Below are 72,089 nucleotides of genomic sequence, written 5' to 3'. Positions count from 1 at the left end.
TGATCAGGTTTTAGATGCCAAAAGAGAGGTCTTGTGCATGAGAAAAATTCAAGGGAGAGGTGTGACATGATGGTCATGGAGGGCGTGAGGTAAGTTGATCCTATCTCTTCTTTCTTTCAACAACCAAGGGTTAGTTGTTAGGACATCTCCTCTCTCTCTCTTGTCCATGTTTAGACATGAATTTCTTCTTTCTTCTTTATCTAAAAGTTGGATAAAATTTTTACATCTCTAGTATAGAGATTTGGTGTATGGATTTTAGAAAAAAAAGAGAAAAAAAGATTCTTCTCATGATCTCTAGCATAGAGATCAACATCCTCTTATGTTCTTCTTCTTCTCTAAGATTGTCTTGAGAGAAAAAAAGATTTTCAACCGTCAAGATGCGATCTCTACAAGGGAGCTAGCACTCCGATGAGATCAAAAAGCTTCTTATCAGATCAGTCTCATGTGGATACCCATAGAGGCCGGACACTTGTGCGGCTATAAGAGACCTTCGAAATATATCTATGATCATGAGTTCGCGGTAAAGATTGATCCATGCCAAGATATATTTTTTATTTATTTTTTTATTTAATTTTTGTATCTGAATCTTATCTCACATATGATGATCCTGTTTATGATTTTAAGATTTGATCTTATGCATGCTTAAATTAAATTAAATTTAATCTGAATTTTTTAAATTTCACTACATATTTGTTTTGAAAAATTTTGCATGTATGAAATCATGAAACTCCAGTGCTATGGTAGGGTAGTTTTGGAGTAGAGCGTATCTACTAAGGCATTCACTTCATCGATATATCCATCTATATCAAAATTTTCCATCTCGAAATGAGCTAGATAGGTGTGTAAGGGGTTCTGAGAAAGAATTGTAAGAGTAGCTTCCTCCATTATATCCTTAAATATATCTACTTCAAAATAACTATCAGTTTGTGATTTTTGAGAAGCATTGAACACATTTAATTTCAACTTCTTATTTCCAAAAGAGTCATCCATAACTTCTATCCTACAATTAATACATGCATTAGCTGTAGCTAGGAAGGGTCAGCCTAAAATGATAGAAATTTATCTAGAATTGCTACTAAGTTTCATATCAAGGATAAAAAAATCAACTGAAAAGTAAAACTTATCTACCTTGACTAGAACATCTTCAATCATCCCATGTGATGCCTTAATAGATTGATCAGCAAGTTTTAAAGTAATCAAAGTGTTGGACTTTTATAGTTTCATTCATGCATAATTTTATAAAACAAATACATAGCAAAATTTTAAAAATTTTCAGATTAAATTTAATTTAATCTAAACATGCATAAGATCGTATCTTCAAACCATAAATAGGATCATCATATATGAGATAAGATTCAGATATAAAAATCAAATAGAAAAAAATAAATATAAAATATACCTGAATATGGATCAATCTTCAATGCGAACAGATGATCATGGATGTCTTCTGAAGGTCCCTTTAGCCGCACAAGCATCCGACCTTTACAGATATCCACACGAGACTCTCATCTGATCAGAAGTCTTTTGATCTCATTGAGGTACTAGGTCCCTTGCAGAGATTACATCTTGATGGTTGAATATTTTCTTTTCTTTTAAGATACTCTTAGAAAATAAGAAGATGTAGAAGGATTTTGATCTTTATGCTAGAGATCATAAGAAGAATCCTTTTTCTCTTTTCTTCCTAAAATTCATGCATCAAATCTCTACAATAGAGATGTAATAATTTTGTCCAACTTTTGGATAAAGAAAGAGGAGACATCCATGTCTAAATATGGACAAGAGGGAGAGAAGGAGGTGTCCTAACAACTAACTATTAGTTGTTGCAAGAAAGAAGAGATAGAACTATAACAAACCTCATGCCTATACCCTTCACGCCGTACCTTCTTTCTCCCTGATTTTTTTCTCCATGCACAAGCCTCCTTTTGGCATCCCAACCTGATGCAAAATCCTCTAATCCAATGTCCCAAAGGGTGGTGAATTTATAGGCATAAGATGAGTTAGAGTTTGGTTAGGAAATAGAGTCTAATAATTCATGGACTCTTGCAATTTTTTTGGATGCCGCCCAAACAAATCTCACACCCAGATTTCTACACAGGAACAAGGGGTTTAAAACTTCTTTCTTACATGTACAAGAGAGTGGAAAGGGGCATGCAAACCTGGTTCAATGTGGGATTATTTGGGCGCACAAGAATAGTTGGCGTGGGACTTATATGGCGCATGAAAGGAAGAATTTTATTCCCTTGGGACTCTTAATTAAATTACTATTTTAAATCTAATTAAAATACCAATTAATCTTAATCATATTAGGATCAAATTAGACTCAAATAAACAAAAATTTAAATTTGATTTGGAGTCTAATTAATTTAGATTAGATGTCTTCTAATTGGAGGAGTCCTAGTCCAATTGGACTCTTTCTTGGTGCATGAGTCAAACTCAATTTTAATCCTAATTCAATTAGAATTTAGTGCACCTATAGAAATAAAGATTTTTAGTCCAATTAGAAATGCATACATCCTAGTCTAATTAGAAATTGAGTCAAACCTAAATCTTAATTCAACTGGGACTAATCATCCGATCTTTTGGGGTTATCCTATAACCCTATAGGGTTGATCAAATCAAATCCAAAATGAGTCAAATTAAATTCAATCAAATTGAATTTAATGCAAGCCCTATTGCTCAATCAAATTGAGCCAATTAGCAATTCTATTGCTAATTAATCCTCCTATAACTCACTAAGTCTTTAGTAAGTTATATAATGCAATATTTGTATTGGATCAATTATCAATCAAATTGATAATCAAATTTAGTTATGATTTATAATCGTAATTCAACTATCTGATTAGTCAAAAGTCTCTTTTGTGTGTGACCCCATAGATTCTATTCTGTCTGATAATGAGATATATTATGATCTCTATCACAATATCATTGAAACTCTTTTTAATGGGTTGGAACAATTCTAACTCAGTCCATCAAGGATCATTGATCATCAAGATGATCCTCATGAGTCTCACAATCCATCAGTAATACCTAGCAGTATGTAGTGACAACCTAGCAGAATAAAAGATGAACCTTTAGGTACAGTCAACATATGATACAGTCCCTCTATCGTGAGTTCCAACTAGATGGCAGGTCATAAATAAATCGTCAAACCACAACATCAGTCATATGATAGATTCAATCAGCTTAAGTCCATATGTGATTATATGAAAATTCTTTTCTATCAATCACACTGCTATGGTCATAGACTTAAGGACTCAGTCTCTTAAATCTTATAGAACTACTCTCTTTTGCTATGATCGATAGATTTCATCTTGATGTACACCCCACTCCTATAGTGGACCAACTGTCGCCAACATCTACTACAAGAGCTCCTTGAGATCCATATTGATGTGTCAGTCAAACTACAACAGTCTCACTGCGAGCAGTAGTATCATCTCAGGTCAAAAGATTAGTCATACAACTGTAGCATCAAGAAAATCACTAACGAGTGGCAGACATCCATGTGACTTTTCGTGTTGGTCACGCTCAGTGCTAGTTATTTTCTAACAACCATCTGCACTTTCACTCCAATATCTCTACACTACAGACTCGAGATCTATCTACTCGAAGGAAGTGATCCGTGCACTGATTTATCTAGATCATTCACCATTCCCATGATGATCTTATGATCAGGAGCAATCTAGAAATCAACCATCAATGACACATGTCTCAAATTCTCAACTCTTTAAGAATATATGTCATTATCTTATTAATCCCTTGAATGATTCATGGATACATAAATATGAATGATAATATAATTACCCATAAGTATAAAATTATATCCTAGAGTTATGAAATATGTTAGCCAAGATTGGCTTCTAGGACATACATCCAACAAAAAGTGTGTTTCAACTCACCAAATCTAAAAAGTTCGTATACTGAGCTAGGAAAAAGATTAACACTTACCCCCAAATCTAAAAATGCTTTTCCAATGTGAAGGTCTCCTATAACATAGAAAATGATAGGGGCACCTGGGTCCTTAAGTTTAAGAGGGGTAGTATACTGAAAAATTGAATTAGCTTGTTCGATGAGACAAACTTTCTTTGAGATTTGTGATCTGGATTTACATTTTTGTGTCCACAAATCTTTTAAAAATTTGGCATAAGCTGGGACCTATTTGATTGCATCCGGAAGAGGTAGATTAATCTGAACTTGTTTGAACAATTCTAATATTTCATCTATCTTTCCTCCCTTCTTATTAAAAGGAACAGGGGATTATAGATCACTTGAAAATGGGGCCTTAAGTGTATGAAGAAGTGTTGATCGAGTTGATTCATCCCTCAATTTTGGGTCCTCATCTTTGATCAATTCTGACTTAGTCAAAGTTTCATTTTTAGTCTCATTGGTTTTGCTAAGTTGCTCTATGATCTTTCCATTTCTGAGAGTTATAACAGATTTGGCATGTTCTAAAAAACTTTCAAGAGCATTGGAACTTTCAGCCATATGTTGCTCCTTTAGATTACTCTCAGGTTGACTCGGTAACTTTCCTCTTTCTCTTCTACTGAATATAGTAGCTAGCTGGCCGATTTAGATCTCTAGCTTGGCTATGGATTATGTATGAAAGTGAAAGATCTGGATGTTGTTTTTTAGCCCCTTCAATGCTTGTAAAACCTTCTCTTCAAAAGCCGAATTATGGATAATTGGAGCAGGTTAAGGAATATTTTGAAATTATGGGTAGGGCATATGCCTATAGGTTGCATCTAAATGACTTGGTCTTTGCATTACCAAGTTACCCACTAGTTGTGGTTTTTCATGAAAAGTTTGGATGGTTTCTCTAGCCTAGATTATAAATATTGAAAAAAAGGTTATTTTCTAATCTATAAGTAATTTGAGTTTGGGCTTGCTGAACTGGCTCTTATACAAATTCAAAAAATTAGGATGTGATCGGATATTCACTCACAAAGTGGGCATGACTCGAACATAAAGCACAAACATCTTGGACAGAAAAGGATGGAGTGGGAGAGTGTTCGATGTTTAGTAAGCGATCTAGTTTTTGGGATAACTCATCTACCTTACTGTAGATATCTATGAAATTTTCAACTTCATAGATTCCACCTTTCTTTTGGGCAAATATGGGTTTATCTTTACAAGAGGCAAATATGTGATGCAAGAAATTTTCATTAAGGATTTCAAATAATTGCCATGTCTCATCCTCACTCTTTAGCATGATGTCCCTCTACATGAGGCATCGACCATTTATCGATATTTTTCTAAACTAATTGCCATTTAGGGACTGCATGATGTGGGCATTTATGAATAAGGTCCTTAAGTCTCTCCTATATTTCATGAAATAATTCTCTATCCATTTGGGAAAAACAGTAATGGCTTTCCTAATTTGATTAGTTTTTCTAATTGAAAAATATTTCTTAAAAAAATCTCTTCAAAGTTGGTCCCAGATTGAAATGATCATCGAGTCTAATGAATTTAGCTAATATTTAGCCTTATCTTTGAGTGAAAAGAAAAATAATTTCAACCTAAGAATATCATCAGAAAAATTTTAGATTTTAACAGCAGAGCATATCTCAAAAAATTCATCAAGATATTTATATGGGTTCTCATTACTAAGTTCACAGAAAGAAGCCAGCATTTGAATGATGCTGAACTTAATCTCATATTGGGAGGCCTCTACAAGGGGCACCTAAATATAAGAAGAATATATGTATGAGGATAGAGTAACATACTCCTTTAATTGGTGAGAAGGGTTGGCTTTACCATGTGCAGCCATGTTCTTAGAATGGATAGTTTTGATTGTCTTTTCAAGTTCTTCATCTAATGGTTGCAGTTTTGATTGTAAAGATCGATGACCAAGCATGCAACTAAGAGTTCTAGATTAGAAGAATCCTATTTTTTTATGATTTTAATTACAAATAAGTTTTACACAAAAGATAAACTCTAGCTAAGGTTTAACTTAAATCTAGACAGCTTCTAACTGTTTCAAATTTATCTTCAAGCCCTCTAAGTTCAAAGTCAACCAATTATATTGGCCAGATAAGTTTAAAATTAGTGGTAGGCTCTTCGAACCACTTTTCTTAGATACCAATCAATTGATCAATTCCAAATCTGAACCAACTTTTAGGTTTTCTTGTCTTAATGAGCTCGAATTCCTTAGGGGCTAACATCTAATTGATTTTAATTAGGATTAGGTCAATACAAAATGAATGAAACTTATTTTTGGATCAAGAAAAGATGATGAAATTTTCATCTTATCTTATGTTAGGATTTGTGCCCTTAAGATTGATTTGAGAATGATATGCAACAAATAAGATGTTCAAATAAATAAGTTCCTTTTTTTGCTTTTATTTCTAATGTCATATATGTATTATGATATTTTTTTTATATTAAAACAACTGTGCCAATGATTTTCGATAATGATGCTATAATTTGATGTTGTCAGAAGTACCAAAGATAATAATTTAATCTGACTCAACTATTATGCAGAATAGTGTAAGATCAGGTGTTGAATCCTTAAGACTCAATAGGCTAAGTTGTGTTCAAATTAGAAAATATGGTAAAAGAATAAGAATTTTAGGTTTTAAGAAAGACAAAAAAAATAAGTTGATCGAGATAAAGTTTAAAAAAAATCAAATAGAAGAAAGTGTCTCAGGATTTTCAAATCTATCCTTAATCATAGATCAGTATTTAATTAAAACAATCAAGATCACTAAAACTACAAGCTTTAGTGATGATCAAAAGATAAATTATGGTTTAGTTCTTAACATAGTTTATCTAGCACGAGTCACAGTTTCAAATCACAACTCGTCTCTAGTAGTTATAAACTATTCAAGAATAACTATCATAAAATAAAAAAATACTACTATTAAACATATAAATAAAATTATAGAAACTATTTATGTTTGTAAAATATTCAATAATATTTAAAAGAAAAACATCTTACAACATTCAATTAGTTGATTGCATAAAACAAAAATACATAATAAGATTCAAGAAATTAAATACAAATCTGAACTTAAGGAGTTTATTCTATTCTCCTAAGGATGAAGGGTTTAGTTGCTCATAGGTTGGATCTTGCTTGCCATCAAAAGTTTTATCTTTTTTGATTATTAGAGTGTTGAAAAACGTAGGCGATTTCATGTATGTATTTCAAAAAAATTTTAAAATAAAATATAGTAGAAGATAATTAGATTAATCATATTAACCTAATATGTATATGATCTAATCATCAAATAATCTACTCTAAGATTTATAACATGATATGTTGCATATAAAATTTGAAATAATCACATGATAAAATCTGCATACATGGATGTAAGCAGTAGATAAATCTACATCTATCTGAGTTCAGAACTCAATACCTAAGTGCAGGTCGATGATTGCCACTGTAAAGAAATATGATAAAGATGATCTTTGCTGGTTGTTCGTAACCACACATGCATCCAATCTCTACGAAAAGTCCACTCGAAACTCCGATGTGATCGGTCCCCTCAGGAGTGCTAGCTCGCGTGAAGACCTTCTTTTTGGCTGATCTATATCTTTTTTTAAAATTTTTAAAATTTTTTTAGAGATTGAAGATGGACTTCACGAGGAGATGAAGAGATAGAAGAAAGATGGAGAGGAGACTATCTTCTCTTTTCTTTTTCTCTCTTCCCAAATCGAAAGGAAGAAACCTTAGAAAACTAAGTTTTGCACTCATCTAAAGAGAGAGGACTCTCCTCTCCTTTTTCATGCTAAGAACCAACACCCAAACCCCTTTACTATGGAGAACTATTTCTCTGGTCTCTTACACACTCAAAAGAGAAAATAAAAATCCTTTTTAACGTGAAAGAAGATTGGGTTTTTAGAGTCCATGAAAAGTTGGACTCTCATAAGGGTTGTCACCACCTTCTCACAATTCCACGCCAAAAGAAACATGGGACGCCCCATCCCATATTTTTTCATAGTAAATAAATTCTCCAACTAATTTTTCATGATGAGAAAACTCTTCAAAATATCGCATATATAAGGAGAATAAAATAAGTTGGCAGAAAAGTTTTGTAGATAATGTCAAACATTATCTATATGGTATCCAATTTCAAATCAAATTTGAACATACCATAAAATCAGATTTCTATCCATTCTTGGATGTGAGATAGAGAGGGTGAAGAGATCTTTTGCATGAAGAAAATTCATGCAAAAAATCCTTCTGTGTGATGAAGAATGGCATCCAAGTTTGGTGGCGCATGGTGAGGAAGAGTCCATTCTCTTATGAACTTTTTGTTTTCTTATTTGACTCTTAACCAAATCTCATCTGGTCAAGTCCAAATAAATAGATGAAACCCAATCTAATTAAATTCATAAATTCTTAATCAGATCTTAATCAAATTAAAAATTAACTAAATCAAAATTCTGATCAAATCAGAGATAATTCTCTCTTAGCGATTAGGTCATCTCATAACCTAATCGGGTCAAACCTAGTTAAATCTAATTCAATTAGATTTTATTTAATTCTCTTTATTTAATCAATTGAGTTAATCAATAATCTAATTATTAATTAATTTTTTTATTAATTTACTAATACTTAATGAATAAATTTATTATAATTTTTGCTTAAGATAACCATCAATTGAATGATGATTAAGCCCTTAAACGATTCTCAATCGTTGATCAACTATATGATCAGTTAGAAACTTCTTTTGAGTGTGACCTCATAGGTTCGAACCTAAGTCGGTAGCACAGAAATAAATTTTTAAACCAATCGATGTAACTATCTAGTAATGGTTACCCGACATCCGGATAGGTCAAATGATGGTGAAGCAACATTTAAGAACTTAGTGATGTATGGTTATCGTATAATTCATCCCTTTGACCTAATACTCAAGGATGACCTAGGATTTAATTATCAATCCTAGATAAGTCATCTACATTGTATTTCAATCTTTTAAATCCATCACATGAATTATTCAGACCTAGATTTTGCTAAATTAAAATATATTGATACATTAACTCCTACTAATTTGGAGGGGTCAATCCCATCTTGACTCATGCACCGACTTGACAAGTACTTGACTGTATCCAAAAATTTTTTATCACTAAATTATAAATTCAGTTTGTCTGGTATCAAAGTATAGTGAGTTGCTTACAAGTCACTGTGGGGATCTCAAATCAGAGGAATACTTATACCCATACCCTTCACGAGCTATTCTTGATAGTAGAGTACTCCATAGTTGGTCATATTCAGTGATGATGTACTCCTATATCTCACTTGCATGCCATACCAGTGTCTTCACACTATTTGATTATGAAGATAACCAATGCATATGGCACACAATGATCTACACTTAATATCATTATCGTCCTAGTCATAGTGTATCGTTTGGTCACGAACCAGTTTAAAGACTATGCAATAAATCATCTTTTATCGATTAAAGTAATCTTAAGGACTTCATCACAATATAGAAGTTCATTAGAAGATGTAACCTTATGATGAAAAAAGCTAAATAACTTTTATTACTGATCAATTCATATACATTTATAATTAGCACAATCGTCAAATGATTAGCTTTAGGATATATTTTCCAACAACTTTCACTTGGACTAAAGTCAATCAGTATAGTATCATATACCCATCTTCATTTATCATCTCAAACTCCTAGATACTGAGATTTTAGTAAATAGATTGGTCAGATTCTCTTTTCCATCAATCTTTTAAAGATTGACATCATCTTAATAGATTTTTCAAATAAGGTGGTAGTGATGCAAAATGCTTGATAAGCTAATAGAACTTCGCTCCAAGGCATGAGCTATAGCTCTGATGCTGTACAATACAGCAGGACCATCATTAGAGGATGCTACTCCTAGCTTGTCAATAAATCTATACAATCACATAGCTTCCTTGCAAGCATCGGATGCTGCAACTCATTCAGCTTCGCAATTTGAATTTGCGATATTGTTCTGCTTGGAACTTTTCCAGCAGATTGCTCCATTATTTAGAATAAAGATGTATTCCGATACATTCTTGCTATTATTATGTCCAACTAAAAAATTAGAGTCAAATTTTATAAGTTTTAAGTCAGATTCTCCATAATCGAGTCATCGATCCTTAGTATTTCTCAAATACTTAAGGATGACCTTTCAGTGATTCTCATCCAGATCTTGAAGTATCCATTCACTACCTCTAGAGAGTATATCATATTCGATCTCATACATGATGTACATGATAGAATAAATTTTATCCATAAACACTCTATGTATATTAGACTAGGATAATCCAAGCAGCCTCTTAGATCTATCTCTATAGATCTTCATCCCTAAGATGAGGGATATTTTTCTCAAGTCCTTTGTGAAGAATAATGATAATAGTAAAATCTTTATTCTCTGTAATGTAAAGAATATCATTTTCGATTAAAAAAATTTTATTCACATGCAAAATAAGAAATATACTCATAGAACTATTAACCCATTTGTATTTACAAGATTTTTCTTTGTTCATAACAAAGCCATGCATTTTGATCACTTATCAGAATACATGTTCCAACTCTAAAATATTTAGCATTGCCATAGAAGAAAATATCTCATTATGGTCAATACTATAATGTTGACAATATCCTTAGGCAACCAGATAGATTTTGTAGGTTTTTACCTTCTCATCTGTACCCTCTGATCCTATTAAAGCTCTGCTTACACCCTACGAGCTTTTACCCTTCGAGTAAAATGAGTGTCTATACACCATGGACCTTCATGGACTTCATCTCAGACTTTATGGCTCCAAGTCACTAATCAGAGTCAGATCTCTGCATAGCATCATATAGGTAATCAGATCCTTGTTGTCCTCATCGAGTTCAATAGGATCACGTCTCGAACTTAGAAACTAAAATATTTTTTTGACGGATGTGGTACTTTATCGGATCTCCTTAATGATACCTCTACAATAGGTTTCATGTTTGATCTAATCAAATTTGATTCTATGGGTTCATTAGATTGTGTCAGTTCTTCTACCTATCAAACTTCATAAGTTCTGCATTAAAAGCATCAATTTCTTCACCAAGATACTCTTTTTCTCAAAAAAAATATCAAACAACTCTTGTTCTTTAGCAAGATAGAAGTTATATCCCCTAGATTCTTTGGGATATCCTATAAAATAATATTTATAGGATCGAGATCCAAGCTAATCGATCTGTAAATATTTGACATAAAACAAACACTTCCAAATCCTAAGGTAAGAAAGTATCGGCTTATGTCTAGTCTATATCTCATATGAAGTCTTTGCGATTAATTAATTCAGAATTCAATTCAAAATATAACAAGCAGTCCGAAGAATATAACCTTAAAAAGAGATGGACAAACATGTAAATCCCATCATGGATCAAACTATATCTAACAAAGTCGATTCCAATAAGAGAAAATCCTATTCTCTTTTAGATATGTCAAAAATTCATCGGAAAGGCATTCTCCTCTTTAGTCTAATCGAAGAGTTTCAATGCTCTTCCTACTTTGTTTCTCTACCTTATTATGAAAGTATTTGAATATTTCAAATAATCTAAACTTTATGATAAATATGTTCATCAATCTAATACATCAGTACATATCAGATTCAGAACATCATTGACTCATTCACCTTTTCTCACAAAAAGTGATATGGTCATCTTACTAAGGAGATAAGATCGATAGGTTGACAATGATTCACAATCATTGACTTCGAGAATTATCTCCTATTGATCCTATTCTTATTTATATGACCGAGCTTAAATTACCAAAGGTAGTCATGCGTGACATTATCTACTTTAGGAAGTTTGTTTATTGTATAAAGGATACTAACAGACTGTGTAAATATCATTTCTGAGTTGTCCACCATGATTTTGACATCATCTATAATGATATCATAAAAATTATTAGACAATAGTGACAATCACTAAAATGATATTGTTAGAACTGAAAATAGGCTCGATAATTTTTAAAATCAGGATTGAAATATGACTTCCATCTCCAACATTCAGAAATCTCTTGCTATTTTCAATCTTTCTACTAACCTGAAGTCGTTGCAACAATTTGTATGAACTTCTGATATCCAATACTTAGGTAGTAGTAGTACAGATAGAAAAATCATATGGTATTATCATATAAGTATCTTGTCCAGTAATCCTTTGCTAATTTTTCTTCTTTAGCCTGTTCGGGTCAAGGGACTTTGTCAGACTAGGTTAATCTTAGATTCTTTTATCAGTTCAAATTCTTTAGCCCAAGCACGACTCTTTTATATCTTCTTTTTTTTTCTCAAAAGATTATTTCACACTGAAGATACATCTTCAGAGGTGCAAAAGAACTTCTTCAACATTTGAAAGATTTTCTCTCACTGAGCATCATCGAATTTACAACTAAATTCATGTTCTCCACTGCTCTCCAAAAATACCACACGGTGAGACGATCATTTGGCCACTTCTGATAAGTATCTTTGATCGCATCATCTATGTTGGACATAGAAACATCAGGTGCTGGATCTGTAATCATATATAGGATCTATTCGTGCTCTAGAACTATTTGTAACTTTCGATACCATCTATCAAAGTTGGATCGTATAAATTAATTGCTGTCAAATAGTGAATGGAGCAACAGACATTTAGCCATAACCGAAAGAAAAACACAACACCTCTATGTTTATGAATTGATTAAGCCTAAAGACTTGAATTTTAGTCTAAAGATTCTTCCACTATTTTAGTCAAATTGGTAGCCTCTACCTTCAATCCGAGGAATTACCTTAATTCCTTAGTGAGTACTAGAATCCATACAAACTACATATAGGTCAAAGGATGGCTCGACCAATCCATTTGCATCAATGGATAAGTTTTCAATTAATTATTTCTCTAAATAATTTTTAGTAATTAATTTCATCCCAAGTTTCATTTCAATAGGCGATGGACCTCCACTCAAAGTCTCAGTTAGGTCAAACTATTAATATGAACCTACTCAGTGATTCTAATTAATGAATAATTAGGCCCGAAGATGGTTCGGGCAATCCAATCATTCATCAGATAGTACATCAGAGTCATCATATGATGAATGATAATTCTATCATTCAGAAAAAACCAGACGGATGGTGCCTGCAATGTCAGTCAAAAATAATGGATCTATTACCATTCACCTTAATGGAAGGCTATGATTTAGTTATCACCATAACTATCTCATTTTAGAAACTTAATAATTTAAAATTTTAATTTATGAATCAAGAGAAGAGAAGAGATCAATCAGTAAACCACAATCCTCCCACTGACTTTATCAAGTCATTAAATTGAATCATGATCATACTAGTTGAAATGATATCTAAATCAGTCACACTGATCAACCTTAATGGCATCTAGATCAGTCATAATCCATCAAATTGATCAGGTAAGTGAGATCGGTAGGAGGGTATGCCAAGCTTGCCTTAGATACCATCAAAATAGTCAGATAAGCTGTTCTAATTAAAAACTATCAGTCAAATGTCAAACTTATCTTAAACACCAATTGATTAATTAGTTTCAATTTGACCAGCCTAACAATTCAGATTCAACCACTGAACCACAATCAAAGTCTATTTGGTCTAATCAAAGACATGGACTTGATCATCTACAACTATTGTATTGATTTTAGAGAAACTCTAATTTAATTTAATTTAATATTTGATTAGATTTAATCAATTTCTCTATATGATCCATTAACTCTTTGATTCTAACTTTAGGTCTATCCCAATTAAAAGGATCTGATTTGAGCTAACCCATATCTCCATATTTTATGCAATGTCATTAGATCCTAAATTATAATTCTAGATCTAATCGATTCTATATTTAATTCTTAATTAAGTTTCAGCATCAATATGGGTTTAGGTTTAGGTTAGAAATAATTTTGATTTTTTATTTTATAAATAATTTATAATAAATTTTATGCAAAGATTTTTTATTATGAAACTGAGTCAACTCAATCAATATTGAGCCTGCAACATAAGGAGACTGGGTTAACTCAGTTCAAAACTGAGTTTGTTCTAACTGAGTTTGCTCAGTAATTGCATGAGCACATTTCAAAGAGTTTCAGATCTGAAAAATCTTATATAATTTTAAAATAAAATCAATCATAAATATCTTTTAGATCATATCTAAATTTTTTATGATTCAAAATTTTATTTTTATATGATTAAAATAATTTTAATCATATAGATTAGATATTTTATTTTTCATATAATTTTGTATCATATACAATACATTTAGAGTTTCAGAATCTAGAATTTTATAGAAAATTAAGTTCTTCCTTTCACATTCTTCTTCATGAGATTTAATCATATGGCACCCCTACATGCTATAAGAGCATCCCATTGAATGAAAAGAGAGGGTCTTTAAACCCTTCTTGCTCCTATGACCGGACAGTCTGGTGATCAATCCAATCCAAGTACTTGCTAATCGAATCATCTAATCTAATCACATATCATATATATTTGAATTTAGATCTAATTTAAATTACATCAGATCTAATTATAACTTTAGATCACATCTAAATCATGCAACATGTAAAATAAGATTTTATCAAAGATCAGCATAAACTAGGACAACCTATTTACTATAAATGATAAATCCTACAGTAGGATAATTTTATTTCAGTTTGTGTGATCAATCATTAATTAAATTCAGATCTAAAATATCATATATCAGATCTAAATAAAATTAAAATTTAGATTTAATAAGCACATATAATATGTCATAACGAATCTAGGCTCTGATACCACTATTGAAAAACGTAGGTGATTTTATGCATGTGTTTCAAAAATTTTTTGAAATAAAATATAGCGAAAGATAATTAGATTAATCATATTTACCTAACATGCATATGATCTAATCATCAAATTAACCTACTCTAGGATCTATGATATGATATGTTATACATAAAATCTGAAATAATCACATGATAAAATCTGCATGCATGGATGTAAGCAGTAAATCAAATCTACATCTATCTGAGTTCAGAACTCAATATCTGAGTGTAGATCAACGATCGCCACTACAGAGAGATATGGTAAAAATGATCCTAGCTAGTTGCTCACTGCTACACATGCATTCGATCTCTACGAAAAATCCACTCGAAGCTCCGATCTGATCGGTCTCCTCGAGAGTGCTAGCTCGCGCGAAGACTTTCTTCTTGACTGATCTAGATCATTTCTTCAAATCTCTGAAATTTTTTCAGAGATTGAAGATAGACTTCTGGAGGAGATGAAGAGATGGAAGAAAGATGGAGAGGAGACTATCTGCTCTTTTCTTTCTCTCTTCCCAAACCCAAAGGAAGAAACCTTAGAAAAGTAGATTTTGCACTCACCCAAAGAGAGAGGACTCTCCTCTCCTTTTTCATGCCAAGAACCAATGCCCAAACCTCTTTATCATGGAGAACTATTTTTCTGATCTCTTATATGCTCAAAAGAGAAAATAAAAACCCTTTTTAATGGGAAAGAAGATTGGGTTTTTAGAGCCCATGAAAAGTTGGACTCTCATAAGGGTTGTCGCTACCTTCTCACAATTCCATGTCAAAAGAAACATGGGATGCCCCATCCCATATTTTTTTATGGTAAATCAGTTCTCCAATTGATTTCCCATGATAAGAAAACTCCTCAAAATATTGCACACATAAGGAGAATAAAATAAGTTGGCAGTAAGGTTTTGTAGATAATGTCAAACATTATCTATATGGTATCCAATTTCAAATCAGATTTGAACATACCATAAAATCATATTTCTATCCATTCTTGGATGTGAGATAGAGAGGGCAAAGAGCTCTTTTGTGTGGAGAAAACTCATGCAAAAAATCCTTGTGCGTGATGAAGAATGGCATCTAAGATTGGTGGTGCATGGGGAGGAAGAGTCCATTCTCTTATGGACTCTTTGTTTCCTTATTTGACTCTTGACCAAATCTCATCTAGTCAAGTCCAAATAAATTGATGAAATTTAATTTAATTAGGTTCATAAATTTTTAATATGATCTTAATTAAATTAAGAATTGATTGAATCAAAGTTCTGATCAAAGTAGGGACAATTCTCCTTTAGCGATTAGGTCATCTCATAACCTAATCGGATCAAACCTAGTTAAATCTAATTCAATTAGATTTCATTTAATCCTCTTTACTCAACCAATTGAGTTAATCAGTAATTTAATTATTAATTAATCTTTTATTAATTTACTAATACTTAATGAATAAATTTATTATAATTTTTGTATAAGGTTAACCATTAATCAAATTGACGATTAAGCTCTTAAACGATTCTCAATCATTAATCAACCATATGATCAATCAGAATTTTTTTTTGAATATGACCCCATATATTCAAATTTAAGTCGGTAGTATAAAAAAAAAAATTAAACCAATCGATGTAACCATCTAGCAATGGTGACCCAACGTCCGGATAGGTCGAATAATGGTGAAACAACATTCAAAAATCTATTGATGTATGGTTACCGTATAATTCATCTCTTTAAATCTAATACTTGAGGATGACCTAAGATTTAACTGTCAATCCTAAATAAGTCATCTACATTATATTTCAATCTTTCAAATCCATCACATGGATTATTCAGATCCAGATTTTGCTAAATTAAAATACATTGATACATTAATTTTTGCTAGTTCGGAGGGATCAATACCATCTTGACTTACGCACCGACTTGACAAGTACTTGACTGCATTCAAAAATTTTTTATCACTGAATTATAAATTCAGTTTGTCCGGCACTAAAGTAGAGTGAGTTGCTTGCAAGTCACCATGATGATATCAGGTCGGAGGGATACTTATACCCATACCCTTCACGAGCTACATTTGATAGCAGAATGCTCTGCAGTTGGTCACATTCAGTGACGATGTACTCCTACATCTCACCTGCATGCCATATCAATGTCTCCATACCATTTGATTACGAGGACAATCAACGCATATGGTACACAATGACCTACACTTAATATCACTATCATCCTAGTAATAGCATATCGTTTGATCGTGAACCAGTTTAAAGACTATGTGATAAATCTTTCTTTATCGATTAAAGTAATCCTAAGGACTTCATTACAACACAAGAGTTCATTAGAAGATGTAACTTTATGATGAAAAAGATCAAATAATTTTTATTATCAATCAATTTATATATATTTATAATTAGTATAATCGTTAAACGATTAGTTTTAGGACATATTTTCTAATATGGAGAAGAACTTGAAGAAGAAGAAGCAGCATAACATCCTTATGCCACCAAAGACTTTCTTCCAAAACTCTAAAATCTGGCAGCCTCCATCTCTTCCTCTCTCTTTTCTTCTTTACAAATTTTTTCTCCTTTCTCCTGGGCTTCTCCACACCCCTTTTTATAGCCTTCAAGACCTCCTCAAACCCTAGGCACCCCAAGTCTCACAAACCCTCACATCTCCTTCTTTCCTATTTTGACTTTGGCACCTGAAACCCTAGCCTCCAACAAACCTTAGCCACCTCTCTATTTCTCTTTCTTTAAAAACTCTCAAGCCCTGTCTATCACATCCCAGACGTGAGTGAACCACGACTGCACCCATCTGCGCATGCTTGCACCTACGCCCACACCCATGCCCATGCCCTTATGCCTGCACCCATGCCTGCCCGTGCTTGTGCCCACACCTGCATTCTAGGTGCGTTAAAACTGCATGCTCCTATTCCTATGCACCGCACACCTAGACCGCATAATGTGTCTGTGCACCGCGTGCATGGACTGCGTGCATTTATGGGCCACGGCTTGCTTTCCTCTAGGCTGTGTACCCCTATGGCCCATGCGGTTGCTTTCTTCTGGCTTGGATCGTGCATTTACGTTGGCTGAAAACTTATCGATAGAAGCAGGCTAGCTTAGGCTTTAACTTAGGCTTGGTGATCATGGAAATATAGATGACAGACTGATAGCGTGTATTCATTAGGACCTTGTTGGTTGGTTTGTGAATAATTTCTCATGATTAACAATTCCTAAAAAAGAAAATAAGAAGCATCAAATACTAAATAATAGAGATTACATAGCAAAGATTTTAATATTTCTTATATCATATTAATACATTTATCAGCCCCTTTGATGATCTAACCCTCGACTTTCTTTTCGACCTTGACGACCTTCTTCTGGGCTGCCCTACATTTCTTCTTCTTTAGGGCTCCACCTCAACCTTTTCTTGTGATGCCTCAGCCTTCTCCAATGCCTCTTTAAGGTGCTTCACCTCGGCCTCGGTGTTCTTCACTTTTAGGCGAACCTTCACCATGGCTGCATCCACCTCTTCAAACTTTCGTTGGTATGCCTCGGCTTGATAGTGAACTTCACTGGCCTCTAACCTTGCCAACCTTATCAAGTTTGTGAATATTGCTATATAATGGCTAAGCTATGAAAATAGGAAAAAACAAGTTAGCTTTGGCAATTATATATAAAGGACAAGTTGAGGAAAGACTTACTCATAAGAAGGAGTCCATGGCATCCCTCTATTGAACGTTCAAGCCCCGACCCTCCAGTTTTTTGGCATCTTTTGGGAGGAGGATCCCTTGGATCAATTCACAAGTGACTAGTTCTCTAGGGCAGAATCTATGGGTTTGATCGAGGATGAACTCGATTGATTGGTCGGGGCAGGAGCTGGCGTTAGGCTGACTTGCTCAACTCGCGAAGATGACTGGTGAGGACCTCTAGCTTGGGGGGCAGGCGGTGGCACTGGAGGTAGTGACCTGGACCTTGGTATCCAAACTTGAATCGGAGAGGCAAGAACTACCCGAATCGGGGCGGATGAGACTCCTCAGGCTGGTTGCCCTGATGATTGGCTAGCCTCGCCCGCTCGTTGCTTCTTCCGAACCTCGGGATCGATTGAGGTCTTTTTCCTCTTCTGGGTGGCCTTCTTTAGCATTTCAATTTTTTCGGGCCTCATATCTGCACCAAGCTGAGGAAAATTAGCTTAAAAAAAAAAAGACAGCCCGAATCAACGCTCACCTCATGGGTCGGCCTTGTTGAGCCCGATGTTGAAGAACGTCTGCTCTAATAGCAGTTTCTTCAATAGTAGGATTTTGTGCCTACTTAAAGTGTCGAAGATCGTCATCTCCCAATTCTGGGGCTCAGAGGATAGACTTCCTTGATCGGCCCCAAAAAGCAAACCCCCAGTTTTCGATTGAGAACAGGAGATGAAAAGAAAGCCCTCCTTCCAACTATGAATAGAGGAGGGGGTACCTCGGATTAGAGGGCTAACCTCTTTATGAGGTGAGACATACTACTAGTCACCTGCATAAGGATGCCTTTTGATGATAAAAAAAAGCCCTAAAAGGAAAAATAATCGATCGAACTTCACCCAAGAAGCAAGGGGCTGTGAAGCTGCAGATGAAGCACCAAGAGTTTAGTATAACCAAACTTAAGGACATATCAAGAAACTTGAAAAGTTAGAAAATAAAAGGATGGAGAGGAAGCCTAAGTCTGGTCCAAAAAAATTTCTTGTACAACCTGAGCCAACTTGGGCGAGGGTCACAAATTAAATCATTCAGTCTCAAGAGCTCCAACTCGCATTCGGATGGAATCCCAAACTGAGCTTGGATTAGACTCAAGTCATTCGAGCTCAGGGCCGACTGAAAGCTTTTGGGCACAAAGGCCTCTTTGGCCCATGTTAGTGCTAGACTGATCAGGACTGTATTCTAAGGAAGCACCAGAGGACCAAATCCCTGCAAAGTTCTCTGATTTACTCATTATGAGATTAAAGAAAAGGAACTAAAACAAGAAACAAAAAAAAGCAAGAAAGAGAAGGAGAAAGCGACAATGCAAGAACAGATGGCCAAAATGTACGAACTAATGAAAGAAAAGTCTAAGATCGAAGGGAAAGGCCAAAAAACTAGGGATGTGTTCAAGAAGACCAACTTGTGACTGAGCGTTCGACGGAGAGTACCAGAAAGCAGTAGGAGAACATTGGAAAGACCTTGATCCTCACTAAAAGAATTCTGCTGTCATAGAGCACGAAAGAGGAAGAAAGCAAAAGGCAAAAAATAGAAAGATAGGCCCCTATTTACAAATACCTCAGACGGCCCTAATCATGCATCGATTTGATCAGAGTCATTGGATGGTTGCCATGTGGCATGGCCTGATTGATCGTGCCGACCCTGTCAGATGGCTCATTTATGTAAGCATACGGAACGGTGCATTATGACGCTTTGGTTTTGATGGATCCATTGATGGTCGCCACCTAGCGACCTTAGACAATCATGACGACCTTTGGATGCAACATTTTGATTGGCCTAAAGGACTAGACATGACGTTTCATCTAAAAGACTGGTGATGTGATGCGTGTCTCTTACAACATCAGAAAAATCAACCTGATGTACTCTCTTCATCCAACTTGGCCTTAGTTCGGACTTGAGAGTAGGGGGCATATAATATGGATGAAGAAATTTATCTCGACTGATGCCAAGATGCTTGCCTCTATGGGCATCGAGGTGGAGGTAACTTTGGTCTTGCCAACCCTCATCATAGTCGACCTAGAGCATACTGAAGCTGCTCCAAGCCAATGTAACAGGAAGGATTGACTCTCAACTCCGTGCGATCTCCCAAATCCCATGATCACTAATAACAGCTAACAACGAGCAAATAATGTGATAAACAATCACTGGATCTCGAAAAATTAAGTTGAGGATATCGAAGTGTTGCGCCCGACATGGCAAAGACGACACCCTGCACTCCCACCTCCTTACGATGTTTGACTTCTACTTATAAATATCGATTCATAGGGGATCTTAAGGTACGCACTCCATCTTCTTTACGCTCACTCCTTCCTACTTATTCTAGATTCCTAACTTGAGCGTTGAAGGATCCCTGTTGGAACCACCTTCGATTTGTGATTTGCTTTGCAGGTAGCGTTGCCATTGTCCTACCGGGCTACTCGACTCGAGTTGGGGAATCTGTAGCAATAGTGTCCATCTTCAAATGGTAGGTCCGACGCTCATCACCTCTTCACCAAAAGGCCTAAGAGATTGCACGAAATGAGAAATTTTTTGTGCACTACTGGTGATGTAGAAAATCCGATGTGGAGCATACTATCTTATCTAATTGGTTCACGTAGCTACTGCTTTTCAACGTGCATTTAATATCTGCAGTTTTACTTTTTCGTTTGAAATTTTAAATGACGAAAATACTCTTATCTTTTGAAAAAAATTATGACATCCTATGTCCATATTATGACATTTTGTATGCGCAGGAAGTCATAATTTGATGTAGGATGTCATAATATATCATAAGATGTTATAATTTTTTCAAAAAAGAAGAGATATTTTTATCATTTAAAATTTTAAAAAAATAAAAATAAAAATATTAAATATATATTAAAAAGTGATGATTATGTAGATCAAATAAGATAGTATATTCTATATCAGATTTCCTATATTGATGCACAAAAAATTTTTCAACATAAAATTTGGCGAAGGCCCACACCTACGCTCAGAGGCCGCCACTAACCAACGTCAAAACAGAAGCTTTGCAGGGGATCTGACCAAACAACGTTCACCACCGGTCCTCTCCCCCGCCACGTTTGGTCGCACATGACCACGAAAAGGTAATGCCCAACCTAACCATGCAAGGTTCCCGAACCGATCCATGCCTCTGTTCCTAATTCTATCATCTTCCCACCACAAGTTCCATGATACCATACGCTACTTGAAATCCAACTCCCATCTCGTTGATTTGTTCGCTGACAGAGTCCGCCTCCGAATCTGAATCATGATGAAACCGTGGTTAGGTGGGTCAGATAAGAACCATGTAGATGAATGGATACCGCAAATCACCGCTGCCCTCCTCCGCCTGTACGCGCCGACCCATTGTTTTCCCTGCGTCGAGACTTGAGCGCGCGAGAGACTTGCATATTTCCATCCACACCCTCCGTGCCTTTTACAATAATTATTCCAGCGATTATTATTATTATTTTTTATTTTTTCGTGTTGGAGCGTTTAGGACTTTCTTTTTACATCTTTTCCTCAAACGACGTCCTAGGGTTTCTAGGCTTCCCATCGCTGCCCTCAGCCGGAGAAGCGAGCGGCCGGTGGAGCTCCAGACGCTTCGAAAACCCTAGAATTGGCCCTCTCGGTTCCGAGTGTTTAGGAACGGCGAAGGCCTTAGAACCCCTCTCCCGAGGCCTCTGTAATTGAATCCGAGCACCAAGCGGCGAATCGACCCCTCCAACCACCCCCCATCTTTCAAGAACAGGAGGAGAAAATTTATTTTTTCCTCCGTTGGACTTCGTAAGAATAGATCCTTCCCTTCTAAAACATCGAATCCCATGGCCTTGATCTATGCGATGGAACCCTTGAAGAAGGAACCGGACCGAGATCTTGGTTCCTTTTGATTTACTGGAGGAGAGATTGGAACTTGGTTTTCCCCTTTCTTTTCGTCGTGGAAAAAGATTCTTTTTCGTGGCTTTCGTTGGAAAAAGAAAAAAGTCATTCTTTTATCTAAGATCAAATTGATTCAGGACGGTTAATGGAGAATCAAACCTAGATCTGTTCTTCCAAGAAGGGGTATCTGGTTTTGATCTGAAAAATTTTCATCTTAAACATGTTCAAATCGGCTGTTTACCATGGGAATTCTCTAATTGGGGAGGCGGAAATCTTCCCCCAGAACTCCAACCCTGGCGCATGGGTCAGGGAGATCCGGATCTCCCACTTCTCCCCCTCCAGCGAGCGGTGCCCGCCGCTCGCCGTCCTCCACACCATCGCCTCTGGCGGCGTCAGCTTCAAAATGGAATCAAAGTCAGCACCGTCCGATGAGTCGCCGCTGTGCTCCTTGCACGCCGCTTGCCTCAGGGAGAACAAGGTACTATTCCCAAAAAAGAAACAACCAGAAGGGTTTTAATGACAGCAGCAGGATGGTGAACAGTAAACTCTAATAGTATCCGCGGAATCACTTTGCTAAAATATCACACTTATAACCTGACTATTCTGAATTCATGCTTTTGTGGAAGGGAATATACTGGTGAAATTCATTCTTCATGATTTTCCTTAATCTTGGTTAAAATGGAATTATCAGAACTGAAACCTTTTCTAGTGGCTTCTTGACATGATTCCAGCGTTGCAAAATTAGTGCTGTAAGAAATTGAAGCTGTGGTATTCACATTTTTACTAATCTGTGCTTAATCTCAAGAGTCACGACACAGTTTCAGAGATGACTGGCTCATGCATCTGTATGTGCATAATTTAACTGTGGAGTAAATAGCAACGGTCAAATCATGGACAATCTAACTTGTGGATAGTTGAACTAAAGCAGTACTGCTTAAGATTCGTTTTTCAAGCTAATTAAAATGCTTTTTTTTGGCTGAACATGTCTTAAATTTATGGTTTTTTCTATAACAATCATTACCTTTATCAGTTCTAACAGGTATAAAATGTAATCAGCTAATGCAGACCGAATGTCTTAACTCTTATGTATATATTCAGCCCTGGGCATATTATATTTAAATGTGATTGCAAGTTCATGGAATTGCTGACATGGATATGATCGATAGAATTGGTTATCATGAAGTGATTGACTTTATGCTTATATCTGTGGGTCCATTTTATTTTCTTTGTTTGTTTTACTCATCTATATCTTTTTCTTGAATATTGACTATACTTGGTGTGTCTGCTTGGTGTGAAGGATTGCAAGTTTTGGGTTAAGACAATGTGAAGTCTTATTTGCTAACTTGGCCTTGAAGTTTGTTTTCCTTTAGGCATGTTTTCGAATGAGGGTTAGAGTTAATTTAGTGAAGATAGATAAATCAACAAAACAGAATAGCATGTAAAAATCTTCCTTTGGATTGTTGTTTTTCTCTTTAATAATTATTGGAGAAAAACCCAGTGAAAAACCATAGAGAACCTCACTGTAAGAGGGTCTTTTAGGATGTTTACCTTTACAATTTATCCTTGCATAATAATCCCTTTAAAAGTTGCTCTTACTTTCTATGAGATTTAAGCTGAACAAATACAAAGCTTGATCTTATGTGCCCTGCTAAAATAAGTAGGAGCAAGTGGCTGTTAGTTTTTTTCTTTTATTTGGCAAACTATGCTGCCATCAGTTTGTTACCGAAAGTTAGTTATACTCTGGGAAATTTTGGAGCAATTCTCGGTAATGACTGGGTGATTGTGGAAATTTGAGAAGGTACATTGGGCCAAAATAAGGCAGCAATCTGTATGTAGTTGGTGAGGGAATTATGTGCCTTTCAAAGGACATGGAGATTTATAAGATAGAAACTGTATATGACTTGTCTTCTCTTGAAAAGATGAATTTGTCATTCCACTGACATGGATATCTGGAAGTATGATGGTGTATATATATAGAATATGATGATTTATGATGCATTGTACTATCAGAACTTAAAATGCTTAGATAGGTGCAAACTACTAGTCTTTCTAGGAAAAATAATACAACTTAGCTGGAGTCTTTGAATATAGGAAACTTGCTTCCTCTGATTATGGCTAAAAGACTGATCCCTTGACTGTATCGCTTCGAGCCACTGAAATAGATGTCTAAAATCTTACACAAGGTAGATATGAAAAGAAGTATATGCTAGCAGTGATGTGTTTGGACAAAGTGGATTGGATGATTAATTATCTTTAATTTTATATCAATGAGATATGGAGAAGAGAGTAAGTGATAAGATATACTGTTTCCAGATAAAAATGAAATTACTAGAACAAAAACTGTTTTAGGAATTAAGAAAATGATAAAGAGTAATATAAGCAGAGAAAAGTGGTAGGACATGGGTTTATAACTTTAAAAAAAATGCAAGACTAATGAGAGATTTCAATTAGTTTCCAAGGATAAGTAATCAGTCTACAAAAACCGGAATTCCACATTACACTCATTTAAATACTCAAAAGTCAAAACTACATTAAAAACATTATTCTTATGACTTAGCATTCTTGTAACTCAACAAAATGTCAATAAGTAACAGCGATAAATGTCATGCAAGTCTCATGTAAAGTGAGACTCTGGAAACAGAGTTCCATTTTTCTGTATGAAATAGAATTTCTAATAAAAGATGAATCTTTAATCTAAGGATTGTACATTGACTATGCCCAAAATCAACCCTTTTAGTTTCACATTTTCATTATCTGAAACAAAGAGTTCACTAAAATAAATAAAAGGAATCACAATTTTTTATATCTTGTAGTTTGAATTATAAGGGGTTGTATTGGTGCTGCTGTGCAATCCAACTTCCAGAGATGATGTTGAAATGGAGTTGAGTGGTTTTGGAGATTGGTATCTTAAGGAAATATCTGATTTAGGCCATTCTATATGGAGAGGGAACCCATTGCATTGCACTTGGAAAAAGAATGTGGGTATGTGGAACTCTGTGACACTTCTTAAAACTCAGGTTCTCACTTGGAGTAAGCTTCGTGGGATTCAGATTACTAATTACACTGATTGATTTGGATGTTGATATTGATAGTACAAGTTCTCTGTATCTATGAAGTTCAGGAAGAGTTTGTTTCATTTAACTTACAGCTGAGATGTTAGCATGGTCTTTCTGATGTTGTCCATTTTTTAGGACAGCTTAAGACTACCACCTAGGCTTTTGGTAAGGATTTAATTTAGTTGGTATTGACCAACCAGTTGTGGTTGATTCATATTTCATTGCTATCATTCATGAAAGTGGAAATACAAATTCCAGGGTCCTTTGAAAAAAAAAAGAACACTTTTCCCCACTGGTATCCTGGTTACATCGGTCTTTGAAGCCTTTAAGGGAAGTTTGCAATTCCAGGCTAGCTAAGAGATATGCAAGTGCAACATACTCCGCAGCTGGCATGGCTGTGAAGTTGAAGAAGACATTAGCTGAATCATGTAATGATTTGTATCTGAAATCTAGGATCCAAAACTGGAATTTGTTTGGATGCAACTTTAGGCTGCTGATCTGACTATCATCAAATTTTCTAAGCATTTCTAAAAAACAAATTCTGGATCAAGTTATTTAGATCATTGGTACTTCTCTTGTGTTCTTAGTACCGATGTCAAAGAATATCCAGCTTTTGTTTTCAAGCATCCCTTAACTGAGGATGGTGAAGGCTTGAATCACTTGAGATTTGCAAAGAGAGGCATTTCTCAAGAGTTCTTAAGAAAGTAGCGTTGATTTGTAGCAGTGGTTAAAGATCTATATTGGGTTGTATATGCTGTTGGTGTTTACTTCTGATTTAGGTGACTTGGGACCATAGGATTTTTTCTTTTTTTTTTTTGAATTTACTGTTTTTCAGTCTTTTCTACATAGGAATAAAATGTTTCTTAGCTTTCTGAATTCTTGTCCACTTTTCATTTTTTTTCAGAACTGTTTACAAGGAGAGAACCAAATTAGTTCATTTGAATGGAATTAAAGCTAGTTGTTCTATTGACGGTCGTAGTTGATTAAGATTTCTTAGTTTTGTTGAATAACCAAGTTTGCATATCTGTATATTTATGTCTGTTTGCATGTTTATTAATGGTGCAATGGACCAGATCTCACTGTGAGAACAGCTAAAATTTTGTGTGATGCTTAATGTTATGTGAGTTCCTTTGACATACTAATTTTTTTCCAATATCTTATTTGTTAAACTATTAACATAATTCATTTAAGGGAGACATTGTCACCTATATCATCTTTTTTTTAGTTGAATGTATGGTATTCTTGATGCATATCCATTTGTCATACACTAGTACTGTAAGTTATCCTTATTTGAATGGCCATTTTCATTGATATGTTATTTATTGTGGTTTTTTATTTTTTAAATAACTAGAATTCGTCTTAATGTGTCATGTTTCTTTTTTATGCTTGCAGACTGCTGTTATTCCATTAGGAGAGGAAGAACTGCACTTGGTGGCCATGAATTCTAGGAAAAACCTTATGCAGTATGCATGTTTTTGGGGTTTTAATGTTGCATCAGGACTCTACAATTCCTGCCTTGGCATGTTGAACCTGAGGTGCCTTGGGATTGTATTTGATCTTGATGAAACCCTTATAGTTGCTAATACTTTGCGCTCATTTGAGGACAGGATTGATGCTCTTCAGCGAAAAATAAGTACTGAGACAGATCCACAACGTGTTACTGGTATGTTGGCTGAGCTCAAGCGCTATCAAGATGACAAATCTATCTTGAAGCAGTATGCAGAAATTGACCAAGTTGTTGAAAATGGGAAGGTCTATCAAGTTCAGTCTGAGGTTGTACCGCCTTTATCTGATAGTCACCATTTGATAACCCGCCCAGTTCTAAGGTTACAAGAGAAGAATATTATTCTTACACGTGTTAATCCATCCGTATGTTTTCCCTTTCCTATCTTTAATGCTTGTAAAATGTGGGGATTTTTTTTTCTCCTTGATCTTCATTGCATTGACATGCCTCTTTATATTTGGACATTTTTGCTCAAAAAAATTGTTGTCATTCAATTAACTGTTTAAAAGAGTCAGAGGGAACTACATATTGCAGTGTGCAATATTTAATGAATATGAGTTGCTATCTATTTGATTCATGAAAAGAAGTCCATTGAGGTATTCTTTGGACAAGAAAAGACTTGTTTAAGTATGCTGATTGGAATAGTATGCTACTTGTTAACTCAGAGAAATTATGAGAATCCGTTTTTGCCTCAATGAACCAGAACTTGTATTAAGAGAAGTTCCTTGCTTGGATTTTATCTAGACCAATATTATCACTAAGATAAACAGAGAGTTTTCTTAAATCTTTGCAGATACGGGATACTAGCGTCCTTGTACGGCTCAGACCAGCATGGGAGGAGCTAAGAAGCTACTTAACTGCCAGAGGTCGCAAGCGTTTTGAGGTCTATGTTTGTACAATGGCAGAAAGAGATTATGCTTTGGAAATGTGGAGACTTCTTGACCCAGATTCAAGCTTGATCAGTTCTACACGACTTATTGACCGGATAGTGTGTGTCAAATCAGGTATGTCATGCAGAGATCTCACTGTTGTATGCAGCCATCCACATCCTTGGCATATTTTTGATGATGAAAGTCAAATAAGAAATCTGCTGAGTGATCGTTAACATTTTTTGTAGCTCTTTATATCTTTATATATTTATATTTGGCTTTTATTCTGGCCCATTTGTACATTTGATTTTCATAATTTTGTATTGATGTATTGCTAACAGGCTCAAGAAAGTCACTACTTAGTGTCTTTCAAGATGGAATTTGCCATCCAAAGATGGCACTAGTGATTGATGATCGTCTGAAAGTTTGGGATGAAAAAGATCAACCTCGAGTTCATGTTGTCCCTGCTTTTGCTCCATATTATGCCCCTCAGGCAGAGGTACAGTTATCTGGGTATAATAATCTCTGGTTATGAGACTAAAACTATGCGATTCTTTATTTCCTGAATCTACTCAAAGAAACCTTCTTTTGACTCATTTTAATAGGCAAACGGCAACGTTCCAGTTTTATGCGTCGCAAGAAATGTTGCATGCAATGTTAGGGGTGGTTTTTTCAAGTAAGAGTATATAATTTCCCATTAGTAGTCTTTACCTTTTACCAATATGTGTCTTGATTACCATTGTGAAAGGACAATTAACTCTGCAGTTTGCGGTACATAAATTGTCAACATTTTCTTGACATGACAAGTCATGACTTTCATTGACAGAGAATTTGACGAAGGCTTACTGCCACGAATTAGTGATATTTTCTATGAAGATGAGTGGAAAGATTTTCCATCTGCTCCAGATGTGGGCAATTATTTAATTTCAGAGGTAAGCCTGACAAAACCTGTGTTTGTGTAGTTATTCTCTGCAATATAGTTACTCCCTTTTCTTTGGTTCAGGATGACAATGCTACTTCAATTGGAAATAAAGACCAGCTCTGTTTTAAGGGCATGACAGATGCTGAGGTTGAGAGGAGATTGAAGGTCTATATAATTCCAGCCATTCACTTTTTTGTTTCACTGATCTTTTGGTTAGATATGGTTAAGAGAAACAAAACTTAGTAATCAAATTCAAATGCACAATGAAGGATATCAATTACGTCTGCAACATTTCACATGTCATTTTGAACTTTGTTCAGGAGGCAAATTGCAATGTGCAAGCTGTTCATCCCATGGTCAATAACTTGGACCTGAGGTCAGCATCTTCTATTCAACATGTTATGGCTTCTTCATCTGCTGTACCTCCGCTGACAGCCACTCAAGCGATGATGCCTTTGCCTAACAACCAATGCTCACAGCCGATTGCATTAGGCAGGCCATTAGTATGTCAACCTGGCCTTCCTGAACCTAGTTTGCAAGGTTCTCCTGCTAGGGAAGAGGGCGAGGTTCCAGAGTCAGAATTAGATCCAGACACAAGGAGAAGGCTTCTTATATTGCAACATGGTCAAGACACACGGGATCCTACTCCTCCATTTACTGTGAGATCCCCTCTCCATGAAGCAGTTCCTCCAGTGCAATCACAGGGAAATTGGTTTCCAATGGAGGAGGAGATGAATCCAAAACAACTGAACAGGGCACCTAAAGAATTTACTGTAGAACCAGAAACTGTACATGTCAATAAAAAGCGACCTCACCATCAATCATATTTTCGGAGTGGGGAGAATTCTATTTCTTCTGAAAGAGTTCTTCATGAAAATCAGAGATTGCCTATGCAGGTAAATGATGTTTTAACATAGAAACTATTATCTTGTTTTTAAGTGTTTATTTTATAGAAGGTTCAATGACCATTGACTGCATAATTCAGTTACATCCAGGAGATGATCGGTTGAGACCAAACCATGCAGCAGCGAACTATAATTGCTTCCCAGGTATATTTGTTTTCTCTAATAAGTAGGTAGACCTGGATTTTCAGAGCCTTTGTAGTTCTCAAGGATTAAAGATTGTTTTTTTAATTCTTTTAATCTTATAATGTGTAAATAAAATCATTTTTTCTTTTTATTTTCTCTGTATTGGAAGCTTAGAAGTGCCGATTGCTGATTATTAGCTACCGTTGCTGATTTCCCAAGTTCAGTTCTCAGCTCTTTATTTTGTTTCATGTTTTTTCATTCGTGTGCGTGCACGTATCCATTCACATACACATATTACATACATACCATTTGTATAAACTTATATTATATGCCCAGAAGTTTCAACCACTTTTTTTTTTGATTAATCATTCACTTTTTTGTAAATTTTTCTCAATATAATACACATCGGTGCAAAATTTGGCAATGTACCTATTCTTCATATATTTATACCATAAAAAGAACTTGTAATTTTTACTTTTTCTTGCAAATTTCAGATTTACTGTTTGCTAATGCACTAATGTTTTCTGGTTTAATGAAACAGTCTTTTTCCTTCTAACCTAACCTGAAGCTTGAATTGCTGGTGTTGCAGCAAATTGGAGAGTGAGTCTTGGTGTAATAGTAAGGTTGCTATATTGTGACCTGGGTGTCATGGTTTGAAACATGGAGGCAACCTCTTCACATATTGGGATAAGGCTGCATATATTACCCTCCCTAGACCCTATAGCAGCAGGACCTTGTGCACTAGGCTGTCCTTTTAGATCTGAACTGAAAAGTACCTTAATGATTTATTTCTTTTATTTTTTTTATTGACACATTTGGACTCTTCCAATTTTCTTTGCTCTTATCTATATGCTCAGACATATTGAAGACAAATTCTTAATAGACATGGTTTGAATAAAGCTATGTTTTCCATATTTTTTTAACTTTACTTCCAGTAAGGGTTCTTAGAAACCAAACCATCAGTTCTTATTATTATAATCCTCTGATTTTTCAATGCCTTTGTAGCTCCAGAGAAGAGCTAGAAACTTTTGCTCATGGCCTTACAATCAGTGTTGCCTGGAGACTCGCATCCAACCCTAACAATCTATATATTGGATACTTATGAAGTTCTTTGGTAGCTGCTTTTAAGATTGGAAGAGAGTTGAACTCTTCCAAAAATGAGTGAGCTGAGCTCTTCCAACAATAATTTTGATCCTCTAATTTAATTTTAGGAGTCAGTAGTTGTTCTTTCTTGAGATTTGTTATAGATGTAGGTATTGAAACAACCTTGCAAAATTTTATTTTTCTAATATCCTTTAGTCAATTGGCAAGTTTGAATAAGGAACACATATATTGAAAGATCTTAATAAACAATATCTTTTTAATGGTAAAACAGATAACATTTAAGGTATAAATATAGAATTCAATTAAATTTATATGTTGGTCTGTCTCCCGTATCTCTGCTTTTCCCTCTTGCTAAGTTAGACACTTGGACATGTATCTGAATCTGATTCTCGTATCGATGTCCTTGCAACACTGTTTACCATCAAAACCAGCATATTGTTATGTTCATATAGATTTAGTTCAAGTGGCTATGGGATCCTTAAAACAGAGGATTATATACTTCACTTTTAGTCTGTTTAAGAGATTGTCGAAATGAGAGCTTGCAGATTTCCTTCTAGTTTTAGTTGAAGCAAGCCTTATTGATAGACCATTTCTTTTAATACTTCTCCTGATTTTTCTGTTTCCTTGATGGATGTCAATTCAACAAAATCATTAACTTCAAATCTATAGACATCCAGGTATGATTTAGAGCCAGAACCTAAAATATTTCTGTCCATTTATTATAAGGAAGCAACAACTTTAGGATCGGGAGCAATGCAATATGCTCCTTAATGATTAACGACTTACAACATTTTTTTTAGCAAATATAAGAAATGATTTTATGACAGCAAAACAACTTAGGTGGGATAAAATTGCTATCCTTGAAAAATAAATTTTATGTCAAGAAGTAGAACCAAAATCTTGTCAGAAAACTGAAGGTGAAAGTGCTATTTATATCTACATGTATATGTATGTGGATATGTATGTACACATGTTTGTATATACATGTAATGTAAGCACATTTATGTGTGTGCTAATAGGTATGTGTATAGGCTGGAACTTGCAGCCTGAATAGAGGATTCGTATGGAGGAGTAAGGATATAGCACTTTGGAATTATGTTCCAATTAAGACAATAGATCCCAATTTACTTAATCCTGGCTGCAGCGCTATTTAGATGCTGTGCTTACTCAATACTTCATATAGTTGGAGGATGTGAAATTGCAGTATTTCTTGTATCTTATACTTGGAATAATGTGTGGAATTGAATGAATGATTCTAATTTGTTCGTCTGAACAGATGTTTAGGTGTGAGCTTTTGCTATAAGCAGAGGGAAAGTTTGCTAACTTATAATAGTTAAAATGTTTTTTTGGTGCTTGGTGCACCACAAATGGTACGGTGAGATAACTTGTATGGATATTGGCATTTTGTGGCAAATGAATGGGGAAATTTAATGAAGAAGTTAGGGGAGCATTGAGCCAAAGTATCATTTACTCTTGGAGATTAGTTTCCATGAGATTCAATCAGAATGGTGAACCTGCTAGTTCTGCTCCTTATGTTGACCTGGGTTGAGGGCTCCAATTCAGTAGAAGCTACGATTGTCAGGAAAAGCCCAGAGGGCTGTTAAACTTGCAATTTAAGTGAAAGAAGGTGAAATGTCATCATCAATAGAGGCAACAATCCATGAGTCGGAGATATGAAAAATTGAGCCTAGTTATAAAGGAGGGGGAAGTGGAGATTATGATGATGAAATTGACTCTGCAGATGTAGAAATTGGTTTTGATTCGGATGATCATTGAAGTGCAAGGGAAAAGATGAGCCTAGGAAAGCTTGTAGGTTGCATATATAAAGTTTCTTTGCCTCTATGATACCAAATAACTGATCATTTGGGTGATGGAATAGTGATTTGGGGTGTCCAAGATGAGTTCTATATCCAATCTGAGGCTATCAGTATATTGAGCAGCCTTTTGTCTCCTGTAGGTTGCATATATAAAGTTTCTTTGCTCGAAGATACCAAATGATAGGTCATTTGGGTGATAGGATAGTGATTTGGGGTGTCCAAGATGAGTTGCATGTTCAAAATTGAGGCAATCAGTATATTGAGCAGGGTTTTTAGGGTTTGGTATGCCTGCAAGATTAATTTTTAACAGAATGGAAAATTAAGCAATCTTCTATGTTAGAGTTGTAGGCTGTCATTTACTGTAATGTTTATGGAATGAAGATCCTAAAGTTAAATAAGATCATTATGAGGGCATAAAAGATATTATAAGGTATCTTGTCTGGTGTCTCTAATATAATGTAATTGTGTATGCTTTGATAATAGTTAAATTGGTGGCATATTGAATGTTCGAAAGCTCTGCTACATTTGTGGATTATCTCAAACTAATTGCTCTCCTGAAGAGCAGATCTTTTGTGTTGTCAAATACCAATATTATGCTACATTAGATAAATTGTGTAGGTTCAATTATCAGTCTGAAGAAACGCTCAAAAGCTCAAGTGTACTGTACTATCTTAACCATGTATTGAATGCCATATTGACATGGGGGTGTTGTTCTTGGTTCATCCGTGAGTAGATAGGTGAACTGTGAGTAGATGTGAGAGACATACTATGTACCAACATTACTTGTATATGAACAATACGGAGGCATTCTGCAATATTTCAAAACTAGAGACTTAACCTCTTTTGAAATTTGTTTCTTTTCATGAATCATATTAAGATTTTTTTTCTTTAATTTCTTATTTTTCGAACTTATTTTTTTAAATTAAGTTATAAATTTTGAAAATATTTTTTGTAATTCATCAAATGTGAAATCTAGGGAGTTTTCAGCACTTACCTCCTCTTGACGAGCCATTAAGCAAAGGTTGGCCACTTTTTGTGCATCCACATCGGTGCTTGAGTCCTCACTATCGCTCCATGTGGTCATCATCGCCTTCTTCTTAATCCTCTTGTTAGATTTCTTGAGGAGGGGGCAATCCATCTTGAAGTGACCGGGCTTCTTGCATTCAAAGCATATGGAGAGTTTTTTGTCTTTCTTCTCCCTATCTTTGTTTGGTTCTCCTTTAAATGATCTTCTCTTGAAGTTTTGCTTTTTCTTCTTCATCAACCTCTTAAACTGTCTTGCAATCAAAGCCAAATCATCCTCTTCATCTTTTTTATCTGACTCATTGCTTTCATCATCTTCAATTGTGGTTGACTTGAGTGCGATAATCTTTTTCTTCTTACTGTCTTCCTCAACATTTTGTTTCATGGTTAACTCATGGGTCATGAGAGAACCAAAAAGTTCTTCTATGGAAGCTTGTTGAGGTCCTTGGCTTCTTGGATTTTGGTGACTTTGGCTTGCCATGCCTTTGGTAGAGACTTAAGAATTTTACGAATAAGTTCACTGTTAGTATAAGATTTTTTCAAACTTTTCAAACCATTTATAATGTCAGTAAATCTAGTGAATATATCCGTAATAGATTTATTTGACTTCATTTTGAACAATTCATATCTATGAACAAGCATATTAATTTTAGACTTCTTGACTTGGTTGGTACCCTCATGGGTAATCTCCAATCTATCCCTAATTTTCTTAGTTGAAATACAAGTAGAAATTTTATTAAATTCATTAGCATCAATGCACAAATAAGACATTCATAGTTTTGGCATTTAATTCAATCAATTTCATATCAAGCTCATCCTAATCTTCTTCGGATTTAGGAACATCATTACCATCTACTTTAATTGTGGATGTGTGTCTATTCAAAGTTGATAATCTAGTGCTTGAATATAAATATGCATGGGTGCTTTCCAATAAGTGTAATTCGTTCCATTGAACAAGGGTGGTCGGTTGGTCGATTGCCCTTCCGCAAGAGAGGCACTTATTTGGATTGCTATTTGATCTTAACTCTTGATCGTTGGATCAAATGATGCTGAGTACCAAGCTTTGATACCACTTGTTGCCCAGCAAGATAACCTAAGAGGGGGGTGAATTGGGTTTTTCAAAAATTTTAATAAGATAGGTGCTGATTTTACAAAACAGTGAAGTATGAATGAGTGCAAAAATAATGCGGTCAGGTAAGCTAAAATATAGAAGAGATGTAAAGCACAATAGAATGCAAGCAACACACAAATACCACAATTTTTATAGTGGTTTGGTGCGCCTAGCACCTACGTTCACTCTCCAAGATTTTCTTGAGTATTTTTGCTATAATCTATCCAAGATTACAGTTAGATGTTTTTCTGAGCTTATTATCCAAAATTCAGTTGATTTTGCATGAGATCACCAATTAAAACCTAACTCAAGCCAACCCTTAGCTTACAATCCAATTACAAGGCTTGGATAAGCCTATCCCCTAGCTTGAAATCTCAATTGAAGCTAGTTACAGCAGAATAGTTAAAAGTAAACTATCAAAAACTACAAAAGCTCTTTTAATGAGCAAATGATTATCAATGAAGCTTGTAGAATCTCTTTTTGAGGAAGCTTTTCAGTTGAAGTTGTCTTCTTATTGAAAAGGCTCTTTTGATGTGATAGTTCAGATGATTGAGGAATGAAAGCTCTTTATTCAATGCTTCTTAGTCTTTTCTTGTTGTTTTTCACTTTGTTGCTTTGATTCTCACTTTCTTGTCTTGTCAATTAGTTGTTGGAAGTGTTAAATCACTGTTTGGAAGTCCAAAAAGCCGTTTTTGACCATTGGAATCCAAAATAGAGCTGTTGGACACATTTCTGCAAAGTTCTGAAAATTCTGCTGAACTAGTCGACTTGGATTGGATTCGAGTCGACTCGAATGACCTTCGAGTCTATTTTTTCGAAAACACATTTTTCTGTCTTTTCCTGCAATTTCGACTTGAGTAACTCAAGTCGACTCGATCTGCCGCTCAGTACTTGAATTTTCTGTTTGAAAAATTACATTCTTCATTTGAGTTGATTCGGATAAAATTTGAGTCGACTCAAGGGCGTGCCAGTTGAAACTGTAGCATGCCAGAACATTCTTTTCTTTTATTTTTCAGCTTGAGTCGACTCGGATGAAATTTGAGTCGACTTGGATGATAGCCAACTGATTTTTTTGAACTTTTTCAATTAAAAGGTGTTTTGATTCCAATCTTTTGATGATCTTTTCCATCTTAACTTCAAAGATCTTTCACTCTAAATAAGCTTCCAAAATCTTTTCTTTTGAATTTGTTTGAGCCTTAAGGATCAATCCTTTGATACCTATTAATTTATTTGAAACATTAACTTAATGAAACTATTAGACCAATCGTATACTCAAACGTTTTGTTATTCATTAAAATCAATTCCTGGGGTCAATGGTACTTTTATTAATTTATGCACTTATACCTACTCAAATAGTTGGTTTCTTTGGAGAGAGAGTTTAATACAGTGGAAGGCTGGAAGCTATAGATTAAACAAAGTACTTTATAGATGAGGTAAAGAGCAATGGGTGTTGGAATATGGTTATAAGTTTGGGGCAAAGGTATTGGAACCATTAGAGGATGTAATTTTGTCTTATACCGAAGAGTTCTAAGAAGTAGGTTAGATTCTTGTAGTAAAGGTATTATTTTATATTCAAACTTCCCATTCCTTAATTCCTCAAAGTGGTATGCAATTGATTTTGGATTACAGGGAAATAAGCTAAAATTCTAGTCTGTACAAGAGCAATAAACATTTTTTTGCTTGCTGCAATGACTTTTTTGCTCCTGGGCAAGACGTGTTACTTACAACAGTCAAATTCTGGGTGCTTCTGCCAGACTGATGTGTTGATTGGAACAAAACTATAAACTGAATGAGTCATTTGTCTAATGTTTTATGGATGAAAAGGGTGTGATTGAATGCTGTAAAGCGTGGAATGCTGTACTGGGCTGAACTGCCTGGTACACCCATACTGTATTGATCTCATATTGGTACAGTGTTTCATAGTGTACCGATACTGTAATAGGATATGGGATCCAGTACCAAGATGGCGAACCTTGTTGTAAAAGACATGCTTGCTGTTGGCACAAGGAGTGTTCTCCTTTTAATTTGATTGGCTGCACAAGCTTGTTGTCCACTTGTCTTTAAAGGCTACATCTCATCGTGGAAGATAATTTATTTAGCACAACATTCTTTGTCTGATTTTCTGTTGCAGCTGTGTTCGTACGAAGGATATACTAAATTTTAATTGAAACTAACTAGTTCTTCTGCTTCCTAACACAACTTTGAACCTTGAAGGTGAGGAGATGCCAGCTGGTCTAATTTCTTCCAGCCACAGGGGCCTCCAATTTGAACCTGGATGGGCCATTGCACAATGTGCAGAAACTCCTGCTGGAGTCCTGCAGAATATTGCAATGAAGTGTGGAGCAAAGGTAATTTGAATGTTGAAAAGTTCTTGCAAAGTATGCAAGGTTAAGTTGTATTTAATATGCTTTTACATGTAATGCCTGTTCTAATTGTTCACTTGCAGGTGGAATTTCGGACAGCTTTATGTGACACTACAGAATTGAAGTTTTGTATGGAGGTACTAAAAATATAGAACTTCAACTGACCCTCTAGAAGCATATCACCAAAATAATGGTTTTCTATATGCATACATAGCAGTTGATGTCCTTTTGTGATTTTCACTATTCTATGACTTGATTGCTGCTTCAGTTATTGCATTCTGATTTGGATTTAAATATGAACGATCAGTTATGCTGGTTTGACATCACTTTTCTGTTATATTAATTTGTTGCATCTTTTGTTGCTGAGGAAGATAAATAGTGTACTCTCAGCCAATTTCATTCCTCTAATTTAATCCTGGCTCTTGTTCAAGTTCCTGTGCTAGAAGGTGTTTGTTTTTGTTGCCCAGTAATTGACTCTGGCATGCCTATATCCAACAACCAATATTGGGCATCTTCTGGGTTTTTTCTGCTGCCTTAGTGGCAATACTTGGGTTCTTCACCCTGCTTAAGAGTGGCCAGTCATTTACTTTCTATAACTGTTTTAAGTTCATGCTTCAAGGTACAGGTTTAGCTATTCCATTAAGTGAATATTTTTTTGACCCAATATTTTAGTTTGATTATTTCAAAGAAACCTAAAATTCTAAACCTATCTCTTGCAAGAGATGGGCCTTCTGTGAAATCCATCAGGCTAGTTTATGGATATCAAGATATTTCTTCTTAATCACAGGTTTTAGTTCATGCAGTTAAGAGACCCAAAAAAATTCTGCTAGATGTGGATAAAGATCTAGCGAATGGTTGAAATGATGACTTTTGATATAGAGATCTGTATTCATCTTCAAAGCACAAATAGCCCAAAGAGCCAAATCAACTCTAACCCCACAATCTTATTTTGAATTCTTTATGAAATTAAATCTTGCATTCTTGTTTATTGCATGTCATTTTTTCTCAATGTAATTTTAGAGGGAATCACAAGGTCCATCGTTCAACTAGTGGGGCTTGGGAGACTTCACTTATTGTGTCTTCACCTTTTTCATGAAAAGCCAAGAAAAAGACAGATTATGATTTTTTTATTATAATATTTATGCACATTACTCTTGTTACACAATAATGACTATTCCTGTTTTGGGAAGTCTCATGTGCATGCTTATCATTGCTGTTTCCAGGTTTGGTTTGTTGGAGAAAAAGTAGGTGAAGGAATTGGTAAAACGAGGAAGGAAGCCCATCAGCAAGCTGCCGAGATCTCCCTTCGAACTTTAGCTGGTAGGAACATGTTTGGTTTTACCATTCTTGGTCGCTGGGAAGTAATTATCACCATCACATCTCCATGGTGCTAGTATTATATATTCATGTTTTATATTATATGCATAGCTGCATTTCCTGTCAATTCATATGGTTTGTGTAATAATCAGATATCTCTGATGTCAAACTATTAGGATTTAGACTTTTTGTTGCTTGATTTGACCTTCAAAAGCAAAAGGCTTTTTCATGATATTCTGTGCTTCTACTTGCTGATTTATATAAATTTGCTTATATGATGGAACAAGCAGAATAGTTTAGATTCATCCACATGATAGATGTTGTTTTATTTTATTTTATTTTTTTGGGCGGCAACAAGATGCATTATCAGATTATGGTCATTTAAGCATTGAAGAATGCTGCTATAATCTTTAGCTTTTTAGAACTTTCATTCTCCATTACTTTTATTCTTTTTGAGGACACTTTGTGGGGATGCTTGTGGATACAGGAAGTTTGCTATTTTGAATTGTTTGCACATCATTCCTGATGAGTTAAGAAGAGTGACAGAGTAAATTCATGTGATTTATATTATTATGCTAGTAATGTGTTAGCCTTTTTAGGGATTCTATTGGATTTCATAAGTAATGAATTATTGAATTGATTGATGTGCACCTTGGAACTCCTGGAATATATCATCATTCATTAATATATGATTGGTTCTTTGTATGAAATATACATCCTGTTTAAGATTTTTCTAAGAAATTCCCATCAATGCTGGTTTTGATTGCAGATAAATATTTGTCAAATGCTAGATCTGACTCTAATACCCTGCATGGAGATATGCACAAGCCTTCTCATATCAAAGAAAATGGTTTTATAAGCGATTTAAACTCTTTTGGATATCCAGCATGTGCCCGGGATGACGTTTTGCCAGTAGCAAGCACTTCAGAGGAGTCCCGTTTCATGGACCAGAGACTTGAGGGTTCAAATAAAACAGCAACTTCTGTTGCTGTCCTCAAAGAACTAGTGAGATCCCATACTTTTCCTCTTATAGGGTCCCTGGATGTATATTTTATGTATACGAAAACATATTGATATATGCTGGTTCTACCATACAGTGTACCATTGAGGGATTTACCCTAGGTTTTCAAGCTCCGACTTCACCTTCAGCTAGTTCAGTCAGTAAAGGAGAAGTATACGCCCAGGTAATCATGAACCTCATTTTTCCAATAATCTTTTCTTACAAATTTATATTCTCATGATGCTGCATGTCCAGGAACAAAGTAATTAGCAAATTGAGTTGCAGGACACTATAATTCTTTAAAAACATAATTAAGAGGAATGAATTATGACATGCATAGCATTTTGTCAGTGAGATAACTTTGACATACTTTATAGCAAGATCTACGAAATCGGTATCGGGATCCATGCCAGCCGATCGGTTAGTGGTATGAGTCGATCGGGGTCCATATTGAATCGGACTGGCGCGAATCGACACAAGAGCGAAGAAAGAAACTGGGGAGGAGGAAAACAGAGAAAGAGGGAAGAGAGAGAGAGAAGGGGGAGGGAGGGAGAGGATAGCCGGAGGAGATGCCGGCGGTGGCCACAGGCGGGCCGCAGATATGCTCGGAGGGCCGTCAAGGCCTCTGCTTCCTCTGCCAAATCACGGCCGAGAGAGAGGGGGAGGGAAAAGAAAAGGAGGGAGGGAAAGTCGGCGGAAAGGCTACCGGAGGATCTTTGGCTGGTTGCCGTGGCCATTGGACGGCGAAATTGCATCCTGTTGCTCCACGGACATAAAATAGGATGATTGCCTCTATTTCATAGATTTTTTTTAGAAAGCCCGATTACAGTGAAGTCGGTAAATCTATTGCTGGGTTCACCGTTCATCATCGTTTAAAAAAATACGATGAATGAGGTGGATGTCCTTGTACCGCGGTTGCAGCTTTGCCTGTGCCTTCTCTGCCACCCAGCGGCCACAGCGGCCATTTGGTGCCTTCCAACAGCTTTTCCACTGATCGTACCTCCTTCTGGTACCCTCGCTCCCCCTCTCTCTTGATTTCTTTCAATTAAACGTCCTATTAGGTGACATGGAGCTATGGAGGCCTTCGCAACCCTTTGGCGGCCTCGGCAGGCCACCGACGGCATCTCCCCTCTTTCCCTCTCCTCTCTCTCTCTTCCTCTTTTTTCTTCTCTCTCATCCAGTGTTCCGATTTAGAAGGCTGAATCGTCCCGATTTGCGGGTGGTATGGCTTAGAACGTCCAAAATTGTTTGGTTTGGAATAGTTCAGCAAATCATGGTTTGCATCTTATGTTTTCTATATCAAGTTCATTGTTAGGTTGCTACTACTAGGTTATGATAGTGATGAAAAGTAAAGAAAGGAAGGAAAGAAGAAACAAAAATGGAGGAAAGATTGAAAAGAAACAAATAAGGAAAGAAATAAATAAAGGAAAGAAGGGACAGGATATAGAGGGTATTTGCTAGGATGCTCGGCTAGGATGGTTGCTGGAAGCCTGGGATGAGGGGGGATAGCAGTACATTTCCATGGAGAAACTGAGATGGCCCTGTCCCACAGTATTTAAGACCTTGGAATTATGTAGTTTAGATAATGTACAATTAGTGGATTAGTAGCCTAATGTGGGGGAGCTAGTTGAGTTCTAACTTTTATAACGTAAAGAATGTAATGGAATAAGAGAGGTGAATAGGTTTATCCTCTTTTGAAACTCTTATGTGGTGTTATTCAAACTAGAAACCTCTTTCCCCATTATTCTTAATACTTGCACTCAAGGTTGGTTGTACAGATACTGAGACCCATACTGGTTGCTTGACGATATGGTACGGTACTAGTAGTATGCCGTTCCAGTCCATTTCATGCCCTTTTTTTAAAATTTTCAAATTTTGAACTGAAGTTGGTATACGGTTTGCCGACTTCAATTCAAATTTTGAAATTTAAAAGAGAGAGAGAGAGACGTGGGACTTGGTTCGAAATGAAGATGTGTTGAGGAGACTGCATGGTTAAGAGGAAGGGTTGAGAGAGAGAGGGAGAAGAGGAAGGAGAGGGAGAGGAATTGGACGGCTCTAATCTCTCACAAGTTATAATGGATGGTGACAATGGGTTATCAAAGCTTAACCAGCAGTGTGTGAGTCTCCTCTCTACCTCTAGGGACAATCGAGTTCCCTCAGAGCAGGGGTTAGAGACCGGCGAGGAGAGAGAGGGATGGTCATCAGTCGGTAAGGTGAGATGGCTGACGGCGGTGAGAGTGTGAGCGAATAGAAGAGGAAAGGAAGAAATGAAGCCCTAAACCTTGAACTTTTATTAATCTCAAATTTGTGGTGCGAACCATGCTGGTACAATTCAACATTCCTAGCTTGCATTATTTATGTATTAATGGTCCTTCTCCTTCAAGAAGGACCTTGTCCTCAAGGTTCACATATGGAAAAGTAGATATGAGCTCCTCCTTCCATGTAGCATCTTTAGGTGGCGGCATTGTTCTCTAGGGCTTCCTTCTCGAGAGCTTGGAGAGATATAGGTTGGGTTGTGGCCATAGCTTGGCATACCAGTTTGTTAGTGGCATTGTTCATTATAAACTTCATGTCAATATGTTCCAATCACAAAGTACAGGATCAAGTTGTTCTAACTACTGAACTCCAAGAACAATATCAATACCGGTTAACAACAGAGGATAGGGTGGTACCTTTTTTTGCATGTGAGATGATTTCCATCTGCCACCATGAGCGGCAAGGTAGTCATAGAGGTGATAGGAAGGTGGAGTTGTGTAGTTATTATATTATTGATGAAAATATGTGTAGATCCTTTGTCAATTAGCATTATTATAGGATGTTTGGCAAGGAAACTAATGATCTTCATTATGTGGAGAATGCCAACTAGAGAATGTGTGCAAGCTGATTTTTAGAATTTGGCATGACTTAGATGCGTCTTTTGTTGGCATGTGCTCATCCTCTTCTTGCATCTTTTACCTTGATCATTAGGAGCCATGATCCATGACATTTGTGTCCCAGAGAGAATTTCTCATTGTAGTAAAGAGATAGTCCTTTCTCATGGCAACATTGCTTTTCCCCCCAATTGATTCTTTTAGCAGTTAGCTGCAACATTTGTGGCAGGATGACTGCCTACCAATGCAGCTTGTGTTCTAAAGGTCGTCAGTACGTTCTTTTGGCAATTGAGATTCTCTTTACGCATGCAAGCAAGTTCAATAGCATGTCTTAAGGATTTAGGTTTGTACATATGTAACTTTGCAGCAATACCATCCTTCAGGCTGCCAATGAAGATGCCCAACAAAGCCTCCTTTGGTCACCCCCACTCTTGTGGAAAGCAGCTCAAATTTTCTTCCTAGTGATGTATAGTCATAGTCTGGGTGATCCTTGCCAAGGTTTCGTCAAAGTCCTCAAACTTTCTTGGCCCTGACTCGAACACAATTCATCTATAAAAGTTGCCTATGTGACCTTACTAGGAATTTCTCGGATCCATTTGAAAGAGGGGCAAAAGAGCTTACCCTCTATGATTTCATTGACCAATATATATAGAGTACATGATGGTCATATATAGCAACATAGGTCAGCAATGATACAGCAATAATATCATAAAAACCTCTATTATATATGGAAAGAAATATGTAATACTAAGTATATCCTAACACCATTAATACCAGTAGTTTGTCTCCCCTTCTATATGAATGGAAGCAAGATCCAACTTTTGGATCCATGACATCCCTTCATACTTGAAAAACTGTTTAACCTAGTTGAGCCATTCTATTGGCTCTATCCCTGAGTATTGAGGGAATCCATCTTGATGTAGTCTGGCTGAACATGGTTTCTAGATGAAGCACTACTTTCACCTTGAAGGGACATGTAGGTTGTGGTTGTCCTTCATTGGAGGAATTGATTGCCAATTGAGTTTTAAGACCAGTTATGGTTGTCGTCAACTCTCAGTGAGTATCGTCAAATGCTCTAGATCTGTTCAATGATATTTTGAGAGTTGGAGCAGACTGAAGTGTTGTACTGTCGAAGATTTTCTGTCATCTCATGCACACTTGCTTCTAACTTTTCAATTTTCTCCTTGTTGGTAAGCTGAGCCATAACCTTGCTCTATTATGAACTCAATACGTAAATAGTGTAAGGATTGAAAATAATGGGAAAAGAGAGTTCCAGTTCGGGACAAAGTGATGCCAGAAAAGAAGCAAGTTTCAGAAGAGGATAACTTTATTCACCTCCCTTATTCCATTACTTCTTTACATCAGACAAGTTAGAACTCGGCTAATTCCACCACATTAGGCCACTAACCCACTAACCCTATTCACCTACTTAAATACATTATTTATGCAACAAACTACAGAGACTCGGACTACTCTTGAAGATTTGGACTTCCACAACTAGACCCACAACTTGAGTGTCTTGCTGCACAAGTCATGTTACGTGGCTTGCATGATCTTTCCAAGATCATTTGAGATTTGGATTCCTTAGTTGAGTTGGAAACCTCTTATATGGAAGATGAAAAATTCCCATGTGAAATTCTATTACTTTGATGCTTGCTTATTCTTCTTAGAGTTTGTTGTGTGTTCTGCTTGATTCCAAGCATTGAGATACATTTTATGTATTTGGATTGAAGCCATATATATTATGATAAAAGGAGCTAGACTTGGCTACAGTCCATTGATATGTACTTAGATCTAGTCAGGTCTAGATTGGATGATCATGGTCCTACATCGACGAGCTGAGTCATTTGATGTGATCTACTACCTCTAAATTACTTACACACCAAAAATCATGTTTGGAGACCCTTCGTCTATGCATTAAGTGGTCAAAAAATTGGACGGTCTAAATAACATGAAACTATATATATCTTTTAATCCCTTGATGCATAGACTAGGGTTTTCCAAATCATATGATTTATGGTATATAAGCAATTTAGAGATAGTAGATCATATCTAATAGCTTGGATCATTGATGTGGGACTCCAATCATCCAATGTTGACCTGATCAGATCTGATTAGAGATCCACTCAAGTGTTGCCATGTCCAACTCATTGCAAAAGATGCCTTACATCATATGAACTGCCTGACATCATATTAACTGTTGTACAATTTAACTTCGAACATGCTGCCTTTCAGCATTACACCAAGATCAATGATCCATTAGTTTTTCTTTTATATAATTTAGCTTATTAGTGAAAATTGACAAAGGCAGTAGTTCAATAATATGAGGGAAAAGAACCCAAGTATTAAGTGAAATTTTATTCTATTTGTAGGATCATTTATATAAAAGCTTTTAGTCATGGAAAGAATTTTGTACATTACAAAAATGTTTTATATATAATTCCAAATTATGACATGGTTATTCATTATAATTTTATACTAGACATACTTACAGTTTAGCAGATATATCTCTGTTGATAAAATATGGATGCAGAATGCAAGTTGTCCTTATAAAGTCATATATGCTGACAGCTTTTATTAAAAGATGTCTTATTATTTGTTGAATTACTCAATTTTTCATGCACATCTCTTACAAAATTTTTAGATTGTTTCTTTTCTCTCTGTCTGTGTGTATCTGTGTTTGTATGTACACACAGACACATATCAGAGGTTGCCCTGAGTAGGAAGCTTCGTGAACTAGGATTCATAAAACTGACCTAAATAGTTTGGACAAAGCTACATGGTTATGGTGTCTATCTATTTGCACAAAGCTGGTGGGTGGTAGGCAACTGTTGAATTTTGCCTGCTTTGGATGAAATCATTTAAACTGAATGGATGGGCCAAAAACTGCTTAAAAACCAGCTGTCCAATTCTTTCATCTATGTTAAGCTTGGATGTTCTGACTAATGCAGCAATCTAAATGCACATCTATAGCTGGAACCATTATATGACTTAAGTTGCATATCCATCCTCATGCCATGCATTCATCTAATCTGATTGTGGTGTAGTTGACTGATTCGTAGATTGGTTGTTATATGTATATAAATGCTTCTTTTTGGGGAGGCAAGGTTCTTGTTTCCTGCTTGACATGATTTACTTACTTCGAGGTAGCGAAATCGCTATTGTTATTGTGATGGGTCCATATCATTATTTGAATGTTTTATCGAGCAAAATATACATCAGAACATCTTAGAGTCTGATATTCATAACATGTAGACATATTATCTTTGTGACAATGATATCAGCATCATCAAGCTGAAGAGAAAAGGAAACTGGATAAGAGAACATATTTATAGTACTCATTCGTAATTACATTGGATTTACCTGCAAACTAAAACTTGGTGGGTTCAATATGCTAAAAGTATGATGGCTGTGATCTTACAATTTTGTGGGCTTTGATGAAGAATATAAGTTTAAAGAAACTGATGTTTGAGGAGCTGGTGATTAGAGTTCCCTTTTTAAACTGAGGACTCATTTTTCCCCCTCTCACATGAGTTGCATTTGTACTCTAATTGTCCAGCTTCGAAGGGGGAGTCCAGCTACAAAAGAGGAGTCAATCCACAAAAACTTTCACATTTAGATAATGGGGGTAGTTGTTCATTCATTTCCTTAATTTGTAATAAAATTAAAGGCCATATAATGCAATCTGAGGCACCTGTAGACAGTAACTCTCTCTTATCCAATGCTATTGCTTTACTATCTATGCCATCCTTGTGCTTCCTGGTTTCTGATTGTAAAAAATATTACTTGATACGTATTGTACATACATATGTATATACACATGCATCATACATGAAGTTCATGGATTTGTATGTGTTATGATGAAGACATTCATTCATTCATCCATTTGTTCGTTAGTTCATTCATTCATTAGTTCATTCCAAGTGTAACACTAAGTTCCTGGATTTATATGCTCATATGACTAGGTTTTGTTTTTGCAAATGTAGATTATAAAGATAGAAAGTTAGATTTTTCATTATAATTCAAAACTTTATTATGATATTGGTTATTAGATATTTATAATTAAAAAGTAAACCCAACATTCCCAATTTCCAGAAAAAGGAATTTTCAAGCAATTTTGCAAAATTTTCAAGATTTAACTTGCATGGAGAATTATATAACAACCGGATGCAGCCTGGGTGGTCTGGCCTGGTCTGATCTGTTCTATTGTGACACCCCTATTTTTTTTTTTTTTGATTTTCCTTCCATTCGTGTTTATGCATGCTTATGTGCATGATAAAAGACATGATGCTGGCTGTAGAACCCAGTTGCAGTCATTAATGACTATGCATTTAAGCTGTCAAACTCTTGTCTATTAGGTATTATTGTACCAATGTCTCATTAATTCCAGAAATATAATTAAAACCTTTTATCAAGGGTAAGATTTCAAATCTGTGCAAACTCATACACAATGCATATGTAAAAGTATTCTTCTGCTACTGATTTTGACCATCATTTCTTTTTTGGCTGGCTATGAACTTATTTAGGTTGAAGTAGCAGGGCAGATAGTAGGAATAGGAGTTGGAACAACCTGGGAAGAAGCTAAGCTGAAGGTATTCTCTTTTATCAGTTTCTGTTTTCCTTTTTCATGGCTGGCTTTGTATTTCAGGAAATTTCATGTGAAAATATGCATTACTTGGTAGGAGAATATTCCCGAAAAAGTATCATGGAAATGATTTAGATAACTAATGAAGATGATTGTGAAAATGATTCAAGCATATATCTCTTGACACAAATGATAAAGAAGGAAGTACGTAGCTGGCCTAGATCGTGATCATGCTCCAGCATGTAGGAGATGATTTAATTTCCACTTGTCTATAGTATCAATCTCTCTACTCAGTTATATATGAGAAACTTGCATCAGTGGATTTCTTTATATGCTCTGGAATTATTAAGATCTACTGAATCTATCATTTTACTAAAAACTAAACATGTAACCTTCACAACTATTACTTTGCACTGAGTTGGTAGAGTGATGCTTTAAAGAAAAATTGATTTAGGGAATATTTTGTGTTGTTCATTATCTGTCCATCGATTGACTAGATCAAATTTGCATACACTAGCGATTTGAAGTTTCTGTATGCTGCATGTTGAATCTATTAAATAATGCATGCAAACCTGGCCATTTTATCTGAAAAATTCTTGTATTTTTTATAGGCTGCTGAAGAGGCTCTTGGAACTTTGAAGTCTATGCTCGGTCAATTTACACACAAACGCTCAGGATCTCCAAGGTTAGTTTCTACTTTGTGCTGAAAGTATGTAGTTTACGCACTTCACTGATACCTGTCAGAACTATTTTTCGTTTCAGAAATTACAATATACTGGTAATCATGAAATAAGGCAACGAGATAGTTATGAAATTCAGGAAATGGTTGAAAATACATTTAGAAAATTTTCAAGGAATTAAAAAAGTAAAATGTAAAATAATGTTGAAGAAATTAGTTTTTTAAGTTATCTATATCAATCACATTGGAAAAGTATCAGTCATGGAAGAGTGAACAGCAGCAAAAATATCAGGAACAATGACAAGAAATTTTCCAACAAAATGCCAAATCATTAATGAATTACTTTGAAAAACTTCAGCAGTAATTTGTTGAACTAAATATGGATGAAACATGCATAGTTATTGCTTGGGAATAACCCAAAAGCATACTGACAACAGAGATATCTGCAATATTTCTATATTGATAATTGTATTGTGATATTGGTTTGAGATTTAGTCTTGAATACACCGTCTCGAGTCATGTCTGTCTCAATATTCCAATTCTTTAAGTAAAATATTATATTTTTCATTTAGTGGTGGTCTGACTATTGGATTGTATAAATTATGAATTAATGATGAATGTTGCCTGTGGCAAACCTTTCCATCTTCTTCATGTCCAGTTTCTCTTTTGCCTAGAGTTGCCTTGACCACGCACATGGCATTGATTCTTAGAGGATTGATGTTGCCAAACATAAAAATCTGCTCAATCCGTGCATATAGGGTCTCTTTTCTTGGAGCTGTGCTCCATAGTCAACCCCATTGTGGTGGAAAAAGCTTTGATGGTCATATATGACTCTCCATCTAATTTCATTGATGTCTTTTCATTCTCACGTTGATGGCAAACTTCTGAAATGGTGGAATTATGAATGCAAAGTTAGTACTTCCATGTGATTGATGGTTATACAAACTTTTGAAGAAATATACTTGCATCATTTAGTTGAGTCATGGTCAGGGTTGCTTTATTCCACTGACAAGTTGATTGTCAGTTATGGGACAATCTTATTGGTTTTTTCTGTCCTTTTTTTTAAAAAAAATTCAATGCACTGGCTTCTGCATGTGAAGTCGAGCTGTCTATTTGTTATAATTACATTTTTCTTTTTTCCTTTTTTATTTATTGGTGGCTGGAAACTGCTGCTTCATTGTCCATTTGCCATCTCTTCTTTCAGGTCACCATCAGCAACTCCAAACAAGCGTTTGAAGCCAGATTTTTCACGGGTGCTGCAGAGAATTCCATCATCTGGTAGATACTCTAGGAGCGAAACTCCTGTGCCTAGATAATTACCACTGCAGCTTTTCCAGTGAAGCATCTGCTTATTCGCATGTACCTAGTGGTCTGATGGACCTACGAAGGTTGCAAAGGAGGTCATCACAATTTTGCAAGGAGCATCATCTGTAGCCGAAGACAAGCTTTTCAAGGGAACAACGGTTACACAAATTCCTGCCACTTCTTGGGCATTACATGATCCATCAGTAAGGTATAAGATCTCTATATATCCAATGTGGTGGTTGTACAGATCTTCACAGCTGAATATAAGTTTTGGTTCTACATGTAATGTTGGGATCACTCTCTGTGGTTTTGTGGATGGGGAGCGTAAACTGCTGGTAACAGTATGATAGAGGCATCATCACTTTGATGCCCGATGTTGCGGAGATCTGAATACAGAGATCGCTGCTTGAGTACCTTCACAGATTACATTTCCAGTTCCATAGGCTTACTGGCATTCTTGGCATAGGGTTCATGCCTTCAGCATTCTTTACTCATGAGGACCAGAGCGACAGGAAACTAAATGCTTGTTAGCCGGGAAAACTGATGCTTGTAAAGATCAGGTTCGATTAACAGTTACTGGCGGCAGGTTGGTCAAATGGTTTTGACTCCATGCATCACTGGAATTGCAGGCAGCCAATTTTGTCAGATTGCAGCTCGGAAAGAGAGTCTACTCTTCACTGTACATTTTTACTGGTTTCAGTCTCTAACTTGTTCAGAAGCTCATATTCCGAAACATGAGCTCGGGCTTGTCAATGGTAGTTAGTCTTAAAAGAAAGAGATCTTAAAATGCAGTTTGAGCTTGCTGATTTTTTAAATGGTAAATGAATTGCAAACCAATTTTTTTCATCAGATGAAGTCACAGGTTTTCAATTGAATCTGATTCTGATAGCGGCCATGTTCAATCTGTGTTTGCCGCATGCAGGATGTGCCGAAGTTCTCGGTTTAAATTTTTGAAGACAGCTTGTTGATATGCTTCCCCCGCCTCCAACACCCCCTTCTCTGCAAATGCACGCGTTCACGTGCACTGAAAAATAAAAACGGGAATTTAATTCTCGATCCCTCTTTTGATATCACCTAGATAAAAAATTTCAATTGGCTAAAATTCAAACTTTCGATCTCTCTTTTTAGATCTATTATTATAGGATAGTTTTTTGATATTATTTTATTTGAAAAAATATTAAATAAATTTTTTAATTGGATCTTATTATTTTAAGAGATAGAGAGAGAGAGATGGAGGAGAATGAGATGCTGGAGATCATGTCGGTGGAGTATTTTTTGATGGAGACATTATTGAAGATCATGAACGATAATAATGGGTCGTCGAGGTTAGTGGTAGAGGAGAATAGAGAGCATGTGATTGTGGTGGTGGTGGCGATCGCTGCAACGGGAGGTGCCGGATTTAGATGTTAAGAGAGAGAGATGGGAGGAGGAGAGAGATTTACTGAGGGAGTAGTGGTCGTCGAGGAGCTGACAGCTGAGAGAGCAGCAAGGGATGGAGTCATTATAGAGAGCAGTGGTGCGCCACCAGAAGATGGCGGAGGGAGGTGACGAAAGAAGAAGCGGCCAAGAGGGAGAGAAAGTCGATGACGATCGAATGCTAATACGTAGTTTTATTCGGCTATGGGGAGGAGGATTACCAAAGTCTACCTCATCAAATCTTTATTCGATCATAGGGAGGAGGATTACCATAACGAGTTCTTTCCTAATACATAGCTAGAGTCCATATATTGCATCATATTAATTGGAGTTCTTTCACATCATATTAATTAGAAGTGATGATCATGAGCAAGAAGAAGAGCTGAGCAGAGGGATACATATGATGTTTGGAGAGAAATCTGGTGTTTGAGAATAGCTATGGATGGTGGGGTAGGAAGGAAGAAATGGAAGGATGGGAGTGATATCATCACGTAAGCTAAGATTTTCGTCAACTAAAATAATAATAAAAAAATAAAAATTTAATTCTTGATCTCCTTTTGACACTAAAATAAAAAATTTTTGTTGACCAAAATTCGAATATGTTCAGATTGCAGTTAAATAAATATGATACATAGTTAAGTTGTCACTAATCGCTGAGAGAGAGGGGAGTCCGCCCAAGATGTTAATTGTTGAGAGAGAGGGGAGGCCACTCATCGAGTCCTTTCCTTCGTTGGTTATTAATGTGAACGTGATTCAAGTGAAATGGAGTCATGTCGAAGCTCAAGTAAGCTATCATGCACTGTTGTCCATGTTAAAAGTCTATTCATGTCTATGGAAGGGAAGTCTAAGTTTTTTTTTTGTATATTTTGTTATCTTAGGTCAATATAAGTTATTTATATTTCCCCTCATCTATTTTGTGTTTATAAGTTAATTCGATGGGGCGGGCTATAAAGGCGGTAGGGCATCGAACTCTTGCCATTTCTGGTCATACTATTACTATCCCGTTTACGATCACTTGTTCACCAGATCAAACAGTCATTGATGGCTCTTGGAGTTGTTCTCAGATTGAGAGTCTTGTGCCGCATGATTTAGATTTTTTATTTATTTATTTTTTTTAAATTTTCCTTCTTTAATAGTAAGAAAGAAGGATGTTTTCAGTAATTATTTGTAGCAACTGAAATAGATTAATTAATTAATTAATTTTTTTAAGGAATGATCTGTTTGTCTTATTCTTTTCAGGTATAATTAGTCAATTATATTATTTCTTATTTGATTTGAATATAATTATATTATTTAGATTGCATATTAAATTAATTTTCAGCTGGGTTAACTATATCGGACTTATCCACCAAACTCACTTTACAACCAAGCCAACTTCATATATATTCGACTATAGCTAAGATGCCATCTGATATATTTAAACATGGTATACAGTTAATTTACTACTACATACAATTAAATGAATACTATTGATCGCTGTCGTAGGCGGTCAAGAATAAAAACCAACTCAAACTATATAGATAGGATGAGTAGGGATCATTTCCACGGGGATCTAGGGTGATTACCTCTTTTTTTAAAAAAAAAATAAAAGAGAATTAATTGTAGAAGGATTAAAAGAAAAAAAATAGCAAGAATTTAATTAAAAGTGTAAATTAAATTATAAAAGAAAATAATTCAAAGAAATAACCCAAGAATTTCGAATCCACCATGCAAATTAGATTTATTTTCTTCTTTTTTTTATGTTGTAATATTAATTCTTGTGATTAAGGTATTAGTATAGCTTATTTCTAAGGAATACGGACTGTATCAGTAGATCACAGCTCGTCTTGTTGGAGTATAAACTATCTAAATTCAATTACAAGATCTAAGATTCAATCTAACATACTACGATTTATCTCTCTAAAGCACGTACCGTATCCAGAGATTACGGCATATCAATAGAGGGTATAGACCGTATAGGATGGATCAATACCTTAAAAAAAATAAAAAGATATGAAATAAAAATATAATTTTATTGCATAAAAATTAAATACAAAAAAAAAAACCCATTTACAGGCTTCATCATATTTCTGGATTGAAGGGATTTAGTCTTGCATCAAGCTCTCTAGCTCCATAATCTCTCAATAATTGATCCCTAAAGCTTCTTTGAATTTTTTTCTCTATTTTTTTTACTTTTTTTCTGATTTTTTTTCTCCTCAAGCTTTTCCCGGACCCCCTATTTATAGATAATTTTTTCATATTTTTTTGATCACAAAAGGAGTCTTAAAATCCTTAGAAATTATATAAAAACTTTTAGAAATTTTTCTGACCATTGGATCATGCTTGGACCGCTCAGATCAGCCCAAAAATCAGCCTTTTACTCCTTATTAGGGTCGGATTCAACCACAGCCATCCGATCTGGATTCGGATGAGATCTGGATCATCGATCAGTGCTTCTGATCTCCTATTCAAAGTCAGGAGCATCCTCAACCGTTGGATCGCATGATGGATCGCTTCTGGACCGTCGGATCGTGCAAAAGAGTCCTCTTATAAACCGACAATGAACAGCAATTGTTGGATCTAAGTCGGATTGAATCTCAGCTGTTGGATCGCACCCAGGATCTTTCTCTCACTGTGAACCGCGTGAAGTTTTCTGTGGACCGCGCCTTGGCTCTGTGGACCGACCGGTCCACCATGCATCGGAGGCTATTTTTAAAATTTTTTTAGGATATTTTGGCTCTGTTTTTGCTTCGATTTTCATCTGAAAAATTGAAAAAAATATGTATTAAATTTTTCAAAATTTTTTTTTTATTTTGTTGCTTAAATCACTTAATTAAATTAACATCTTATTTTTCATAAATATATCTAATTTCATATATTTTTTTAAAATTATTTATTTTTTAAGAAAATTTAATAAATTCATGAAATTAGATTTTTAAGAAGATGTTAGCATCATAAATTACCAAAAATATTTATAATAAATATAAAAATATATCACTTATCACACCCTCCAACTTGAACGTTACTCGTCCTCGAGTAAAGAAAGAATTTAGATTTAAGTATCATTTAACTTAAAGTCTCAAATTTTACCAAATAATTTTAAAATGGCCACTGATATACAGTAGAGCGTGAGTGAGGTATGTCATTGGAGTATTAATACTAATCAATATAAGAGTTAAACTAAGAACACTAAATTTTTTTTAATTTTTTTTCTAAATTATTTCTACCTTTATCTCTAAATCATTAACCTTCTTATGGACAAGTACATTGTTACTTTCGTCCTTCATTTATTAAACTTTTTTTTTTTAACATTGTACTGCTATTGAATGTCTTAACCCCTTAAGCTTTCTGTTTGACCCATGTAGTGAGTTTTCAGTCAATGACTCCCAAATCAGATGGCTTTAGGACACTAGGTATAGAATACCCCTCGGACCTACTTACTCGAATCAAACAGACTACGAGTTAAAACTAGCTTTACAACAAAGCTTCTTTGCCCTTTATACCTTTTGACGCCAAACTCAATGCTTGCTTAGACAAAGAGGCCCGATTACTCAGCATGAAGTACTTGAAATTTTTTTTTTAAATATATGAAGAAATGTATAGTTATCCTACACAAGTCCATAAGAAGTAAACTCTTCTTTGATGCTGGTAGAAAAATTTAAAAATGCTCAAAAAAAATTATTTAAGTTCTAAACTTAACTCCTTATTGAGTTTTTTTAATACTTAATCCCTCGATATCTCACAAACTCTCTAGTCTGTACATCAATTTTTTTTAAAAAAATGCTTGATTTAACTCAATTTTTAAGTGTAATCAGATGTTTAAATACTAAATACTAACTTACTTGAGGACTTTTAAATTTTTTTATTTTATTTAATATATATTTTTTTATTTTTTTTTTCAACTTAATCGATATTGTCCTCAATGGAGTTAAAAAAAATGAAGGATGCATAAAAAGAGAAAGAAAAAGGAGAGATATCACCAGATCCAGAAGCTTTTTCTAAAATTGGTGTTTCTCCCATTTTAGCCAATATTGCCTTCAAATCTGTGTAAAGCAAGCCTTGATTAACCTAAACATAATGCAAAAGAAAGTAAAAGCAAAAACTGAAAACTGGGTTGCCTCCCAAAAAGTGCTAAGTTTTAAGTCTTCAGTCAGACTGAACCTGGGATACAGAATCAATTAGAATAAATAGGCTCATAGAGAATCATGACCTCCTCCTCAATTTTAGTAGGCAGTTTCAAGAATGGTTTCAATCGTTGTCCATTTACTTTAAAAATAGCACCATTTCTTGGGTTTTTGATTTTTACAGCTCCATGAGAAAAAAATTCTTTTACAATATAGGGCCCTGTCCATCTAGATCTAAGTTTTCCAAAAAATAAATGGAGCCTAGAGTTATACAAAAAAACTTTTTGACCAGATGAAAATGATTTTTTAAGGATTGCTCGATCATGAAACACCTTAGTTCGTTCTTTGTATATCTTAGCATTGTCGTATGCCTCATTCCTGATTTTCTTAAGTTCATCAATTTGTAACTTCCTATGTTGTCCAGCCTCATCTTGATTCATGTTTAATTTTTTGATGGCTCACATAGCCCTATGTTCAAGCTCTACTGGCAAGTGACATGCTTTACCAAACACAAGCCTGTAAGGAGACATTCCTAAGTTGGTTTTGAAGGCAGTGCGATATGCCCAAAGAGCATCTACTAGCTTCAATGACCAATCTTTTCTATTGATGCTTACAGTCTTCTCTAGGATTTGTTTGATTTGACGATTTGAAACTTCAACTTGTCCACTAGTCTGGAGGTGATAGGATGTGGCCAATTTATGGGTGATATTGTATTTCTTCATCAGGGTTGCAAAGGTTTGATTACAAAAATATGTTCCCTGATCACTTATAATGGCTATAGGAATTCTAAAATGAGAGAGAATATTTTTTTTAAAAAAATTGATAACAATTTTGCTATCATTCGATCTACACGACAAAGCTTCTATCCATTTGAACACATAATCGATAGCCACTAAGATATATTCATTTTCGAAAGAATTTGAAAGTGGTCCCATGAAATCGATTCTCCATACATCAAAAATCTCAACAACTAAGATTGGATTTAATAGCATCATATCTCTTTTTGTGATCTGTCCTACTTATTGACATCTAGTGCAACTTTTATAATACTCATGTGCATCTTTAAACAAATTGAGCCAGTAAAATCCACATTGAAGAACTTTTGCAGTAATTTTTTGGGCTCCAAAGTGACCACCACAGGCTTCGTCATGACAAAAAGATAAGATACTGTTGATCTCATAGTCCGAGATACATCTTCTAATGATTTGATCAGGATATTATTTAAATAGATATGGATCATCCCAAATAAAATACTTTACTTGGGCAAAGAATTTGTGTTTGTCTTGAGTGTTCCAATAAGAAGGAATCCTACCAGTGGGCAAGTAATTGACAATATTAGCGTATCATGATTCTTTGGTCACAGATATGAGTTGTTCATCAGGAAAAAACTCTTCTATTGATGGTTCGTTAGAGGGTGTATCGGTCAATCGAGACAGGTGATCAGCCACTATATTTTTGGTTCCTTTTTTATCCTTGATTTCTAGATCAAAATTTTGAAAAAAATAAAATCCATCGGATCAAACGTGCTTTTGCATCTTTTTTTGTCAAGAGATATCTAATGGCTAAGTGATCAATGTATACAATGACATGTGACCTAACCAAATAAGATCTAAACTTTTCTAGGACAAAGACAATAGCCAAAAACTCTTTTTCAGTGGTTGAATAGTTAAGCTGCGCATCATTAAGGGTTAAGCCTCGCATAATTATAATAATCTAATTCATATACTGCGCATACTATTAGAAATCTTGCAATACCAACAAACTTGCAAACATTGTATGCTGAATAAGTATAGAACCATGTAGAAAATCATATCATGTAAGAATATCATCTAAAACTTGAATCATTGATGCTCTGATATAGATGTCTCTCATTGACAGTACCACAGCACACCCCTACCATGACAGTCAATGTTAATAAGTCCCATCGGGTATAATGAATCCCCAAATTAATAAGTCTCACTGGACATGATGAATTGCAAGGAGGTGCCAGCTTATATTATGCATGATATTATGGCACACCCGTTAGGTTGATCACTCCTAAGGGAGGCCTGCTGAAACATGCTCCATAAATATTGAAAAATGCTAATAAACTCAGTCAAACTATTTGAAATTATAAATGCTTCACTGTCTGAAATCAATCACATAAATTTACATATATTCTTTCCTCGAAGATGGCTTGATTGGAAACAAAGAAGGTGAGGTAGAGGTGAAGAAATGGTGGTGGGCGAGGAGGGCCTCGAGCATCGGTCGAGTCGACACTGTCGATGGATGGTGGAGGGTGTGGTAGAGGCTGATCCAGAGTAGAGGATGCGACGGGTGAGATTCTCCATGAAATAGGATGCGATGCACTGCATGGTATCATCATCAGAGTAGCAAGAAGGAAGAAATGCTCAAGAGATATGTTGGTGTGCTCGAGCTTGCCAACAGTGACGTAGTTGGTACAGTTGAGGAGATAGATGAGATATAGTCCTCTCTTATCAGACTTCAGCTCTCGTAGCTGCATCATCGATGGTAACATCAATTGCATTACCAGTGAGAGGAATATGAGCGAGAAACACTGCAGTGGTGATGATGTCACTGACGACGATCTCTCCTCCTACACCATCCCTCCCATCAACAGCATTACTTTACATTGCATGAATTTTTCAATCAAGTCTCCTGCAAAAAGCTAAAACAACAAAAATAGAAAACTATATGCAATATCTCTCTACAACTAAGATTGCAACTGCAATATCTCTCTTTTCTATGAAGAAAGAGAGAGAAGAGAGATTCTGGGTTTGGCATAGGGAATATCAAATTTTTTTATAGTGAAATGGATTGGAAAGGAGGGGATTTTAGAATGGCTATATTCAATATTTTCTTGTGTGGGAGGGATGTGTGGAAGGGGAGAACCTAGTTGGTGGTAGTTTGTGAAAGGGAGAGCCCATGTGGGAGGTGGAGAAGAAATATGAAGGGTACTTTTGTTTTTCATAGATTGAAAGTTACAAGGGTATTTATGGACTGGTTATTATAAAAATAGTCAATAGGGATTAAAAGTCAGAGTGTGGTCAACGAATGGACCGGCCATCAAAATCCCAAATAAAAAAGAGGTGGCTTCTTACCTCTTATCCATTTCTCTTCTCTGGGTGGGAAACGTTGGGCAAAAAAATCAACAAATTCATTAAAATAACAGAAGTTACAACCAAAACAAAAAGATCACCTCACAAATGCTAAGCAACCTAGGTGGTAGGTCCTCTCACCCAGTCTCCTACAAGAAATCATATTTTTTTAAGAAGCCGGAGTTTTGGTATTCCTCAGGGTACACAATATAGTTAACTCCTTTCAAGTCGAGTACTCCTATAGATAATGATAATTAATGCATCCAAATCAATTTTACATTAAATTTTCTCTTGGTTGTTCCAAGAAGTTTAAGATGGTGGTTGAAAGTCTTGATCTTGATCTTTTGTAGAAAATGTTTCCAAATAGGTTTCAGGTTTCTACCCCAGGACTAGCAAGGGTTTGCCTTTTTCTTTTTTTCTCCTCAAATTCTCTGCAACGAAGATCTAACCTGTCATACTTTTGACTCGAGATTGCGAGCCAAGAGTCACGGCAACTATCATATGCTGATGGAGAACTTTTCGACAAGCATGGCATTCTAATATGATATTAAATACATCACAGTGAAGATATATAATCTAAATAATTAATAGTTAAAATTTAATTAATTAATAAATTTGACTTATAAATAAAATTTAAAAATCTTATATCAAATAAATCTCAACTAATAATCCTATAAGATATAATAATAAATTTAAATCTAACTATGTTATATTGTCAAATTTGCTTCTAATCTCAATCCCAAAGTAGTACTCACATTCGTAACTATCTAAATCTTAAAAGAAAAAAGAGATAATGAGTTCGACAGCCTAGTAAGTAATGAATACTTTAACTAGATAATTAATATAATAACATAAGATATAATAGTTATATATAAGCTTTCATGAATCAGAATAAAAGATATAATTAATTTTATTTCAAATCATAAATCCTGTAAGGCTAAATTACCAAAATCCCCCTAAGGTTAGTTCAAAATTACACTTAAACCTAGTAATTTAAAAAACCTACACTTATGCCCTTTACGTTTATTTTGACTCTATAGTTTAATCCAAACTGTTAGACAGTCCATTAATCCAAAATGGGACTAAAATGCCATGTAATAATTTTTTTTTGAAATGACTGAAATGGCCTTCAATAAAGGGTGAATAAAATAAAAACCCTTCTCCCTTATAATCTTCCCTACCTCCATTGTTCTCTTGCTTTGATGCCGTAGGGTGCTCCATTATTCTCTTGCTCTGATGCCATTGGGCGACAACGGTCTCCTACTCTGGTGCACCTCTACTCTAAAGCTCCAATGCACCAAAGGCATCCTCCCGAGATACCTTGTAGATTCTCTCCTCTCATTGAAAATCTGCTTCGGCCTCTCATATGCCAAACCCTTCTCCCCTTTCAATGGGCCTACTGAAACCTCAGATCGATATCCTGCATCAAAACCTTAGACTGCTCCCTCTACTGGAACCCTAACCCTTTATTTTCTTTACATACAATATGTTGAAGCTTTACTTTGAATTTGTTAGGAATTTTCAGTTTTGTCTTGTTTGAAATCAATGTTACTATATATAGTATGATTTAATAAAGTTTATTAGAGCTAATTAAATATATCATATATTTAGTATTTGAATGTAGCTGAATGTAGTAGAACATGTTATGTTGATCTGAAGTTAGTAGCCCTAATCCTTTTTTTAATTGACATGCAATGTATTAGAGCTCTACTTTGAATTCCTCAAGAATTTATTAGATTTGTATTTTTTTGAAATTAATGTTACTATATATAGAATGATTAATGAAATTTATTAGGTCTAATTGAATGTATCATATATTTAGTGTTTGAATGTAGTTGAATATAGTAGAACATGTTGTATTGATCTGAAATTAATAGCACTTCATCTATCTAGTTCTTTGTTTAACTGACATTGTCTCCCTAACCATCTTCCAAATTAATGTAATTTGTTTTGTTTTGTGCAGGATGTCCTAATATCTCAACTAAGTTTAAATTCTCAGAGTACCTTATGTTAGCTCGATTATTCCATCAAGAGGTGTCATTGCGGTCCCATAGTATCAATAAAGATTTCAAATTCTCAAAAAAATCTAAAACAAGTTGTATTATAGTTGTGAAGAACATCACTTTGTGGATTGATGTTTACCTACAAATAATCAATCAAGAACTCAATCATCGATATCAGTGGATGATTTACTTCGAGATATAAGAAGCAAAATTAATGATTTAATGATGGTGTCAAAAAAATTGTATTGTAAAATTAAAGAATTAGATGGGAGTAGTGCTATAACAAATAAACTTTTGGTTAGAATGATAGCACTACTTGTTATTGTAGTTCTGTTTATGTTAAAGTGACCTATTATAGTTTTGAAAAACTTGTTATTGCAATGAATGTTGGACTTAAATTTGTATGATATAATTTTAGTTATATTGTAATAAAGTATGAATGCTAAGAAGTATTTAGCTCTCACTATGAGAAATTTGACTATTAGTGATGACTAATTGCCATCGTTAATATTATTAGCGATGGCATCCCATCGCTAATTGATAGTCGAAAATATCTTAGTCACTAATTATCTTTATTAGCGACGGACATTCTAACTGTCGTTAATAATTGTATTAGTAATGGCATTAGCGACAACTAAAGTCTGTCGTTATTTATTTTATTATTTTTAAATAAAATTTTAAAATAATTTTAAAAAATTTAATGTTGATTTTATTGTCACTAATGTCATCGATGGTAATGCTGTCACTAATACCATCGATGATATTTAATTTTATTTTTTTAAAAAAATTTATAATAATATTTGGTTATTAGTGATGATAAAAGTCATTATTAATACCATCAATAATAGTTAATTTTATTTTTTTAAAAAATTATAATAATATTTTTTAAAATTTATTTTAATTAATGATAATCAATTATGATTTCTAATATCTGTTATAATTAAAATTCAAAGATAATATGATAATCATAAATAAAAAACTAATTATATTATATTATATTAAAAATATAAATTACATAATTTTACAAGCAATATCAAAAAAATATAATACATCAAAATAAAAGAAAATCAATCTAGATCCTCCTCGTCATCATCCTCCTCATCCTCCTGCTCCTCTCCAGTAGCTGGTGGATGAAAGTCAGATATCCCAATATTTTGAAATAAAAAAAAATAAAATATTATTAATAAATTTTAATATGGAGACATATCTTTCGATACACTCCTTTAATTCTCGAATAGATTATTCTGATATATTTCATTCGATGATAGAAACTATAGACACCTCCGACCCATCAATTAGATGGTTAGATTAAATTTTTAGGCCCTAGATCTCCTTTCCCAACTTAAGCCTAAATATGTGAAGCTTCTAAATATAAAAACTTAAAACAAATAAAAGAGTTTACTAATAGAATTATCTGATGTGATGGTTGGCACAATGAATCCAGCTGATCATCCAGCTGCAGGTCCTGAAGAATCTCCATGATCGTATCGTAGATGGCATCTCGAAAGCTCTAAGATCGCTGGCTCAGAAGCCTTTGTATGACCTCCTTCACGTGCACATCACTCCAAGTTTGAGATGTCGAGGTCTGTGAAGACGTTAAAGAGTATTAAACCACTAGAGGATCGAAGCTATGGTCGAATCCTATGACCCAGCTCCTACTCACCTATCTGATGACCCTAATCCATCCCTCAAGATCAAGGAGGGGCTGAGTGAACTGATCATCACCGTGCCGCGCAACGATGTACTCTGCGTAATCTACCTACACAGTTCAAAAATACATTAGTTCTAATATACATATCAGATTCTGTAATAATTTAATTAATACAGTTTGAAATTTTTATTGTAATTTGTAACGATCTAAAATCTAGATATTTACTAATCCTCCTAGACTGGTGTGTGACCTCCCACAACTGCAACTGGCTTGATGGATGACCCAACTACTGTGTCTATAATAAGTAAATAATAAAATTAAATTAATTAAAATATATATATATAAGTTTTTATAGTTTTAGTAAAGAATTTTGGTATAGATTTTTTATCAGTCTGTCGATCACAATATGTGTGCCAACGGAGCCGTCTGTGTGCTTGATCGAATTTTGCTTGTAACGTCTGTCTCCGGGATGCCACATGGCCGTGATTCCAAGGGATAATATCTCTAGGTACACGAAGCCAATATCTCAATCTACTATAACTCAACCAAGATAAAAAAAACCTGCTATAGACTAAATCATACACAATACTTAGATCATTTTTGAAATCTACTCAACTATCAAACCATCCATCACAAATAGTTGTAAACCCAAACTAACTTTCATTTAACATCACACAAGGTTTATAGGTATAAAACATCATCATCATTCTTTAATATACACAAGTCCAACATAGAGGATAACTTCCAAATACAAGATTCCAAAATTAACCCTCCATAAAAACTAACCAGTTTGCTAGACTAATCACTGATTGTAGACTTCTCTGCTGAACCATACTACTTTAGATTTGCAAAAAAAAAAGAAGAAAAATGGGATAATGAAACCTAAGTCTCAGTGAGTGAAGAACTACATAACAATGGAGAAACAGGGAACATAACCATAATAATTATAATAATCTAATTCATATTCTGCTCATACTATTAGAAATCTTGCAATACCAACAAACTTGCAAACATTGTATGCTGAATAAGTATAGAACCATGTAGAAAATCATGTCATGTAAGAATATCATCTGAAACTTGAATCATTGATGCTCTGATACAGATGTTTCTCATCGACAGTATCACAGCACACCCCTACCATGACAGTCAATGTTAATAAGCCCCATCGGGTATAATGAATCTCAAAATTAATAAGTCTCAATGGACATGATGAATTGCAAGGAGGTGCCAGCTTATATTATGCATGATATTATGGCACACCCCTTAGGTTGATCACACCTAAGGGAGGCCTGCTGAAACATGCTCCATAAATATTCAAAAATGCTAATAAACTCAATCAAACTATCTGAAACTTATAAATGCTTCACTGTCTGAAATCAATCACATAAATTTACATATATTCTTTAAGCAAACTATTAAGAGAAACTCATTTCCTATTTCCATGAGTACATACATATTCACAAGTCATAAAATAAATAAAAGTTAACTTTCCTTTCAAATTAACTTATTTCATAGCAAAATATATTGAAAGTACCACCATTAAATGGAGTTCACTCACCTTTACCCAAAACAGCTACATCACTAACTTGATGATTGTCTTCTCCAAAGTTCTTCTTATGCTTTCATTTTTTTATTTTCCCCTATAAGGTTGATACACAATGGTTATTACAATTTCAACATGGTGCATAGATGCAAGACTCCTTACTTGTTTTGTTCTACCTAGGGTTAGCTAGACCTTTGACATAATTCAAAGGTTTCAATAATTTAATTCATGTTTCACTTCAAAATCTATTCTAAATTCAGTCAACAAGTATTCAGCCAATTTGCTAAGCATATTCGTGCAGGACTCATAATTTAGACCACTAAAATGCCAGATTTGATAAAACCAGCTAAAACTCACTTGATTCTTAGTTTAAAGATTAAATTCATTATCTCAAATAAAACTTAACTATCAACTGACAACTCTCTTCTTTTTCTTTAAAACAGCAACCTAATCCTTCAATTTCAAGTTTTAAATTCATAATTTAATCCATTAGAACATCAAATCTAAAAGTGACTATTCAAAGCTTTACTTAAATCTTAGTTAGAGATTAGGATCCTTACCTTAAAAGATCAAACCCCCTATTGAAATCATCCAACTTCTTTCTTTTCCAGCTGCCATTTTCATTCAACCTCCTTTTAATTTGACACTTCTCTTTGCCAACTTCTCTCCATTCCATCAAAAATTTATTCTTCTCCAGCTCCTTTTTCTCTTTGTTCTCAACTCTCTCTTCCCTCTCCATGTTCTGGATTAATTTAGGGATTAAATTCAACAACATAAGAGCTAACAGGTGAGTTTGAAATGGAATAGGAATAAACTAGAATTTAGTTTGGTAGATGTCAATCCCATGATTTATCCAGATTTTATTGATTTTTCAACCCTTTGTTTATACAAAAATAACTGCTAAGTCACCTCCTTAAAAAAAATATTTAAAAATCTCAAGTTTTAGAAATTTTGTAAAATCCCACCGCTTAAGCAATCCTACAAACTTAGCCGACTGATCCTGAGACTGAGTCGGCTCAGTCCAACTTAGTCAGCTTAGTGTAGGACTTAGTTGACCCAGTCTATATTTCACTATAGTTTCCTTTTGATACATTTTCTATTTTTTGTGACTTAGCCGATCCATCTTAAAATTTAGCCGACTCAGTCCCCTGGGATTCAGAAATTTATTAAAAATCATAATTTTATACTTCAAAATTACCATCCAACATTATCATCTTAATTACCCTTCAAAGTACCATCTCTTCCATGCTCGAGAACCTCTAAACTTTTAGCTTAATTTTGCCATTTTTATTAATTGAATTCCTTACTCAATCTTTTTAATTAACAACTCGATTCAGGGTGTTACAATTCTCCCCTTCTTTAAAGAATTTTGTCCTCAAAATTGGCTCGTTACAAGATTGAACATTAACGACACAAAACTCTTACTTCGCTTTAATCCTATTTCTAAAAATCACAACCTTATACTCAAATACTACTCAAATCACAGTTCTGCTTTCAAATCATTTTGCTAGGTAACCAATTAGAACTGATCACTTAATCTTACTTATATCTAATATCACTAACTATCATGCTGCTCCCTCCTAAATTGGATAGGAATGCTATAGTTAAGCAGAGTTTTGGTAGCGTTTTGTGCCATGGCTCACAAGATATTACTAAACTCTAGCCATCTATCGCAATTTGCCATAGCCCCCATAAAGTCACATATCTTGTTACAACTCAATTTCAACATAATCCATATTGGTCTAAGATGCAAACCTAGGATTCTCTTTTTTTTTTATCATTTTAATTATATTCCTATGAAATCACAACTTATGCTCAATATTATTTTATCATGCTTTATAAATCCTTATTCAACACCGCATCAACATTATGGATATTTAGGAACATTCAACTCTGCTAGTTATTCATAATCATCTTTTTGAATTGAACAATTTCTATATACAAGCTGTCACTAGGAAAAACTCTTCTACTAACATGAGTACTACCAGCTCATAATCTCTTCTACTCAAATTCTTAGCAATATGCATGAAAAAATGCAGATGATCGATATAAATACATGGACTTAGTATCAAACAATACGGATGTATTCTAGTTCACTATGGACAACACACCTGTCTCCTTATCAAGAATGGACTGCATCTCCTATCCAGTCATGGTATCAACCCTGGCTTCATCCTCATCCTACCTAGTATAGTCTCTTGCCAACTGTTATTGGTCCCCACCTCATTTGTTTGTATTTCCATAACATGACTATCATCTCCGATTTCAACTCCCCGTGAAACTCATGGCTTTAGTGGGAGGCCACTAACAGCACCCCTATTAGGGCAATTTCTTTTAGATGACCCCCTTGTCCACACTTAAAATATCCTCTAGATGCACGCTTATATTCTCCATAATAAAGTTTCCCATAATTAACACATCGAAGAATTGGGTTAAACAGAACAGCAGTTGAACTACCACCCCTACCAGTGCTACCTTGATTTTGATTTGGTTGCCCAAAAACCTTAATTCTCTTTTGTTCACGATTATAAAATTTCTCTTCAACTTTTTTTTTTATCCTTGTAAAACCCCTTTCTACTTTTGATCTTTGGGATTGGACACTAAGTGCAGTTGTTACACCTGCAGCAACCCCTTGAGTAATTATATCTATTAATCCCCGAAATTCAGAAGCGGGTGCCTGCACTGATGCTACTGAAGTTAAGGCTAAAGTATCAGACACATGCTCTTGGAACTGCAACTCCCCTACCTTCTTCCTTGGGGTAGAAAATAAGGCCCAGTCTGACATTCTATATGGTTGGCTAACTTCTTCATTTCTCCTTGGACTACTCCAATCTTGGCCTCTACCCTCTATTGACGGTTGTCCTTCACCAACTCTTGACCTTGCCTCTTCCATCTTCCTACATGATTCAATTAAAATAATCAAACTTACTAATCCATAAGATAACCTTAATAATGACAATCTTAAAGTAATATATATATATATATATATATATATATATATATATATATATATATATATATATATATATATCATCCTTTCAAATATTCATTTGGAACACTTCTATAGATGGGAAACATCATTTAGAATAATATTGGAATCAATTAAAAACAATCTGAGTCGACTCAAAACTATGCAGCCCTCTTTAGGTGACTTTACTATAAAATCCACTTATAATTAATTCTGCTATACCTATGCCCAACCGATCTAATATCTTTACTCATTTTCCACTATATGTCATATCCTTAATAATCCAACACTGTCCGTTCTTAATTTTCATCAACTTAAGTTCCAATACTCTTCCATTACATCTCTAGTGATCATAATTTTAAGTCTTGACTCCCATCAAATTGCTGTCCTAGAAAATCATAAACCTTTGCCTTACTATCATTCTATCACATTGTATCTCAGATGGCCATAAACCTTTACTTTCTTTAGATCATATTCACATTCCCCAAAAGATCATGAACCTTAAACCTTGCTTTGATACCACTTAATCTAACGTCCGTCTTTGGGATGCCACACGATCGTGAATTTGAGGGGTAATATCCCTGGGTACACGAAACCAATATCTCAATTTGCTATAACTCAACCAAGATAAAAGAAACCTGCTACACACCAAATCATACATAATACTCAGATCATTTCTGAAATCTACTCAACTATCAAACCACCCATCACAAATAGTTGTAAACCAAAACTAACTTTCATTTAACATCACAGAAGGTCTATAGGTACAAAACATCATCATTATTCTTTAATATACACAAGTCTAACATAGAGGATAACTTCTAAATATAAGATTCCAAAATAAACCCTCCACAAAAACTAGCTAGTTTGCTAGACTAATTATTGATTGTAGACTTATATACTGAACCATACTGCTTTAGATCTGCAAAGAAAAAAAAAAGAAGAAAAAGGGGGTAATAAGACCTAAGTCCCAGTGAGTGAAGAACCACATGACAATGAGGAAACAAGGAACATAACTATAATGATCACAATAATCTAATTCATATACTGCTCATACTATTAGAAATCTTGCAATACCAACAAACTTACAAACATTGTATGCTGAATAAGTATAGAACTATGAAGAAAATCATGTTATATAAGAATATCATCTGAAATTTGAATCACTGATGCTCTAATGCAGATGTCTCTCATCGACAGTACCACAATGCACCCCTATCATAGCAGTTAATGTTAATAAGCCCCATCGAGCATAATGAATATCAAAATTAATAAATCCCACCGGACATGATGAATCGCAAGGAGGTGCCAACTTATGTTATGTATGATGTTATATCACATCCTTTAGATTGATCACTCTTAAGAGAGGCCTACTGAAACATGCTCCATAAACTTTGAAAAATACTAATAAACTCAATCAAACTATCTAAAATTTATAAATACTTACTGTTTGAAATCAACCACATAAATTTACATATATTTTTTAAACAAACTATTAAGAGAAACTCATTTTCTATTTCCATGAGTACATACATATTCATAAGTCATAAAATAAATAAAAGTTAACTTACCTTTCAAATTAACTTATTTCATAGTAAAATATATTGAAAACACCACCATTAAATGGAGTTCACTCACCTTTACCCAAAACAGCTACAACACTAACTTGATGATTGTCTTCTCCAAAGTTCTTCTTAAGCTTTCTTTTTTTTTCCCTATAAGGTTGATACACAATGGTTATTATAATTTCAACATGGTACATAGATGCAAGACTCCATACTTGTTTTGTTCTAACTAGGGTTAGCTAGACCTTTGACATAATTCAAGGGTTTCAATAATTTAATTCATGTTTCATTTCATAATCTATTCCAAATTCAATCAACAAGTATTCAGCCTATTTGCTAAAAGTATTCATGTAGGACTCATAATTTAGACCATTAAAATATCAGATTTGATAAAACCAGGTAAAACTCACTTGATTCTTAGTTTAAAGATTAAATTTTTTATCTCAAATAAAACTTAACGATCAACTGACAACTCTCTTCTTTTCCTTTAAAACAGCAACCTAATCCTTCAATTTCAGATTTTAAACCCATAATTTAATCCATTAGAACATTAAATCTAAAAGTGACTATTTAAAACTTTACTTAAATCTTAGTTAGAGATCAGGATCCTTACCTTAAAAGATCAAACCCCCTATTGAAATCATCCAACTTCTTTTTTTTTCCAGCTTCCGCTTTCATTCAGCCTCCTCCTTTTAATTTGATACTTCTCCTTGCCAACTTCCCTCCATTCCACCAAAAATTTATCCTTCCCCAACTCCTTTCTCTCTCTATTCTCAACTCTCTCTTCCCTTTCCACATTTTGGATTAATTTAGGGGTTAAATTCAATAGCATAAGAGCTAACGGATGAGTTTGAAGTGCAATAGGAATAAACTAGAATTAGTTTGCTAGATGTCCATCCTATGATTTATCCAGCAATTTTATTAGTTTTCCAACCTTTTGTTTATGCAAAAATAACTATTGAGTCACCTCCTTAAAAAAATATTTAAAAATCTCAAGTTTCAGAAATTCTGCAAAATCTCATCACCTAAGCAATTCTGTAGACCTAGCTAACTCACCTTAAGTCTGAGTTGGCTCAGTCCAACTTAGTTGGCTTAGTGTAGGACTTAGTTGACCCAGTCTACATTTCACCATAGTTCCTTCTCGATACACTTCTATTTTCTGTGACTTAGCCGACTCATCTTAAAACTTAGTCGACCCAGTCCCCTTAGTTCAAAAATTTATTAAAAATCATAATTTTATACTTCAAAATTACCATCTAAAATTATCATCTTAATTATCCTTCAAAATACCATCTCTTCCATGCTTAAGAACCTCTAAACTTTTAGCTTAATTTTGCCATTTTTATTAATCGAAATTCTCACCCAATCCTTTTAATTAACAACTCAATTCAGGGTGATACACTGCTGGCTGGCCCGATTTTGTTGGACCCTCTACCACCTACTGGCATACTCCTTGCTACTCCACTGATCATAGAGGGCCTCCCATACGTCCATCCACATGCAGTGATCCTTGTAGGACTTCTAGTGCGATGGTGATCGAAAATCAAAATACTTGATGGCGGACTGTCGTAGCTATGTAGCCCTTCTCAAAACCTATGTGTGGCTATCTGCTCGAAGATTGGATGGCTAACCTTCTCATCTTGAGGAGATAAGAATCGATAGTACCTCTGCAAGTAGAAGCAGCGTGTATTAATAAATAGAATATAAACATACCATGAATTATTAAATTAAACACCTTTGACTTATCAGAAATATCTTTCAAGCTACATCACGTGCTCTTGATGGCCAACTAGAGAACTCGTTCACTAGCCCCGACATCAATTGTCAGATGATCTTGATAATCATATGAGGTATGGAGCTCTCTGTAAATATGCTATAAAATTAATTTTGAATAATAAATATTAGACTCTACAATGACTAAATTTTAAGCATATTCAATAAAGATATAGTACTTACAAGTGGCTCTGAATATGAATGAGCTCTCTATCCTTTGGTCAGGTCAGAGGTGTCATGAGTCGGATGGGTCCCCTACCATGCCACTGACTTTGAGAGCTGGATGCTGCTCCATGTGAGTGTAGGGTCACTGGTGACCCCATATCGTCTGAATCTGAAAATATCAAGACATCATAAAGAATGTTACATGAGATAATAAAAGATAAAATAATATAAAAAAATATCTAAAGTATCAGAGTTTACTACGTGGTATCGGTGCCACAGAACCATGCAATCTAGCTACATGAGAGCTCTCTCCTTAACTGCGACAGCTCTGACCTCAGAAAGATATGGTCTATAATCTCTAAAAATAAAAAATAACTATATAAGATTTAAAATAACATATTTTATTGATCAATAACCCAAATGGTCAGTAACTAAGTTAATTAAAACTAAAAAACTATTATAATTAATATACCTCAAGCCTAAACTGATACGAAAAAATATATTTTAATATACTATTCTAATTCTTGAACAGATTGTTCCTATACATTTTATTCAATTATACGGAGCTATAGATATCTCCGACCCATCTATTGGATGATTAGATTAAATTTTGACCCCCTTGTACCCATCCTTGGAAGCTTAAGTTCATTACAGAGTCAAGGTTTGAGATCAAAACTATGATTAAATTCATGAAAAGAATTTAATAAAAACTATAGAAGGCTTGAGTCAAGGCATGTTGTTGGTGTAATTATTCTAAAATTATAATTAATCATGGCATAATTGAGGTAAGTATGTACTATTAGTAACAAAATTATCAAACATACAGTCTTAAGTAAAAATAATAGTAGATTCATATCAAATAAAAAACTTATAAAATTTTACTAACCATGTAAAATAAATTTTAAATAATTATCTTTTATCAAAAGTTTCTAACTTTGTACCATGTCCAGGTTTAACACCTTTACCTTTTTTTTGACCTCTTTTCTTTCCAATTGTAGAACCAATTACCCAGATAAATAACATAAACTAGACAATTTGACATTATTCATAAGTAAAAATTAGCAAACAAAATAAAATTTTGAGATAAAATATTATCATGACTGCTTGCATCAACTGAAGGCTCAGATTGTGATGGCTTTTAATCATAGCTTCATTACTAGCTATAACACTTAAACCAAATTAGGAGACCAAGATATATTTTGTTAAAAAATTTTAAATCCAGAAGACCTATAGTGTCTTAGATTCTCATACCAGACCATATAAGCAATGATGCAAATTTGGGTTGTAATCAAGAAGGTTGCATTGAAGCCATATAAATGTTATGATTTTGTGTTCCCCTTCCCTAGAAATATTAGTATCGGATAGTATGACCTTCAAAATTCAACATATCAAAAACTAACATGAGCAAAAATAGCTTTTTCACCAAATTTAGAAAGATGATATCTGAGAATGAATAGGGATATCTTAACTTTATATCACGTTTATAAAAGCAGACCAACATATTATCATATACTACTGGATGAAAATCATTTTTCTACTGATACATTGCAGATCCTAATTAACAATTTTGCATAACATCTGATCTTTCTGATGGAGGATCGACATTGGTTGGCGGATCTAGGGATAGGTCTGCCATAGATCAAGGACAATATTAAAGAAGTTATATATGGATGACAATACAAGATTTAATTATACAATTATGGATGGCAATGCAAGATTTAAAATAATATATTTTGTTGGCCAATAATCCAATGGTCCATGACTAAGTTAATTAAAACTAAAAAATTATTGTAATTGATACGCCTCAAGCCTAAACTGACACAGAAGGATATATTTTAATATACTATTTTGATTCTCGAACGGATTATTCTTACATATTTCGTTAGATGATACAGAGCTATAAATACCTCCGACCTATCTATTGGATGGTTAGACTGAATTTTGACCCCCTTGTATCCATCTCTTTTTTCTCGAGTTTAAAAATTAAAAATAGTACTTAAATCAGAGAACAATAAAGTAAACAAGAAAAAGAAGAAGGCTCAGATCTGCCATTGAAAAATAAGGCATTGCAAGTTTCTCTGCACCTTTGACCATAAGGTGGCTACAAGCGGTTGTCTGCGATATAACAGACCATCCAAGCTTGCTCTGTAACTACAACAACAAGAACAGAAATGCATCACCTCCATCGATCTCTCTTTAGGCTCTTTAGGCACATCTCGCATAGATAGTCATCATAGCCTCTCTGAGCCTCCAGCTGCCTCTCCGAGCCTCCCACCCCTAATCGAGCTTAGCTCGAAAACTCAGAGTAGATTTTTTTTTAAAAATAAAATAAAAACCTAAAAATAGGACTTAAATCAAAGAACAATAAAGTAAACAAGGGAAAGAGGAAAAGAAGAAGGCTCAGATCTGCCATTAAAAAATAAGACATTGCAGAAATCACCCCATCGACTACTCAATGATTCATCTAACTATGATCCAGGAGCTGGATGTCTTGAATGCTAGCTAGGACCTGAGGCCCAAGCGTGCACGATATGCCCCGACCCCATGTTTGCAATGCTGCCCAACACCTTCCCTCGGTCTGAGTGCTCTGCATGTCGAGACCCAAGTCCTGTGCTTCTAATTAATTAATTAATTAAACACCTAACTAATTAATTAAATTAATATTTATTAATTAATTTTTTAATATCTAATTATATTTAATTAATATAATTTAAATAAAAAAATTAATTTTTAGTGATGGCATTAGCCGTCGCTAATGCCATTGCTAATACTCACATCAGATGGCGGGCTACCACATAGGGATTGAGGCACAGTGTAACACCCTACCTCTAAAATTGGGCGAGTGTACTACACCCCACTCTTAAATAATAAGAATGAAGGAAAATTTCTAAACTGATGACCTGCTCACAATTAGTTCAATCAATATGTCAAACAGCAAACTC

At 34.9% G+C, this 72,089-nt stretch overlaps 1 protein-coding gene and 1 non-coding gene across 3 annotated transcripts; both read left to right on the top strand.

The window, feature by feature from the left end:
- Window positions 1–5,271: 5,271 nt before the first annotated feature.
- Window positions 5,272–5,376, top strand: LOC114914646 (small nucleolar RNA R71). The gene has a single exon (XR_003802185.1). It is a non-coding gene; the product is annotated as a small nucleolar RNA R71 (small nucleolar RNA).
- A 16,668-nt stretch (window positions 5,377–22,044) lies between these two features.
- Window positions 22,045–49,538, top strand: LOC105053508 (RNA polymerase II C-terminal domain phosphatase-like 1). Of its 2 annotated transcripts, none has more exons than XM_010934697.4 (17): window positions 22,045–22,787; window positions 26,758–27,234; window positions 27,663–27,873; window positions 28,080–28,237; window positions 28,344–28,414; window positions 28,565–28,670; window positions 28,742–28,825; window positions 28,981–29,556; window positions 29,646–29,709; window positions 36,958–37,091; window positions 37,190–37,243; window positions 38,330–38,426; window positions 39,193–39,428; window positions 39,521–39,607; window positions 46,820–46,885; window positions 47,490–47,563; window positions 48,762–49,538. In XM_010934697.4, exons 1-17 carry the CDS (start codon window positions 22,530–22,532, stop codon window positions 48,871–48,873), a joined length of 2,865 nt encoding a protein of 954 aa, XP_010932999.1. In that variant the 5' UTR covers window positions 22,045–22,529; the 3' UTR covers window positions 48,874–49,538. The 2 variants fall into 2 exon arrangements, with proteins under 2 accessions (XP_010932999.1, XP_073101362.1); XM_073245261.1 differs by having other exon boundaries at window positions 22,251–22,787; window positions 26,758–27,138; window positions 48,762–49,078.
- The last annotated feature ends 22,551 nt before the right edge of the window (window positions 49,539–72,089 follow it).

The sequence above is a fragment of the Elaeis guineensis genome, chromosome 11 (genome assembly GCF_000442705.2).
Source record: "Elaeis guineensis isolate ETL-2024a chromosome 11, EG11, whole genome shotgun sequence".
NCBI classification, from domain to species: domain Eukaryota; kingdom Viridiplantae; phylum Streptophyta; class Magnoliopsida; order Arecales; family Arecaceae; genus Elaeis; species Elaeis guineensis.
Note: the sequence above shows the minus strand (reverse complement) of the source record. Positions and strands in the feature narration are given on the sequence as shown.

Bases quoted from the DNA above. Each gene is read 5' to 3' on its own strand.
- LOC105053508 (XM_010934697.4), top strand. From the start codon at position 22,530: ATGTTCAAATCGGCTGTTTACCATGGGAATTCTCTAATTGGGGAGGCG. The intron at 22,788-26,757 runs GTACTATTCCCA...TTATGCTTGCAG, and splicing joins CTTGCCTCAGGGAGAACAAG to ACTGCTGTTATTCCATTAGG. The intron at 38,427-39,192 runs GTAGGAACATGT...TTTTGATTGCAG, and splicing joins CTCCCTTCGAACTTTAGCTG to ATAAATATTTGTCAAATGCT.